The 64,315-nt window shown below is 28.5% G+C and overlaps 1 long non-coding RNA gene across 7 annotated transcripts; it reads right to left on the reverse strand.

Moving 5' to 3' along the window:
- Positions 1 to 20,571: 20,571 nt before the first annotated feature.
- Positions 20,572 to 51,420, reverse strand: LOC111312180 (uncharacterized). Of its 7 annotated transcripts, none has more exons than XR_016343486.1 (6): positions 51,241 to 51,420; positions 51,040 to 51,150; positions 49,420 to 49,508; positions 48,924 to 49,010; positions 27,016 to 27,063; positions 20,572 to 26,396 (listed from the first exon to the last, which is right to left on the reverse strand). It is a non-coding gene; the product is annotated as an uncharacterized LOC111312180 (long non-coding RNA). The 7 variants fall into 7 exon arrangements; XR_002692809.2 differs by having other exon boundaries at positions 27,006 to 27,063; XR_002692808.2 differs by lacking the exon at positions 20,572 to 26,396 and having other exon boundaries at positions 26,886 to 27,063; positions 51,241 to 51,418.
- Between the last annotated feature and the right edge of the window lie 12,895 nt (positions 51,421 to 64,315).

The raw sequence follows: 64,315 nt of genomic DNA on the forward strand, positions 1-64,315 counted from the left end.
AAGCCAAGTCTTTGCATTCAAGTTCAAAAATCTTCTACCCACTCTCTCTCTAACCTAAAAACTATTTCCCCTTTCTCTAAAAACCTACTAAAAAATTTAACCAAAATATGAAATTTTCACCAATTTCTAAAAATTTCATCGAAATCTTGTTGAAAACTTCAAACTCCTGCCGAAAACTTCATCGAAAAATTTATGTGTTGTTCCAAACTTCCAAAATTTTCTAGAAAAAAAATCTAGATTTTTCCTAGAGTCTCCAAAATCCCTTCAGAAACCTCTTAACACCCCCTAGAAGCCTAAATCAAACCTAGAACTCCAAATCAATCCTAAAATCCCACCAATCAAAATTCCAAAAACTTCCTTTTGCCTGGAATCTCAGAAACCTACTCCCAGGAATCTTCAGGCCTCATTTTCTCTAAAAATTCCCTTTATGTTCATTCTTAAAATTCTTGATTCAATTTATAAGCATTCTTAGGAAAGCCTTTAGGAAATGGACTGAATCAATCCAAGCTTGAATCCTAGAATTGAATTTTGTCAAAGCATGATTTAGGGATGGATTCTTGCTAACGTCCAAAACCAAAGGTTCTGTGATCTTGTCATTAGACCCTTTTTTAACCAAACACATCTTCTGATTGATTCGATTTCCATTCCCAAATTCATGCCATATTCGAAACCAGAAAGGAAAAAAGAAATAAATTAATCAAATAATAATAATATAATATAGTATAATAGAATAATAGAATAATGATAAATAAAATATAATAGTACTAATATCACAATATTAACAATATAGTATATAACATATTATCCTATATAATATGATATAATAATACCAATAGTAATAGTATAGTATTATACTACCATACTATCATATTGTATTACTATCATAATATATAAAATGGGAATTGATCTCGATTAGCCTTGGACACAATTAGGTGTCTACAGCCTGTAATGGGTGAGGATTTGAGTGCTTCATTAGTCTGTGATAGACAATAAAGTGAGAAACAATTTGGAAACCTTTAGATGCGTAAATCCCTAGCCTAGCATATAGTCTTTAGGGAGCCAACCTTAGGTAGAGCCATGCCATACCTCTTTGTAGAAACTATCCAAATTAGGACACGTAAGGAATACTAGAATACAATTTATATTTAGAGATAATAATGGTGTGAATAAAATTAAAAGCTGGACAAAATAGTAATTAAGGAAAAACATTTTTTCAAGAAATTTTCTTTTGACATGCAATTCAATTTGTTTGCTGTTTGTCCAAAATGTGCATCTTCAAGGAATTTTTTTTTAAAAAATTGTCATCCGACAAACAAAAAAAAAACAACAAAAAAGAAAAAAAATTCAAAGGAACAAAAAAACACAAAAAGGGTTTTTATTAAATTCTTTGTTTATTGGTCAAATAAAAAAATGAAAAAAATCTTTGAATTCCAATCATTCTATATGATTTTTTTAAAGAAAGTGTTTAAACCTTTCCTCTTTCTAAAAAAAAAAAAAATTGAGTTTGAATGTTGTTTCATCCTTTTGCATCTCATTTCATCCTTTTTCATATATTTTTTTATGTCTTTGATATAATAAGATAATACATGTTTTCCATCTTACGCACATCTTAATAGATAATAAATGCATTCCATCTCATGTACATCATAATGAGATAATACATGTATTACATCTCAAACAATGACAGTATAAGAACTTTGTCTCATGCATATCTCAATAGATAGTACATGCATTCTATCTTATGCATATTTTAATGGTAGTGTCAATTTCATTAGGTTTGCATAACACATGCATTGCATTTCATGTGAACATATCTCATGCATATAATATGTTAGTACATTTCACATGAGTATATTTCATCAGTCATAGGTATACATCTCATTACTCATGTAGTATCTCATTGTATTTCATGCAAACATTCATAAATGATATGATTCTAAACTTGCATTATATGCACAATGCATTTCATGCAAACACATCATGAAATAGGGCATTGCATTTCATGCATACACATTCACATGGTATGTATTGTACATGTAAACACCCCATTTTCTTCAAGAATTTTTTTGACATTAAAATGGGTTTGGGCCTTAGTTGTTAAAATTTAGGCCCAATAGGATAAAAGCCCAAGATTTTTTAATTTTGATTTTAATTTTAATTTAGATTTAGATTTTATTTAGTTTTAATTTTAATTTTGCTGACTATTTTGGTAAAAAAAATTCAAAATCAAGGTTTAAAAAAAAAAGGAAATAGAACGAAATGTGGGATTTTGTAAAAATCTTGGATTTGGTCTTGATTCAATTGAATGATGAGATTTAGAAATCTCCTAATTCAACTGAATAATGAGATTTAGAAATCTTTTGTACAAGGAAAATTTAGGCACCAATTCATGTTAAAAAGGGAAACTTAAAAAATCAAACAAACCAAATCTAAATGAAAATCCAATTGAATTGATATATTTTCCAAATTGAAAGGGATTCAATCCTTATAAGAAGATAAGCAATCAGCAAATCAAAAGGGAAAGGCAATGAGCAATCATACACAAAAAGCAATTAGCCATTGAAAGCAATTTGAGTGTTGAAATTCTCTTAGTTTTTAATTATGGGATATGGGAATTGAATTTTTGTTGTTTTGATTGGATCCTTGAAGTTTCTAGAATCTGTGGAGTTTAAGTATCTTGATTCTATTCGGTTCAATTTTTTTTGGGCTTTTGTTTTGATTTAGGATGGTTTCTATTATATTTTTTTTAAAATTTCTAGGAATGTTCTAGGCATTTAGTTTGGATTTCTAGGTTTTGATTCAAATTTTTGGGTTTTTTTGGGTTTTGGTTGAAATTTTCGGTGGAGTTTGAATTTTTTGATAGGTTTTACGGCAGTTGGAGGAATTAACGACAATCAAATTCTATGTTTCGGGTAATTTTGGGTTTTTCTTAAATTTTTTTATGGCCAGTTGAATTTCTTAATGACAAAATCTAGAATCATTCACTAGTATCTGAGATTTTTTGTCGATGTTTTATGGGTTTTCTAATGGGTTTTAGAAAGAAGCTAGAGGAAAATCTTGCTAGAGACAAAAAGTAAAAGGCCGGTCTAAAGACAAAAGTTGGGACTTGGTCTTTATATTAAGGCCAAAATGACATCATTTAAGGGAGCCTGACCCACACTAAAATCCAAATGGATCTGTGCATATATCTACTCCAAATCCAACCCAATCACAAGGTTTGTTTTTCTTTTTCTGGTTATTTTTGTTTCTAATTTTATTTTATTTTCCTATCTCTTATTTTTATTGCTTTTTTTCCTTTTTTATTATTTTAAATTGTTGATTAATTTAATGTGATGAGAAAAAGAAAGAAAAATAGTTTATTTTTGCATGACACTTTTATGAATTTAGTTTTTTTTTTTTTCTAAGAAAAAAGGTTTTCAAAATAGATTCATAAGTCGTACCAAATTATTGGAGGATTTTCATGAGTTTATAATTTTTTATGAATTCTATCAAACTATTAGAGAATTTCATAATAAAATTTTTTTTTATAAAATAAAAATTTTCAATCCTATCAAATTATTGGAAGATTTAAATCTTAAATTAAGTTTTACCAAACTATTCAAGGATTTAATAAATTTTTTTTGTGCAAAAAATAATAATATATTTTTCAATCCTACCAAACTATTGAAAGATTTAAATCTTGAATAAAATCTTACCAAATTATTCAAAGATTTTACTAATTATTTTTTAAATAAAATATATTAATGAATACGACAATAAAGCTTTTCAGAGTGAGACACTAATGTCAACGAATACTCCTGAAATAGGACAATTATCTTAAATTAGTACTAAACTATTGGAATAATTTTAAGATCAATTTTTAATAATTAAATTATTTGGTAAATTATAAAGATGTTTTAAGACTTAAATAACTTCAAATCAAACTGGTACCATAATTTGGGTAGACATTGTGAAGGTATTATAACCTTCCTCACGTGTAACTGTACTTTATGGCTTAAATCTAGTTTCATAGACTAGAATCTACCATTTAAAGATACCTAAATCAAGCTTAGGACTTCTCTTTAAAATGGGACAGATTCAGTTAGGTGACCATCACACTTAAATAAAAAAGATTGGTAATGACTCCCTCAAAATCTATGTCTAGCAATAGGTTCATGGATTTAAAGGTTAGCCAAAAGTTAGATTAGTAAATGATTTCTTGTTATCCAAGCCTAACTTAATAAATTTAAGAGTTTTTTTTTCTTGCATGTGTTTTATTTATTTATCTTTTTTGATCATATATGTTATTCACTTGCATTAGCATAACATGAGTTCTATAACTGAGTTTTGTCCTTTATAAAGGAGTAAAGTACATCACTTTCATGAGATTTTATGTTTCCACATGTGCTAGCGAAATACTCCCACTCAAATTAAATCTTTTATGTTTGTAGCCTATGATAGGTAAGGATTTGGGTGCTTTATTAGTCTATAATGAAAAATGATTTAAGGAATAATTTAGGAACCTTAAGCTGTCAAACCGTTGAACCTAGCATATAAATAAACTCTAAGGGTCTAAACATAAATCTAAACCTAAATTAGAGCCCTGCTATGTTAGAAAATCCTAAATAAAACACATAAAGGGATATTTATTTTGCTTATAAATTTATATATTGTTCATTGTATATATTATGTGCATACTAACCTTTTTTTTACTGTATGGGCATACATTTACATCATTAGATTTATCATAAGGAGTAATTATCACAAAACAATTTTAACAAGAAGAATCTTAGTTACATCTATGAAAAGCTTAGCAAAGTCCTCTACTAACTTGAAACAAAAGCCTGAAAAGTTAAAGCTTACAAATAAAAGGCTAAAAAAGGAAGGTCAAACACTTAAACAAGAAAGGATGAATAGAAGAGTCTGTTCACTGACCTTAACATAATACAATCATCCACCACTTAAGAGCTAGCCTAACTTTTGAAAGAAAATGGACAGTTGCAAGCAAAACTATAAAAAAATGAAAAGGCATTATTTGAGGCACAAAAGCACATTTAAAAGCTGAATGGGATTGTGGATAAAATTGGAGCACAAATAAGAGCTATGAATGAAGAATGTGAGCAAGTAAATAAGGCATATGTGAGAAAGTATGACTAGTTGGAGTACTTACTGGACCAAATCATTGTGGCTACTTACAAAGCTAAGGGCATGGCAGAAAAGGTTAAAGAATAGAAGACAAAGGTGCTAGCAGTGGGAGCACATGCCAGGAATTGCTTAAAGAAATGCAAAGCCAACATCGACAAATTAAGGATTTCTTTCCTTAATAAACTCTAAACTTTTCATGGATATAATATTGGATTTGTTTAGAATTCAATAAAGATTTTCTTTGTTAACAATTGTTATGTTGTAAATCCTTCTTATGCATTCATGCATTCATTCTCATACACAATGAATGGTTTTATAAACATCACTCTAAATAAGCACCCGAATTGTAGTAAATCAAGGTTTAAGGATAGCTTGTCCAACTCACCAATAGTATAATACTCGAGTTTGAATTAGACTAATGGAGTAAGAAAATGTAAGTCGCATTGAGAAATTAAAAAGGGCTTAAGAAGAAATAAAAAAAGAGTTGAGCAAAATCCTTGATGCATTGAGTAAGCTTAACAAAGTGACAGCTATAGAAGAAGATGCTAGTCTTACAAATCGTACATTACAGGATATATTGTTGACCTTTCGTATCCTTATGGCTATGGTTCATGTTAGGCCCATTCCACTCAAGGAATTCTTTCGCAACAATACATATTCCTGTAAGATATGCCTATCCTAAGATGCCTTTTGCATCAATTTAATGGCAATTTCAAAGTTTTTTTAATTTTGTCTTCTTCAAAAAGGTAACAAATTAGCCACAGTCCCAGTCCCAAAAGAGAAGCTAAAGCAGAAGGCAATTGAAAGTTAGAAGACTCGAAGTCTGACTAGAAAATAAACATATTAGAAGAGAGACTATGAACTATTAAAGGTATAGATCTTTATGGCTTCACTAATGCAGTTGGTCTCTATTTGGTCCCAAATGTTATAATTCTACCAAAATTCAAGATCCCTGAGTTTGGTAAATAAAATAATACAAAGTGTTCGATAACTTATATCACTATATACTATCAAAAAATGACAGCTTACACCAGCGATGAAAAGTTGTTAATGCATGTGTTCCAAGATAGTCTTATTGGCTCAATTGTGAGGTGGTACATCCAATTAAATAGAACCCATATTCTTCTTGGAAAAAGCTTGCTCAAGTGTTCATTATTCAGTACCTACATATCATAAACTTGGTTCTTGATCGCCTTTCTTTATAAAGTATGGAGCAGAATCCTTCAATGAATTTGCCCAATGGTAAAAGGATATGGCTGCTCAAGTTCAACCTCTTCTGATTGAGAATGAGACTACAATACTATTTGTTAGTACCCTAAAGTAGCTTATTGGGAGAAAATGATTGGGAATGCAACCAAAAACTTTGCTAATATAGTGATCTCATGGGAGATTATTAAGAATGCCATCAAAAGTGAAAAGCTTGAGAAAAGAGATACTAACAGTACCAAGAAAGGTGGAATGCCCAAAAAAAAAAGAAGTTATAACCTAAGCATGAGTTTTAAAAGGCAACAATTTAGAAGCTATGTTTCATATCCACAACTTATTCATCCTGTTTACTATACCACTGTCAGTAATATTACACAAGTCCCTTACTAACCTATTCCATAACTAGCTTACCCATCCGCTTACTAACCAGCCTTTCAAACACCTACATATAGACCTAATCCTGTTGTTACACTAGTTTCAAAGCCTAACAAAAAAGCAAATGGTTTAAGAAAATCTAGGAACAACTAAGAGAGAGCTCACATTGATCCTATACCCATAACATATACTAAGCTATTCCCATATTTGGTCAAGAAAAAGTTGGCATCTCCAGTTCATTTGAAACCCTTGAAGCATCCCCATCCCAAATTGTACAATATTAATGCCATGTGTAATTACCATAATGAAAATTTAGGTTACTCTATAGAAGCCTGCCTTACCTTTAAAGCACAAGGTGCAAAGTTTGATCCGAGAAAATCGATAACCTTCAATGAATCAAGGGAGCTGATGTTAATAAAGACCCTTTATCCGATCACCTATGGGTATAATTTTAGGAATGATATGAAAAGGCTAACTAGAACCACTAGTCATTTTATGATTTTTTTTAGAATAATGATCTCTTTTATATATTAGGATTTTATTTTATTTTTCATCATTTTAGTAAAAGTGGCATATATGATGCATTTTCAAGATATTTCATCTTTCATGTGAATCACCATTATATGTTTTTACCTTCACATATATTTTCCTATAGTCATTGTTAGGTTTCAAATAATGAATGTTCAAGCAATCATGACAACAATTCATGATTCAATTTTGAAAGCATCATTCATGTTGATATGATTGATAAGTTGAGATTGTTAATCTATTGAGATTGCTAAATAAAAGAAGACAAATCTGACAAATAATTTCACTCATTGAAAGATGAAATTGATGTAGTACGTGATCTTTGTTTTTGGTCAATAAATATTCTTCATGGAAAGAATTTATATTTGAAATGAGAAATGACCATCTTTCTCCTATCTTTCACACAATGAGTAAAATTATCTTTTGCTTACCTATTTGAGCCTATTGAAATTTTCTTTCAAGAAATCCTAACCAAAGATCACCCCTATATTGAGGGTCAAAGTCTGATAAGCATGTTCATAAAAAAGAAAGTGAAGATCCTTAATGATTTCAAAAGTAAAGCCTTCTTATACTCAAAACTTTTTTCAAAAATAATTAAAAGTGTAAAATGAAAAGAAAAAAAGAAAGAAAAAGAAAAAAAATTGATGAGGTAAAATGTCAAAGTACTCTACATGAAAAGAAATGATCATTGGTTTAATTACCCTTCAAATACGTTTTGGGCCTGTTTTATCTCTTTCTTTCATAACCTTTTACCTTAACCTACATCACATATCTTAAAAAGTTCATTTCATCAAATGTGAATGCTCAAATTGGAGAATCATGAATTGAACTAAGGCAAGTTTCTAATTTGATTATTTAAGATTTTGATCGAAATATCACTGATGGATCAAGCGAAAAGAAAAATGTGAAAAAAATATTAGAAAAAGATGTGCAAGCAAAAAAACAAAGTAAAAAAATAAAAAGACTTAAACTGAAAATTTGAAAAGGTGGTTTAAGTAAAAATAGAAACTTGGCAAAATAGCTTTATTTGGAAATCTAAGGGATATGGATAATGTTTGGTTCAAAGATTGAAATGTTAATGGAATATGTTTTTTAGAAAGAATTCTGAGTTAGAGTTCAAAATTGTTTGAACAATCATTTTTTTGGATGTTGATATCCCATTTACATAGTTACAATATTTTACTTTTTTCAATTTTGATTTGTTCTTCACCAGACTTCCTTTTAATAATGAATAACCATTTTTCTTATTCTTTACCAAGCGCATTCTCTGAATGAATTGAAGAAATGTATGATTGAATCATATTTGCCATGAACCAAAATGATGATAAATAAGTGAATGATACTGTCCGTAAAAGATTATTCCATTTCATTGAAAGAAATCTAAGACGACATGGGCACAAAAAAATGAAAAAAGCCTGAGAAAATTATTTGAAAGGGGCAAATGAGATGTCCAATGATGAATACAGTGATGGATTGATCAATATAACCTATGAGTTATGATCAAATGAGAAAAATAACATGGATTAATTGAAGAAATGTGTTCTAAGATTGTTATTGCTAAGAACGTAAGAAGGATTATATGAGATGGTAGTCTTGAGAACCTTATTACCATAATTAAAATTTCAGGGCATTGAGTTTGCATTATTGTTTGAACAAGTACATGTACATAATTTGTTGAATTTGAATCATTACATCATGGTTGGGATATGCATTTGCATCATGGTATGGCATCTACATTATTGCTTAGGACATGCATTTGCATCACCGTATGAAATTTGCATTATTATTTAGGACATGCATTTGCATCATTTAGTGAGAATCTGGATTGTTGCATTTACATCATTTAGAAGGCAATTGCATTATTATCATAACATTTATCGCATCCAAGATTTTGATTTTGGTGGGAGAAAATGTTTGACTTTCGAATCCTTAAATAAGGAAAATCTTTCGTGATGAAATTTTTTTTTAACGAGGAAAACATTCCAAACTTTTAAAGTTATATAGCCTTTGATTAAAAGAGTTTTTTTCAAAAATAACAATGATTTATAATACCTCAAAACATAATTACTAAAGTTTTTTGAATGAGAATCTTTAAAATTTTGATTTTCAACTATGAATCTTTAAAATTTTAGATGTGAAATAATCAAGTTTTTTTAAATGAGAACATTTGAAACTTTGGATGTGAAACACTAAGGTTTTCTAAATATGAATCTTTGAAGTTTTGGGTGTGAATCCCTAAGTTTTTTGAATGAAAATCTTTAATCTTTTGGGTGTGAATCTCTAAAATTTTTGAATTCATCCTTGAATTATGGATGTGAGCCTTGAAATCGTTGATGTGAATCCATGAATTTTTCAAATATGAAACTTTAAATTTCATATATGAATCACCAACAAAATTCTTTTGAATGCAAATCTTTGAATCTTATATGTGAATTTAGAAATTTTGGATGTAGATTCCTAAAAATTACAATTGTGAGTCTCTACAATGACGAAGTCGAAATTCTTACGAATCTTAAAGTCTAGCAAACCTAAAATTCTTGCGAATCTTTGAATTTTTACAAATTTAAAAGTCTTACGAATTTGAAACCCTAGCGAATTTGGCATTCTTGCAAATATAAAATTATTGCGAATATGAAATCTTTGCCAATCTTTGAATCTTTACGAATCTAAGAATCTTTTCGAATATGAAGTCTCTGTGAATCTTGGAACCTTCATGAATTTTGAAACTTTTGTGAATCTTGGAGTCTTTTACAAAACATGGAGTCTTTGTGAATCTTAGACTCTTTGCAAATCTGGGACCTATTGCAAATCTAAAACTTTTGCAAAACTTAAATCTTTTACAAAACTTGAAACCTTTACAAATTTTGAATCTTTGCAAAACTTGAATCATTTGGCAAATTTTTTAAATTTCTAAATCTCTGTAAATCTTGAGTATTTCCAGAATTTTTTGATCTTTTTACAAATTTTTGAATCTTTCACGAATCTTAGAGTATTGGAATCTTTCAATTTTTGTTATAGAACCTTATGAATCTTTGATGTTTTGTGAACCTTTGAATTTAATGACAAACCTTTCAATTTTCAAATTGTGAATCTTTGGATTTTAAGCTAAAAATTTTGAATTTTCAATGTTTTTGGACCCGAATAAAATGGATTTTTTTTTATCTTTATACAATTCCTATTTAACAAAAAATGCACACAAAGGGGCAATTATAGACACCTCATTTCATCCAAAAATGTTTTTGACACAAAAATGGACTTAGGCCTTAGTTGATGAAATTTAGGCATAATAGGATAAAAACCCAAGACTTTTAATTTTCAATTGTAATTTGATTTTGATTTTGATTTTGATTTTAATTTAGATTTAGATTTTATTTAGTTTTAATTTTAATTTTAATTTTAATTTTGTGGACTATTTTGGTAAAAAAATTCAAAGTCAAGGTAAAAAAAAGGAAATGGAACAAAATGTGGGATTTTGCAAAATTCTTGGATTCAGTCTTGATTCAATTGAATGATGAGATTTAGAAATCTTTTGTATAAGGAAAATTTGGGCACTAATTCAAGAAAAAAAGAGAAACTCAAAAAATTAAATCATACCATATCACAATGAAAATTTAGTTTAAAGGATTTATTTTCCAAATTGAAAAGGATTTAATCCCTATAAACAAATAAGCAATCGGCAAATCAAAGGGGAGAGGCAATTACAGAAAGCAATTAGCAAGTGAAAGCAATTTAAGCATTGAAAATCTCTGGGTTTTTAATTCTGGGATCTGGGAATTAAATTTTTGGTGTTTTGATTGGATCCTTGGAATTCCTAGAATCTGTGGAGTTTTAGTAACTTAATTCTGTTTGGTTCAAATTTTTTTTAGGCTTTTTTTCTGATATGGTATGGTTTTTGTAATTTTTTTTTGAATTTTTGGTAATTTTTTAGGTATTTAGTTTGAATTTCTGTGATTGGATTCAAATTTTTTAGTTTTTTTGGGTTTTGGTTGAATTTTCCTGTGTAGTTTGAATTTTTTGGCAAGTTTTACAACAGTCAAATGAATTAATGGCAATCGGATTCTGGGTTTCTGGACAATTATGGGTTTTCTTTGAATATTTTGGTAGCAGGTTGAATTTCCCAACACTGGAATCATCGGTATCTAGGATTTTGGGTTGGTGCTCTTGGGTTTTTTGATGAGTTTTAGAGTGAAGTCAAAAGAAAGTCCAGTTAGAGATAGAAAGCAAAAGGTTGATCCAAAGATAGAAGCTAGGACTTGGCCTTTATATTAGGGCCAAAATGACATCATTTAAGGATGCCTGACCCATGCTAAAACCCGAGTGGATCCGCGTGTATATCCGCTCCAAACCCAATTGCAAGGTTTTGTTTTTCTTTTTCTTTTCCTGGTTATTTTTGTTTCTAATTTTATTTTATTTTTCTGTTTCTTATTTTTATTACTTTTTTTTTCTTCTTTTTTTCTATTATTTATTATTTTAAATTGTTGATTGATTTAATGTGATGACAAAAAGAAAGAAAAAATAGTTTATTTTTGCATGATACTTTTATGAATTTAGTTTTTTTTTCTTTTTTTATAAAAACAAAGGTTTTTCAAGATAGATTCATAAATCTTACCAAATTATTGGGGGATTTTCATAGGTTTCGAATTTTTCATGAATTTTACCAAACAATTGAAGAATTTCATAATAGAATTTTTTTTTACAAGATAAAAATTTTCAATCCCGTTAAACTGTTGAGGATTTAAATCTTAAATTAAGTCTTACCAAACTATTAAAGGACTTAATGAATTTTTTTGTACAAAAATTAATAATACATTTTTCAATCCTACCAAACTATTAGATGATTTAAATCTTAAATAAAATTTTATCAAACTATTGAAAGATTTTAATGGTTGTTTCCTAAATAAAATTACTGAATTCGACGATGAGCCTCTTAAGAGTAGAACACTAATCTTAATGAATGCTCCTAAGATGAAAAAATTAGCTTAAATTATTACCAAACTATTAGAGTAATTTTCAGATAAATTTTTAATAATTAAATTATTTGATAAATTATAAAGATATTTTAAGGCTTAGATAACTTGAAATCAAATGTTTACCATCCTTTAGGTAAGCATTGTAAGTGTGTTATAACATTCCTCACGTGTAACCGTACTCACAGATCAAATTTTAGTTTTGTAGACTAGAATCTACCATTTAAAAATACCTAAATCAAGCTTAAGACTTCTCTTTAAAATAGAACAGATTCAATTAAGCAGCTAATCACACTTAAATAAAAAACATTTGTGCAAATTCTTTTAAATTTATGTCTAGTGATAGGTTCACGGATCTAAGTGTTATGATAGTACATATACTACATGTCATATAAATGTATCTCATCACTCATTTCATGTGCATATATTCAGAAATGGTATAATTACCATCACACTGCATTGTAGATGCACTTCATTTCATATAAATATGTCTTGTTATTTCAAGTATGTGGATAAATAATATGATACTCATCAAACTTGAATGGTATATACATTGCATTTTAGAAAGCATACATGGCCTTTGTTGCACACATATTCGCAAATTCATCATGGAAATATCATTTCATTCATTCATTTATTTAACTATTCTCTCATGATGTCCCATCATTTGATGAATTAAGATTGCTCCCCGTAGGTTAAAAAAAAGGTTTTGCAAGGGAAGATCATGATCATGAAAATTTGATAAAGCTTGATTCATCTTCTAATTTACTTTTTTTTTATTTGAGTTTGGCAAAAGCATTGAAAAGTTAAATATGAAAAAGGATTGAACACGTCCAAGTGAATAGGACCAAGATAAAAAAAAATAACATTGTGAAAATGAAAGGTGTAATTATCAATCACAGTTGATCTTTAGTCTTTCTAATGTTTTATATAATTTTGTGTTGAAAATTCTTGAGAGTGGATTGTTATTTCTTAAAAAAAAAAAGAATGGATTTTAATTTTTGGATGTTGTAAATGATAACTTATTGATTGGTTAGATTAGATTTGTAAATATTATACATATATATATATTTTTAACCTTTGTTTAAGAAAATGAAGAAAAAAATAAAATTGATGTGGAGTTGTTTAAAAATAACGTCTCTTATAAGCAGTTTTTAAGGTCATAAAGGAAAACTAAGATTAACAAAACGCAAAATTTTTTTTAAAAAAGGGCCTTGTCAGAAAACATGAGAAATATATATTTTTATAAAAAGTAATGAGAGTTTCAAAGGAATTGGCAGTTGCTATTAGAAATAAACTCATCAAATACCTCCATACCTTTCTTCGAACATTCTCATGTTCCAAATTACTCTAATAATTTTGCTCATTAGCCATCATCTTTAAGGGGCATGAACTTGAATTTGTGAACCTTGTCTTCGCTTGATCATATAGTAATATAAACGGGTGATAATTTTTTCCCAGGCAATGAACAATAAGATAGCAAAAAAAGAAAAGGAAAAAGAAAAAATTTGAGATTCCTACAAAATGAAGCAAAAAATACATTTTTTTTTAGAATTTAAATGTAGTAATTTGATGTGTTAAGGCTACATTGTACCTCAAAAAAATTCTCAAAAATCAAAGCTACCCAAACCCTTTTAAAATGACCATAAACATACTAGCCTCCAGTTCTTTACCCAAGAAATTGTCCTTGTTTAATATTTTGGGGCACATGGATAAAAAAAAAAGACATCATTGCCCTCAAGACAACTTGAATTATGGTCAACCCAACCTTTGTTATGGAATGACACAAACTCTTTGATACCTTGAATGAGTTCATTCTACATAACCTTTTTTCTCACATTAACCTACATCAAGAGTGATTTGTCAAAATAAGGTATTTTTCTAAAATAAGGGTAAAGGCATGCAAAAAAAAAAAAGAAAAAAAAAGCAAGAAGAAAAAAATGAAAAGAAAGAAAAAAATAAGAAAAAATTTTATTTGATTGCAACATTTTGCACTTAAACCATTTAAATGAGTTCAAAAATAGAAAGATTCCAATAAATTTATGAAGAAACCATGAGAAAAAAATCAAAAAGTTCAAAGAAAGTAATAATGACCAAGAAAATTCCAAACAAAAATAAAAGAGACCAAACAAAAAACTTTTCTTCAAACATTGTTTTTTTGAAAAAAAAAATCGCTCTTCAAAATTGAGCAATTTTGTTTGAGATGATAAATGATCATCTTTCATTATCCATTCACAAATATAAAAATTTATCCCTTATTACCTTTTTGAGTCTGATATGATTTCTTTCGTAATGAGCTTTGACTAAGGATCACCCTTTACAGTGAAAGTCCAAGAAAATAACCTTATATGCTAAAGGCAAATGTTTGATAAAGATTTTTAAAGTTTTGAATCCACTCGAAAAAAAAAAAAGTGGTAAAAAAAGGAAAAAAATAAGGAAAGGGAAAGAAAATGAAAAAAAAAAGAACAAAAAAAAAACAAACAGAGAAAAAATGAGAAAAACAAAAAATGAAAGAAAAACAAAAAAAAATGAAAAGAAAAAGAAATGAATGATTTAGTAGAAAGCATGGGAAAATGAAAGGATAAATGCCCTAAAATAAACTCTTCAACGAATAATCATTGGTTTAAATCACCCTTAAACATTTATTTTGGACCTATCTATCTCTTTCTTTGAGAACCCTAAACCTTAGCCTACGTTACATCTCAATAAAAGCCCATATTGGATCACGTACGGATACTTAAAATTGAAAAGTTTCTTTTTAAAGAAAGACCACAAAATTCAAGAACCTTGTTTGTCTTGCTTTATTACCTAATCACCCGTTTGGACTGTTATATCATTTTGGATAAATTTGAATTTTTCATTGCATGGTGCAATAATCAAAGAAGAAGAAAAAAAAAACGAAAAAAAATAGAATGAAGAAAAAAAAGAAAGAAAAAATATGGCTCTAGGGCAAAAACCCTACAAAAGGGCAAATCTAGAGTAAACTTTGAAAACCTGAAAGTCACTTCTAATACTAAGCGAGATAGATGCTAACCAAAGATAACCCAAACCCTTTGAAAGATCCAAAGATATCGAGTTCCTAAAAGTTTGAAAATCATAAAAAGAGATTAATTTTGAAAATTTCAGCTTTTTTTTTTATCCCTAAATGACCTTCCAAGATTTTGAGCCCATCTCAACTCACCTTAACATATATCAAAACTTATATTTGGATACTAAAAAAAGTGTCGAATATTTTTGGTTTTCTAAGGATTCATGCTTTATAAAAAAAAAAATTTATGCTTCATTTGTGAGCCTGCATCGAAAAACATACACTTTTTTTATCTTTTTCAAATGGTGAAGTCCGTTGAATAACCTAAAACCTTCACATATTAAACCATTCAATCCATTTGAAAAGAAAATTTTCACCTCTTTCATTTCTAATAATGGAGTTCCAATTTCTAAGAGACTCCTAGAGTCACATTTGTTTGGATATTCCATTAACTTTGGTTATGGAATTTAATTATGTGGGATAATTTTGTTAAACATTTCAAAAAATTTTGAATATTCAGTTATGCATTTTTGTAAAAAATAAAAAAATCTTGTTTGTTATAAAAGAAAATTATTAAATTGCAAATCTTTATACTAGTTCTAATTTAAGAAAGGAAACTATTTTTCAATAAAGAACTAATGTTGTTGAAAAGAAAAAAAAAAGAACAAAATAAAATCAAATATATTCTTTAGAAAAAATCTAGTGGTTTGTCTTTTTGATTTTGTAATTGAGTCCAAAACACATGTTGCATGTTGCATGTTGAAACTAAAAATAAAAAGAAAAATCATTATAAAATTGAAACAAAAATAAAAAAAGGTTGCTCGAAAAGCAAATAAGGTATCAATTGATAAAGAAACAAGAGGTAATAGGTAAAGAAACAGGAAAACGGTAAATGGAGATTATTTTAGGAAGAAATTGAAGAATTAATTAGATGGAAAATAAAAGACAAGCAGAATTGAGAAGTAATGTCCTTTTAATGTTTATATTCATGTTAGGGCACATACATTATAAAGTTCATGCATTTGCATGAGCATTTGTGAAATGAGGTTTTGTGGTTGCAAGGGATAATCGAAAAAAAAAAAAATTTTGAAATTAGGGCATCCATGTCATGTATGAATGTCAACATTTGCATTCATAAGAGGCATTTGCATTATAGAAAAGAAATTTGCTAGTAAAAAGGTTTTCATGCAACTTCTTAAGTACATTTATGTCATAATAAAAAAAATCAATATTTGCATCATCATAGAGTCATCTACATGAAAAAAAACATTGACATCTGCATCATGAAAAAATTACTTGCATTTGCGTCGAGCATTTGCATCACAAAAAAACTCTGTCAGTACATGAATTCTTGCATTCACATAAAGACATTTGCATTGCATCATTTGATTGAAAATAGATATTTGAGTCATGATTGCATTTGTCAAAAAAAAGAGAAAAAAGAAAAACGTTTTTGAGAAAAAAAATTTCAAAAAAAGGGGGAAGTTTGTAAAAACAAACCAAAGAGGATAAGAATATCCCAGTTCAAGAAACAAGAAAAGTAAATTCTACCAAGAAAAAGGATAGAGAGTTTATAAAAAAAAGAAAAAATAAAGAGAAAAAGGAAAAATAAAGAGAAAAAGGAAAAAATAAAGAAAAAAAGAGATAAAGTAGTATAGCATGAGAAAAAATAAAAAAAATAAGAAAGAAATAATAGTTTCATCTACAAAAGAGGTTACTAAAGAAATAAATGAAAAAATGAGATATGACAGCAAGTCAAGTTTTTTTTTTTAAAAGAGTGAATGTCAAGAAATTTTACAAAAAATAATATTTAAACCTAGTTTAGTAGGCACCTAAAAGAGATTAAGTCCAGTTTAGTAGGCACCTAGATTGAATTTAAGCCCAATTTAGCTAGCATAAATGAAATTTAGGCCCAGTTCAACTAACACCAAAATGAGATTTAAGTTTAGTTTAACTGGCACCCAGATTAAGCTAGTTTAGCTGGCACCCAAATTGAGATTTTAAACCTAACTTAGCTAGCACCCAGATTGAGGCTTTAAGCCCAAATTCATTAACACCCAAATTTTAAGCCTAGTTTAGCTGACACTTTAAGCGCAAATTAATTGACACTTTAAGCCCAGATTAGTTGGCACCGATAAGATTTAAATTGAAGTTAGTTGGGACTAGATTTTAAGCCCAATAAAATTGGCATCAATTCAGAAAATTGTTGTGATCAAGTTTACTTTAAATTACTCGATTGTGATATCTGAGTTTTTTTCGATGAAATATCCAAAAACATTTGCATATTTTTCTTAGTGATAATATCCGAGATCTTTTCAATGATGATATCTGAAGTCATCTACATTTACTCTGTGGTGATATTTGAGTATTCACATTCATGTCTAAATTGCATTTTCTTGATGGGAGTTTCATTAAACAATTCTCGATGGTGATATCCGAGCTTTTTCAAAATCACTCAATGATGATATCCAAGTATTCAAATATGAATTTTATTCAATTTTTTTATGGGAGCTTTTGTAGCATTCACTCAATGGTGATATTCTACTTCTCTTTTATGCTAATATCTGAGTATCCAAGTCTAAATTTGCATTCACTTGGTGGTTATATCTAAGTATTCATGTCTAAACTCACATTCACTCGATGGTGATATCCGAGCATCAATGTCTAAACTTGCATTCACTCGGTAGTGATATCTGAATTCTCTTCGATGATGATATATTAAATTTAAGAAATATTAATAACTGAATTTTTTTTTATAAGCAAAATTTTAAAAAATGATTTGTAAGTCCTCCAAGCATAATCCCACAGACCTTCGAGCAAAAACTTGAATATTTGTAAATCCTCCAAGTAAAATATTTTTAAAATTTAAAGTTGTGAAACTTCTATCTAGATGACCATTTATAAATGTCAAGATTTGTAAGAGCTCTAAGCATAGTCTTTAAGTCCTCCATGGATAGTCTTTAAGTCCTTCGGATAAAGTATATTTTAAATTTTAAAGTTATGGAATCTCTATCTAGATAAGCATTTGTAGATGTCGGATTTTTAAGACCTCTAAGCATAATCTCTAAATTCTCCAAACCGTGAATCCAAAGCCCTCTAAACTGTGAATTATTTACTTTATTGTGAATCTAAAATCCTTCAAACTGTGAATCATTTAATTTATTGTAAATCCAAAGTTTTTTTTAATTGTAAATCGTTTTCTTTAATATGAATTTAGAGTTTTCCAATCGTGAATCATTTTCTCTATTATGAATCTAGAGTCTCCGACTATGAATCATTTTTTTTGTTGTAAATTTAAAGTCCCTCAGTTTTGAATCTTTGATTCCATTATGAATTTTGTTTGAAAAAAAAAAAGAAACAAAAGAAAAAGGAGAAAAAAAAACCCCTTTTAAAGCTATCAAGCTTTTGTGCTGAAGCTTTCTAAATTAGATTTTAAATTTATTCTTTTAAAGTTATTGAGCTTTTACTCAAATGAGCTTTCAAATTTGTTTCAAAAGTTGTTGAGCCTTTACCTAAAGGAGTTTTTAAATTTATTTTCAAAAAAGTCAGTTAGCATTTGCTTAAAAAAATTTTTAAATTTATTTTCAAAAGTTATTGAGTCTTTATTTTAAATGAGCTTATAAGCTTATTTTTAAAAGTTGTGGAGCCTACGTTAAAAGGAGTTTTTTTAAAAAAAGAATTTCAAACAAAATCCAAAAAAAAATTGAAAAGAAAATTCCAAAAAAAATAAAAAATAAAGGAAATATAAAAAATGAAAAAAGTAAAAAAGTAAAAAAGCAAAAAAGCAAAAAAGCAAAAAAAAAAAAAAGAACAAAAAAAGAACAAAAAAAACACAAAAAAATGAAAAATCCTTGAGTTAACCCCAAACAAAATTATTGTATATGACTTTACCCTATTCGTGATTCTTAATAATATGCAAATAAGGGCAACTGTAAGCATCTAATTTTATCTGGATCGATTCAATTTTATTCATTTTTTGCGCTTAATTCAAATGATTTGATTTAAAGCTAATTTAAGCGTTATAATTGGAATAACTCATCTAGGGCATATCCCAAATTAATTGTTTTTTGATCACTTTGCATGAGGTAAAATCCAATTCCAATTCTACGCGAGTTAAAACTCAATTTAATTAGGGATAATTCAAATTTTAATTATTTGGGATTGAAGGCCTAATAGAAGTCTAGGTCAATTTTTTTAGGCCCAAAATAATTCAATATTAACCCAAATTTCCATTTTAGACCCAATTTAGTTTTTATTTCTTAGAATTAATCAAATGAATCAAAAAAAAAGAAAAACAAAAAACAACAGGAAAATTAAAATGGTTGACAGCCATTACAAGACCAGGGAGCAGCAATTCATAACATGCCAAATTTCTCAAAAGCTTCAACTTCATTACCCTACCATGCTGAAAAACTTTAGACTATTACAATAAATAGATCTAGCAATTTTAGACATGATACAATAATACGAGATGAAAATGATACAAAAAAACCATATATGTGCTTTAAAAAAACATGTTTCGTATTTATTCGTGTCGACACAAATTTCGACATAACACAATTCATGTCGTATATATGTAAAGTCGTCTAAACACGTGACACAACATGACACGAATAACATATTTAATTTAATCTTGTTATACAATACCTATTTAATACGTTTAACACATTTTTTATATTTATTTTAATTTAATACAAACATATAAAGATTATTTTAATTGTTAATCTTTTAATTATGATACTTAATTAGCTATTTAATATTATATAAAAATTGTTTTAAACATTTAATTATGATAATTATTTACTAATTATTATAAAATTATTTTTATATTAATAATATTAATATTAATATTAGTCCTATACATTCTTATTTTATTCTTTGATCTTTAATAGTTTATCATTTTAAATTTGATACTAAAAATTAATATAGTTATATAATTTAAATTTAAATTTATATATATAATACATATTAAATGAGTATTAAATTTTTTATTTTTCTAATATGTAAGTATTTTTTATATTATTAATATACCAAATTTATTAAGTTGTAAATGACAGATAATTTATAGCTATTTATTATTTTAGTTGTGTTCTTGTATATATTCGTATTACTCGTATATATTCGTGTAAATCTATGTTAGTTGTGTCTATTCGTGTATATCCGTATTATTCGTATTTATTCATATCGTATTTAAACGAATTAATTATTCACTTGTTAATCATGCCGTGTCACATGTAACACGTATATTAAACGTTTCGTATCGTATTTAAGATTTAAACACATTTTATAATTCGTGTCGTGTTTTAATAATTCGTGTCATTACATATGTCAAATACGACATGAAAACATGAATTACTAGGTTTAGTTATAAATTGCCAAATAAAGACCAAGAAAGAAGATATACAGATTGGGGGGGAGCAAAACTTCTTGAAAAAAATCTTCCAATTCCACCAACATCAACCTCATCCAGAACAATACCTAAAAAACTCCACAACCCTAACTCCCATTTGGCCAGAGCAAAAAATGCCATCAACAGCTTCCCTATAATCGACCTCCATTGGCAAGCAAAAGCCACGGTATCCCTTTCCGCAACGACCACCACCGAACCCTCTTAACCACTAGAAACAACAACAAAGCCAAGACCTACAGCATCACCACCACCAAACATAGCCCATCATCAAGACCATCCCTCCACCAAGCTACCACCACTTATAATCACTACCACCCACCATTTGACTACCATCAACTTCACCCACAAACCCCCCAGCTGAAACCTTTTTTGCTAACCAAAAAACATCTCCACAACAAAAACCACCCCTAGCCAAACCCAATAGCAACTAGCCCTATATCTATAACCATCATTGCCATTTTTCTAACACAAACTTATCCCTTTCAGTATCAACAAATCGCAAACCTTCCTCTACCAACACACACATTGCCACACCACCCATAAACCAAAATCATCCCCACTGCCATCACAACCAAAAACACAAAAAAAAATAAAAAATCATAATCCTTTCAGTGAGGAACCCAACCGTAGAAAAAAAACACAAAAAAGAGAGCAAGCCACAACGCCTTGAACCTAATCAAGCCAAAAACAAAAAAACAAATATCAAAACAGGGGAGAAGGGTGTTTCAACATCAGGGTCTTTTGTGGGATTTTTAAGGCTCGTCAAAAAAGAAAAGATAGGTCAAAGAAGAGGAGAAATAGAGCTCGTGGTCGATGACAATGGAAAAGCAGCAGCATAAAAGAGTGTTCACGATAGTTTATGACGATGCAACTTCTGAATGATTTGAACCAGTAAAAACAAGAAAGAGAAAGAGGAGAACATCATATTTCACTTTGGGACAGATCGGACAGCGAAAGTGGATGTTTTAAAGCTTTGAAACTAAAACTTTCAATGAAGATCTAGGATGTTTCGATGATATTTGGGCAAAACTGACGTTAAGACGTAGAAGAGGAGGCTGAGGAGAAGCTGAAATTTGGGAGCCAAAAGGTGCGGGCAGGCAGTAGCAACGACGGGGATTTTTTTGCCGAAATTTAAGGTGTAAGGGGAAGAAGTTCTAGGTTCTTTAGAATGGATAAGTTTTTTTTGCAAACGAAAAAGTTGAAATGAAATACAAAAAAAAAAAGGTTGGTTTTGTAAGTTTAAAAAAAAAAATCTAACCCAACCGATCTGATTCAACCCAACTTGCCCAGCTTGAACTGACCTACCGCATCATGGATCCTTAGCCTATAGTCCTAGATAAATCCACGTTGTAGGGGCTTATTCTTGTGTAGTACATTTTGGCTAATGAACTTGGGTTTTAACATCAAGATTTGGAAGTGAATTTGGGCTTTGAATTGATTTAGACTTTTGAAGCTTACCCCTTGTGGATTTGAGGCTACAAATTAGGTATATTTCCTTTCTCTTTTTTTATTCTATTTATTTTTAATGTTTATTTAATTTTAAGCACTTTTGAAAATAAACTTGTTTATAGGTGATTGAAATTGTTTACTAAAATATATAAATTTATAAAATAAAAAAATGAATTGAAATAATTTCATAATTTCAAAATAATCTTTAAAATAGAATTTTCAAAATACAAGATAATATATTTCAAAAAATGTGATAAATTGGGAAACCCTACCTAGATGTTGGAAGGAATCCAAAGTGGGCTTTTAAAAATTTAATTCTTTTTTATTTTTTATTTTGGAAAGGAAATGAAGGAAAATAGTATAAGATTAAATATGCATAAGATGGATTAAATTGGTTGTTTTAATTTTAGTTTACATTTGCACCATTTATTTGCTTCATGTTGCAATAATATAAAACTATTAAGGTAAAAGGGGAATTATGAAAATCGAATTTGTTTCGAAAATCTACCTAAATGTTCAAAATGATTGAGGAAGTTCAAGTTATCATTAATTTCCATTTTCCTCTTAGAAAAAATTTTTGAAATCTTAAAACCCTAAACCCTAAAACAAGACCTAAATCCTAAAAACCCACCATAACCCTAAAGTTTACCTAAACCTTAAATCTGACTCACAACCTTAAATGATCACCCAAAAATCATTCAAACCTTAAAAAACATTGACCTAAGCCCACACCTAAAGCCATACTAAAGTTCAAAAGATTCGTATGAAAATCTCATATGAAATAATATATTCTTGAATGTCGCCTAAAGAATGAGGTATTTAAGAATTTTTATTTCATTAAGTTTTCTGCACGATTCCTTAACCCAAAATAATAATGATATTAAATAAAAAAATAAAAAAATGGTATCTTAAATATAAATAATCGCACCTAAATTCTGCCTAGAGATTGAAAAGTTTGAGTGGTCTCATTATATTTAATAACTCGATTTCAAAATTGCATATCATCATTATGCATAGCATTCATTAGCATATATGCATCTATTTATTATTATTTGCACTCATTCTACATGTTTATGCCTTTTAATTATTATTTGCTCACTAATTATAGCATTATTCATTTTTTTCACATAAAAATATTTTTTTAATGTGTTATTTAAAATGTGAAATTTTAAAATAGAACAAAAATAATATTTCAAGGAAGATAATTTTTGGTACTCTACTTAGATCTTGAAGAGTCACCAACAATTATCATATACAAAAATGTTTTTTTTTCATTTTTAAAGAATGTTGTGATAAATTTTAAGTAAAAAAATTTATTTTTAAATTTTACCTAGATGTTAGAGAATTTTAAAATAATTTTTTAACCTAAAGATTGTTGCAATATTCCTAAATAAGGTTCAATAAAATTGAGTTTCTTGTTAAAAAGTGAAAGGAATTACTATTAAATTTTAAACTAAAATTATTTTTATCCAAAACTAAAGATAACGCATGATTAATTGATATCGTTTTTGAATGGGTGCTATAGGAGTGTTAATCCTTCTTCATACATAACCGAACTCTCCAACCTAACTTTATTTTCAAAGACCAAAATATCCTTTTGATAAACCTTAAATTCTTTTTTTTTATTTTATTAAAAATATGAACTTTTTAGGTGGTCAATTACACCTAACAAAAAAAATAGTGACAACTCCTTATTTTTCTTTATTTTTCTAAAATTTTTTGTCTAACGATCTCCAAAACCATTATAATAATATTAGTATTACAGTTATCTAGTGGTACCATGGTTTATACAAATCAAAGTGGTTGTATCCAAGTCAAAGTTTGATCTAGCCTTCCACTTTTTGTCTAACAACAATGAAGCTTTAAAAAAGATGTTCATGCCGAGCTCGACCTGAAGGATAAAAATCTAAAATCAAAGGTGATTGGAGGTTGGTCAGAATCAAAGGTCAAAATTATTTTTGGCATTTGCATTTTGATGTATAAGTTAGTGTTCGAAAGAAAAAGAAAGAAGATAAATCTAGAAAGAGTGAAGAGAATAAATTGCCCACACCTAAAATGAAAGAGGGTATTTATAACTAATGAAGATGGTGACTGAATCTTGGTGATCCAAGCTTTAGAGTTGGGTTTAATGCTAATGAAGCCAATCTGATATGGCATGACAGGTTGACTTTCAATGAGAGAATAACAAAGTATTATAATCATTTAGTATCAAGTGAGTTACTATACTAGTTGGGCTGACGTGAAAGATTTAAATTCAAACCAAACCAAACCCTCTTCATCCCTAAATCCTTTTAAAAAAATGTAAAAGTTTAATTTTATGCTTTGGGTTCCCTAAAGACCAAAAAAGAAAAAGAAAAAGCTAGGTAATGGTTCCAATGGATCATCAGAACATTATCTAAAAAGTTGCATTTAGTCTTAATAATCTTAATGAAGATAATACAAGTCCATCACAATCAATTGTCCATGTGGCTAAAAAAATTTCAACAATCACAATTTGCAATACTTTTCCAACTAATTAATTAACATTGGGATTAACAAATAATACTACTACAGCTTCACTACTTAATTAATTGAAAATCTTAACAAATACTACTATTGCTTCACTACTTAATTTATGATTGTCGAAATTCACCTTATTTTTTTAATAACTATAATTTTCTAAAAGTTTTTTCCATATGAAGACAGAGGAACAAGTTAAAAATATAAGTGTAAATGAATCGAATATGAACGAATAAATATGTATGTGGTTTATTAGTTTATTTTTTAAATTATTTTAAATTGGTTTATATTTGATAAGAAAATTATTCATTAAGTTCAAGTTCGATTCGTTTAAATGGCAGGATATTTATATTAAATTTATGCTCAACTCGTTTAAATTAAATAAACTCATTTGTAAACAAATATGTTCACGAACTTATATAAATGAACATATTTACAAACAATAGACAAATATAACCAAACAAATTTAAACAAACAAACTTACAATTATAAAATTAAAAATAAAACAAATAATAAAACAAATATAAACAAACCCTAAATGAACATAAACAATAAAATAGATTGAAAGACTAAAAGTGTTAGAAAATAATGTAAAAGATAAAAGTGTAATTTTATTATTGTTATTGAAAAATAAACGAATCTTAGATGAATATAAATGAACTCTAAATAAATAAATTTTAAATGAATTTATTCACGAATGTAAACGAACCAAATATAACTCTATTCGTGTTCAGTACACTTAATAAACAAATGTAAAAATATTATTTAAAATCGTTTATTTAACTTATTAAACAAATAAAAATAAAAAATATTCACGAACAATTCATCTAAAATTTTGTTCATTTATACTCATAATTAAAAATAACATAAAAAATTAAAAATACTTTTTTTTAAAAATAAGTACATATTAGATAGGTTTCTAGATTGAATTGCACTCCATTGGACTTTTAAAAGCTTATCCAAAGTTTAGCTTATCCATTTAAATTAGCTTAATTTATTCATAAAAAAATTAGTTTAATTTAAATTTATTAATTAATGTTAAAAATCATTTTATATTATTTTTTAATTATATTTAAAGTCAAATTTAAATAAAAATAAATATTTTATAATAAAATACTTTTATAAGTTAAGTTGATATGAAAACTCTTATCCAAAGTGTAGCCTAAGTTAAGTCAGGCCAGCAAAATTAATTTAATTATTTATAATGTAAGTTATAATATTTAAAGTACTTTTTATAAATTGTTTTATGTTTACAAAATTAATTGAAATTATAATATAAAAATTATTATCAAATAAAAAAAAAAAAGGTTATTCCAAAAAATTTCGCATCATATTTTTTTATATTAATCATAAACATATTAGGAGCTACGTGATAACATGTGTCGCCAGTTAAAATTTAACACAAAATAATTATTCGAATTGACACTATAAAAATTTAAATAACAACAAATTACTTTTGAAAATTTAAAAACTAAAACTATGTGCGCTTTAAAATTTAGGAATCACGAATCTAGTTTACTTTTTTTATTTTAATAAACATTTCACAATTAAAAGTAATATTAAAAAAAATCGATTTGGGCCTTTCGAGGCGCTACAGATGCCCGCCCGTTTTTTCGCCAACATGTAAAAGCCCTCGCGGGCTTTTCTCAAATCCCAACATAATTTAAACCGCACGGCCAATTCGCCAACTCCAGACGATATTATTTTAATATAAATAAAATTAATTTAGTATTATTAAATTATAAAAATTGACATCATCTAATCACCAAAACCTCAGAACCTCAGACAAACACCTTCTCCTGCGTGACAGCTAGTGAAAGCACAGAAAGATGACAAATCACCGGTCAGCTCCCAAAAATATTAGAGATGTTACGATAAGAGAGAATATAGCATCCTCCCTCTTACTTTTAAATTTTTATATTATATTCATTTTTATATTTATGTTTAATAAATGTTTTAATTTTTTTTTATTTTCACATATATTTAATGAATATTCGAAATTTCTATAACATATCTTTTAAAATAATAAGAATAAAATCTCATTTTTTAGTTTTTTAATTTTTATTTTATATATTTAAGTAATTTTTTATAAATATATATTAATATATATTTCAATAAAAATATATTAATTTTTATTAATCTAAAATAATAATTTATATTATTTAATAAAAAATATATTTGTTAAGTTTATGTAAAAATATATAAGTAAAATACAGACACAAGACAATGTTATATTATTCATTTTTATTTTTATATTTAATAAAAATTTAAAATTATATATATTTTTATACTTATAATATAATATTTATACTCATTTTTATTCAGATAAAAAATCAAATCTTTCATTAAATATGCTTAAAATTGACATAAAAAAACAATAACCCACACTGTGACACGTGTCTTCACATGAACTACCAACCTTGTCATACCTTGCGTTCCTCTGGTCACAAACGAGTGAGCGTTCCCAGCTTTGCATGCTTTTTTATATTTATTTTTGTATATATTGTATAATTATATTTAAATAAGATGAAAAAAAAAACAAAAAGTCAGAAATTTAAAAGTAAATGTTACAATTTAAAGTTGTCAATGCAGTTCAAAAAGTTTCATATAGAATAGGAGAATAAGTAAATACAAAAGTTTCCTCGAGTAAACAAAAGCATCGAGCATAGCAATATTTACTTTAATAGATGTTAAATAAATTAAATTTTTCATAAAAAATTAAAAAAGTAATTATAAGTATTTGGAAAGTATTGTAAATAGTTGAGATAATTGTTAATTACCAATTGCCACTGTAGGCATTGACTTGAAATTATTTTATAGATGGACTCAAATCTTAAAATTGTATACCTAATTACAAAGTATTTTGTTAAAGCTATCAAATATTACCAAGTTTTAGTCTTTGTTATTTTTTTTTTTAGCAAAAAGAGAGTGAACTGTATACAATATCTTTATCCAATATATTCTGGCTACTAACATATGATTTATCCAAAAAAAAAAAAAAATATTAAGCTCCAAACTCAATTATGTAATCATGAATTATCTCAAAATGAGCTTAAGTCAATATATATATATATAGCAACCTAGTATAGTTACAATACAGTTGGATTTTACATAATAACAAATGAGTGTATGAAATATTTTCTTGTCAGCAAGAGGAATCAGTTATCTAATTTCAAAGGCTAATAATTAGTTTAACTTCAAAACTAAAAAAAAATCATTTTTCAAGATTATAATAGGTATGCAGAAACTTACAACCAATGACCATTAAAAAATTAATTCACTAAATTGATTGCTATACATTACTATGAGATGATGATGACCCTTTTAAGTCTCTAATACTAATAATTGAAGTCAAGAATTCCTTTGTAAGCCATGAATAATGCCATTAGCCCATAACCAAACGATCAATCAAATGATATGTACAGCACATGGTAACATTTTAATTGAAAGATAATTAATTTCTTATTTGACTAAGGAGTAACTAAGAAAATAAATGAGTCATAAACAATAAAACCTGCCAATACTCCAATTAAAGTCCTTTCCTTCCAAAATTTAAATCAAAACACAATAAAATAGCTACTGGAATTTTCATAAGGTAATATGTCCCAAGATTCTCATAAGCTCTAATATGCTGCCATTTAGTTCTTTAAGCAACACCTAATTAACACAATACGTATGATTCATATGGCTTATTTCAGCCTAAAAGCTAGATAAGCCAAATTGATCTAACTTATAATGCCCGTAATTTTTGTTAAAGTAAGAAACTGACCAAAAAGTACTACTTGTAAGTTGTCCATTAATGCGGAAGATATTTCATTTCTCTTTTCAAACCTTTATACATAGATCCTTTTCGCACCTCCTTGTAAATGGTATCAGAGCTCTAAGTTTGTAAAAAAGTTTGTACTATTTTAGCTTATAGATCTATCTTGTAATCTTATTTTTATAACCAAAGTATTTATATCTACTCTTGTTTTTTGTTGTTATTTCATGTTTTAAAAGCTTATATCGTGAATCTATGATTATTTGCTGGTAATTGTTGAGCTTTGTATGTCTTGTTGTTGACTGACCTTTGGTAACCCATATAGAATCACACCGATTTTAAGCACAAAAAACATGGAATCAACTTCAAAAAATGATTATATTTGTAAAGATCAAGTTTATAATCATAGTTTGCATATAGATCCTGAGTTTGAATATAATAATATGTCTATTAATAGAACTATAAATGGTTTAATTGATCTTTCTTCTTCTTTTTTCACTAAGTTGTTTGTAAAAATGGATAATATAGAAGAAAAAATAGATTTACTTACAGAAAAAATAGACTAAAGACATATTCCCCCCGATACATTCATAGACTTTGGACCTTTTTATTATGGTAATATTATGATGGCTGATGACAATCTTTCATCTTTCTCAGCAAAGACGAAACAAGAAAAACTTGATTTTGACTCTTATAAATATTTAATTGAAAACTTTAAGTATAAAATGAAAAAACTTGAAGATTCGAAACAATGGGTCGATTATCTTCAAGTTATTGAAACCCTTTATGAAAAACATAAAGGACTTTTTCAAAAATATAATTATCATTACATGTTTAACTATGACACAATCAGTGTTAATAGTGAATAAGCAGATAATGATATGGTAGAAGATAATTTTGAAATTTTTGCTACTAATTCAGTAGTAAAACATGAACCAGTTTCATCAAATGAAACCACATCAGATGATTTTTCAAGTTTTGAAGATCAACCAGATCCAGAACCTCAAAACCCTATTTTTCAACCAGATGATAGAGGAAAAATAAAGGCATCAGAAATATGTAACCCAGATATGGATAGTTTTCTTCATTTTCCTAACTATTTACATTCTCATGAAGAATTAGCTCAGCATAAACCTCTACATAAACCTCACCTAAAAAAGGATGAGATAAAACAAACTTTAGAATTTGGCTAAACCAGTCAAATTAAACTAGAAGTCCCTATAATCTATTCGTTAAACAAACGAACGGTTGCACAAGGTGATACATATTTAGATCTAACCGGTGTTCCTATCAAAGACTATGGAAAAACCATAGAAGATTAGACACAATCTATGTCCATTGTTGTCACATGCTACAAAGATCAGTGGAACAAAAAAAGATTTCTTAATTATTTTTGTGGCACATGACAAGGTGATGTCCTTCAATTTCTCAAAAAATGAGAAAAAACCATTCTGAGAAAAACTCAGAAAGCTTACTTCTTGCAACAGGTAATATACCTCAATTATTAAAAGATCTAACTCAAATTTTAAAAAATGAGTTTTATGGAAGTACAGAATCACTAGATTCAAATCAAGAAGCTCAATTTTTCCTTTCAAAATTAAAACTATGTGATATTAGAAATCTTTATGATTTTTGTAAAAGATATATTTCTGAATATCAAAAATTAGATGAAGAACATTCAAAATTTTGGTTACAATAATTTTTCTTAAAACTTCTTGCACCATGGGATGAGCTTTGATCTCAAAATTATAATACTTATTTAGAAATCAAAATTAAATCTGCTAATGCTGCAAATCCCAGTATAGAACTATACGATACTCTTGGTTGTAGAATACACTACATGCATAGTCAAATTACAGAGCATTGTCTCAAGCAAAAAGTTATCAAATAGGTAAAATCTAAACTTAGGTACAAACAATGTACTAAGATTTAAGAAAATTATTTAGAATTTGGTTGTAACAAACAACCTATTCAAAGAAAACGTTTTAAACAACAACGTAAATTTTTTTGGAAAAAATGAAAGCTCGAAAAAATTAGTAAAAATACCAAGCCTAAAAAAGGTAAATTTGTTGTTAAAAGAAAGAAAATATCTTTTAAAAAAACTTGTAAATGTTTTATTTGTCATCAAGAAGGTCATTATGCTGATAGCTACCATAACAAAGGGAAAAGTGCTAGAAAAATGATTAGAAACCTTGAAGAATGTTATCTTCAAATTTCTTTTACAGATGAATTATCAGATGATGAAATATATTATTAAGTTTTTTCTGAAACTAATTATAGCTCCTCTAATGATGAATCTAAAAATATTTTTATGTTAAATACAAAGTCTAACCAAGATAATGTTTCAGTTACTTCTTTTACAGGTACAACAACCACAGTCAAAGAAGTTATGATTAAACTAAAAAATGTGATGTGAAAAACTCATCATATTTCTGATGAAAAACTCAAAGAATTACAACTCATCCAACCAGATGAGATTTATAAAACAAGTTGGTTTAAAAAATTCCAACCCTGGCATAAACTCCATATAGAAAAACTATCTGGTGATACTGTTGCTAACGATTCTAAATAAGGATAAGTCGAAATACCTCTTTTTACAAAACAGAAAATAAACCATTTCCTGAAAAAATATCCTAAATTTAAATATATACATATTGGTATGATTTTAATAACCATTAAACTGCTATTTTTGTCTTGCAAAGATATTCTTATTATAGCTGTCTTAATGGATAATCATTTTAAAAATCTTGTTAATGTTATAATTAGAGGAATCCAATCCAATCCAATTTAGCTGCTGGTGTTGTCTTATTTAAAGTTAAACCAAACTATTTTATTTTTATTTTTGATGAAAATATTGAAAAATGTTTGTCTTCATGTCAAAATAACAAATTCTGATATTGAAGAAAAATCACATGACCTTTCAATCAACTGGTCTGCAATTTATGAGTTTACAAATACTACAAATACTTTTATCAAACCGATAGATTCAAATATTATAGAACTTTTCGAACCAAATAGTTTTGATTATGAAATCAAACCAAAATTGGTTAAACTCGAAGACTTATCTGTCCCAAAATGATGGTATCTCAAAGATATTTCAGATAATACCTCTAAAAAACAGAAAGTACCTAGTTTAAATTTTTTCTCATCAGTAAAAAATTTTTATTTTAAAAATCCAAATGCTCCAACCAATTTTAATCCAAATCTAGTTTTACCCCAACAAATATTTTTGAACATAAAAAAGATAATGATATTGAGAGTATAACTAGCAATCAATCTTTTTATACTCCTCACTGAAGTTTTTTTTTAGGATTTATAGTGTAAACAATGTAGAAAATCTTCAAAGAGCAAACAATATAAGCCATACAGGTAATAATCAAATTCTTATTTTTACAGATGATAATCCATCCTAGCAAAATACAAGTGATAATCAATCCTATTATTATTCTGTTAATTCTATTTTAAACTCACATACTTCTTCCTCTAGAACACATAGACAATAAGAAATTAAAATTTTACATTTTATAAATAATTTTAGATTATCTGCACTTGACATAATTTTATTCTCTAAGAAATATAGATATTACACATTTGTGAAAGGTGACTTTCGATTTTAGGACTATAAACCGTATAGTCTACATATATTGCTTGACATTAGAGCAACAATATCAAGCTGTCGTAACAATGCTTTACCCATAAACAAATGGCAACCAATGAAGCATCCTATCATCATAGTAGGTATTGATGGTAAGGAAACTATTGTTGGTTATAAAGCAAAAAATATTCTTATTTATCTCAATAATGTTAGATTCATAATACCAAAAATATTATGTTTTCCTAACATGCATGGAAATATACTATTAGGAAATAATTTTTTATATACTTATGTTCCATTTTCTATTTCTAATACTCATGTCACTCTTACAATTGATAAAACATCAGTTAAAATTCCTTTATTATAAGAGCATAAGCATATTTATGATAAAAACTTTCAACCAAAAAGATTAACAAATGCTATAAATACAATCAATGAAAAACATTGACTTTATAAGATTTTGCAGGAAAACTTCAGTGAATAACCATTGAAGTTATGGCAAAGAAGTCCACGATATTGTTAACTCACTTTTCACAATCCAAAAGAAATAATAAGAGTAAACCCATGATCTATACCAAGCAGGATATAAATGAATTCGAGATCCAAATCTCAAAATTATTAGACAAAGGTCAGATAGAACCAACTACCAATCCACATTCAAGCCCAGCATTAATGGTAAGAAACCATTCAGAGATAAAACGAGGTAAACCCCACAAGATTATCAATTATAAGAGATTAAATCAAAATGTTGTCTTTGATGGCTATTTTATTCCTCGTCAAGATGTCTTGATAAATTTAGCAAAAAATGCTAAATATTTTTCTAAATTTGACTATAAATCTGGTTTTTGGCAACTCATGCTTAAACCCGAATCTAAACTTTTAACTGCTTTTAGTGCACCAATAGGCCATTACTAATGGACTGTTATGCCTTTTGGTCTATGCAATGCACCACACATTTTTCAATGTTGGATGGACACTATTTTCAACAAACATAAACAATTTTGTTATGTATATATTGATGATATCCTTAATTTCTCCTCTACATTAGATGAGCATAGGAAACACCTGAATATTATCGCTTAAGAATTTATTTTACATGGTATTATTTTAATTCTCAAAAAGGTTGAACTTCAAAAAACAAAAATTAAATTTATTGGTCTCAATCTAACTGCTAATGGATTAACATTATAGGATCATATCATCTCAAAGATCAAAGAGTTTCCAGAAGAACTGGATAATATTAAACAACTGCAATAATTTCTAGGTATATTAAATTATGGCAGATAATTTTTCAAAAATCTTTCTAAAAAAGAAAAGTCTTGTTTTGCGTAAATTACGCAAAGATAATGATTTTGTCTGGACAACAACAGACTCTGATATTATTAAACAAATCAAATCAGAGCTAACATATATTCTTAAAGTTTATCTACCTAAATAGGAAGATTTAATGATATTAGAAACATATGCCAGTGAAGAACATTGGGGATATGCCCTTAAAGCAAAAAATCTTCATCAAAAGGATGAATTGATATGTGGATAGAATTTTGATAAATTTAAATGAAACAAAATAAATTACATTATTTATGAAAAAGAATTGCTAGCTATAAAAAATGGTGTACAGCGATTTCACATCTATTTAGCCCCTGAGATATTTGTTATTAGAACAAATAACTAAACAGTACGAGACTTCCTCAAAAATAGAAAACTCTCTGAAAATCTCAGGCGAATTAGGTGGTATAATTTTTTTTGTCAATATAATTTTCAGGTAGAATTTATCAATGGAGACAAAAACCTCATTGCAGATTATCTAAGCATACCATATGGATCGAGGAAAACAACCTATCCATAACCCAAAAGAATGGAGAACCATAAAAAAGAAAATAGGTAAAAAATCTTCTTCTTATACTTTTTCTTCTCCCAGATCTTTTGTTTTTCTTCCAAATCCTAACCTAGAATTTGGTTTTTAAAATGATCCTAACCAAGGATTATTTTTTTATCAACCACAAAACTTTAGACTACTATTTATGTCATTTCCTTTGAGGATTCAACCAGAATTCTCTTAGTTTGCTCAAGATCTAAATGAATGCACTCCTATGAGTTATTCTCAAATAGTTTTTTCAGCAGAACAACTGCTAGAGAAAACAAAACTCTCTAATCTAGAGATTAAAAATTTTTATAACCGTAGACTTGAACCACGAGTCTATAATTTACTAAACAATGTTTAGAAATCCCATATATCAGAAAACAAATCTAGCTTTAGAAAAAGGATGACCAAATTAACTGAATTTTGAGTAAAACAGGCTGATGAAATTTACAAGTTAAAAAAAATAGCTTTTCAAAGCCTTTTTTCCATTAATCTGCTAAAATAGCAAGATATTGATTTCTTTGCTTTGAAAAAAAATTAGTACAGTGTTCAAGAAATAAACAATTTCTTTAATTTATATGAATATTTTAAAAATTATAATTCTCCTCAGCTAAACAAGCTTAAGAAAATTCTTTTGTTTGAAAAAATTACAGTCTTCCTAACCAATGAACTGTTTCAACAAATAAATCTTTCAATAACTTAGACAACAGAAAAACTATTGATTGAAAATTTTTTGAACATTATTATTCTTTATATGTTCATATTACTACCACTAGGGATCATATTCCAAAAATTAAATTTCGTTTAAATCATGAACCTTTTGATGTAATCAACATCGACCTTGGAATAGTTGGTCAAATCCTTGTGCAAAACTTATCTTTTGATTTGATTAAAGATTTCTTAACTTTTATAAAACAGCATTTTCATAAAGCTGTAAACAATAGCCATTATTTCTTTTATATACATTTCACCATTACCAGTCTTCTTGGTTTTTACTAACGAGAAAGATTTTTTCAACCCTATCAATTTTGAAAAATGAAAAAAGTCCTTTCTGGCCATATGTTAAACTCAACAATAGAAACCTTAGAGATTCCTGAAACACTAAACAAGATTGTTTCGAAATATTCAAACCCAGCACAATATCAATTACAAACTGAAATCGAGATGATGAAAAAAGCCTCATATCTCCTTCGACTGGCCACCAGAGATAGTTTCCCAAAAGCTATCATACAAATTGATGGATGAAGGATTTTTGCAATAATTTATTATGCTACCTTTCAAGCACCCTTCCAAACTCAACCAAAAGTAATCCAACTTTTAGGAAAACTTTCTAACATGAAAGACATTGAACATCCTACAAAGATGCTATACTAGTATCAAGAATGATGGAAAATGTGAAATCAATCCAGATCCGTTTCTCCACGCTCTCACCAAACTCTAAATGAAGAAGGTGTAGAACTCCAAAATCTGGATTATGCAATGAAAGGATAAACTACTCTATAGATATTCCAACCAAGAATAAGTCAAAACTAAGTTGATCTAAATTGTCCACATAAAAAGACAAAGATGTTCGGAGCCAAAGACCAGCAGTACTATAGCAATTATTGTTCCTGACAAAAAATCTTGTAGCAGTCACTATAGTAGACAGAAGACAGAGACCTGTCATCAAAATTACTATAACAAGTCACTGTAGCGATATTGTAGATAACATTTTACTATATACTGTAGCAAAAATTGTACATAGTTACTGTTCATGTTTTTGTTTATTTAAGCCTACATTTTAATTAGCTTGAGAAGGCCTTTCAGTCATTCTTATTTACTATTTCTTTCTCTCAATCTTCTTTTACCTACTTTCTTCCACTTAATGTAAAATAACCTAAATTAGATATTTCGTTTCTTTTTTTAAATATATAGAAACTTTTTGTACCGCCTTCAAAATGGTATCAGAACAAGTAGTAAATAGGAATTAAAATACCTTGTAAATCTAAAGTTTTTGCTTTATAACCAACAATAGTTTCGTTACCATCGATACCTACTACGATGATAGGATTTTTCATTGGTTGCCATTTGTTTATGGGTAAAGCATTGTTACGATAGCTTGAGATTGTTGCTCCAATGTCAAGCAATATATGTAGACTATACGGTTTATAGTCCTGAAATCGAAAGTCACCTTTCACAAAAGTGTAATATCTATCTTTGTTAGAGAATAAAATTGTGTTAGGTGTAGATAATCTAAAATTATTTATAAAATGTAACATTTTTATTTCTTCTTGTCTAGGTGTTATAGAGGAAAAAGTACGTAAGTTTAAAACAGAGTTATCAGAATGATAATAGGATTGATTATCATCTGTATTTTGCTGGGATGGATTATCACCTACAAAAATAAGAATTTGATTATTACCTATATGGCTTATACTATTTGCTCTTTGAAAATTTTTTGCACTATTTGCACTCTGAAATTCTGAAAAAAAACTTCTGTGAGGAGTATAAAAAGATTGATTGCTAGTTATACTCTCAATATCATCATCTTTTTGGTATTCAAAAATATTTGTTAGAGGTAAAACCAAATTTGGATTTTTAAAATAAAGATATTTTCCTTATGAGAAAAATTTTAAATTGGGTACTTTCTGTTTTTCAGAGGTATTATCTGAAATATCTTCGAGACACCAACCTTTTAGGACAGATAAGTCTTCGAGTTTAATCGATTTTGGTTTGATTTCAGAATCAAAACTATTTGGTTCAAAAAGTTCTATAATATTTGAATCTATCCGTTTGGTAGAAGTATTTGTACTATTTGTAAACTCATAAATTGCAGGCCAATTGATTGAAAGGTCATATGATTTTTCTTCAATATCAAAATATGTTATTTTGACATAAAGACAAACATTTTTCAATATTTTCATCAAAAATAGAAATAAAATAGTTTGGTTTAACTTTAAATAAGACAACACCAGCAGCTAAATTGGATTGGATTCCTCCAATTATAGCATTAACAGGATTTTTAAAACGATTATCCATTAAGACAGCTATAATAAGAATATCTTTGTAAGATAAAAATAGCGATTTAATGGTTATTAAAATCATACCAATATATATATATATATATATTTAACTTTAGCATTTTTTTAGAAAATGATTTTTTTTTGTTTTATAAAAAGAGGTATTTTGACTGATCCTTGTTTAGAATTATTAGCAACAGTATCACCAGATAATTTTTCTATATGGCATTTATACCAATATTGAAAATTTTTAAACCAACTTGTTTTATAAAACTCATCTGGTTGGATGAGTTGTAATTCTTTGAGTTTTTCATTAGAAATATGAAGAGTTTTTCGCATCATATTTTTTAGTTTAACCATACCTTCTTCGACTGTGGTTGTTATACTTATAGAAGAAGTAACTGAAACATTATATTGCTTAAACTTTGTATTTAACATAAAAATATATTCAGATTCATCATCAGAGGAGCTATAATCAGTTTCAAAAAAAACTTCATAATATATTTCATCATTTGATAATTCCTCTGCAAAAAAAAATTGAAGATAACATTCTCCAAATTGATATGTGGATATAATTCCTTTAAAGCAAAAAATCTTCATCAACAGGATGAATTGATATGTGGATATAATTCTGGTAAATTTAAACCAAATGAAATAAATTACATTATTTATGAAAAAAAATTGCTAGCTATAAAAAATGGTGTACAACTATTTCACATCTATTTAGCCCCTGAGATCTTTGTTATCAGAACAAATAACCAAACAGTACGAGACTTCTTCAAAAATAAAAAGCTTTCTGAAAATCCCAAGCGAATTAGATGGTATAATTTTTTTTGTCAATATAATTTTTAGGTAAAATTCATCAACGGAGACAAAAACCTCCTTGCAGATTATCTAAGCATACCACATGGATCGAGGAAAACAACATATCCATGACCCAGGAGAATGGAGAACAATAAAAAAGAAAACAGGTAAAAAATCTTCTTCTTCTACTTTTGCTTCTCCCAGATCTCCTATTTTTCTTCCAAATCCTAACCCAGGATTTGGTTTTTACAATGATCCTAACCAAGGATTATTTTTCTATCAACCTCAAAACTTTAGACCACCATTTATGTCATCTCCTTTGAGAATTCAACCAGAATTCTCTCAGTTTGCTCAAGATCCAAATGAATAGACTCTTATGAGTTATTTTCAAATAGTTTCTTTAACAGAACAACTGCTAGGAAAAACAAAACTCTCTAATCTAGAGATTAAAGATTTTTATAACCTTGAACTTGAACCCCGAGTTTATAATTTACTAAACAATGTTTGGAAATCCCATTTATCATAAAACAACTTTAGCTTTGGAAAAGGGTCATAAATAATGTAATTTATTTCGTTTGGTTTAAATTTACCAGAATTATATCCACATATCAATTCATCCTTTTGATGAAGATTTTTTTCTTTAAAAGCACATCCCTAATGTTCTTCACTGGCATCTGTTTCTAATATTAGTAGATCTCCCTGTTTAGGTAGATAAACTTTAAGAATATAAGTTAGCTCTGATTTGATTTGTTTAATAATATCAGAGTCTGTTGTTGTCCAAACAAAATCATTATCTTTGCGTAATTTACTCAAAACAAGACTTTCTTTTTAAGAAAGATTTTTGAAAAATTTTCTGTTATAATTTAATATACCTAGAAATTGTTACAGTTGTTTAATATTCTCTAATTTTTCTGGAAACTTTTTTATCATTAAGATGATATGATCTTGCAATGTTAATCCATTAGCAGATGATTGAGACCAAGCTTTCCAAAGTCTTCTTTCCATTAATCTACTAAAATAGCAAGATATTGATTTCTTTAGTTTGAAAGAAAATCAGTAAGCGTTCAAGAAATAAACAATTTCTTGGATTTATGTGAATATTTTAAAAATTATAATTCTCCTCAGCTAAACAACCTTTAAGAGAATTCTTTTGTTTGTAAAAGCTGCATTATTCCTAACCAAGGATCTGTTTCAACAAATAAATCTTTCAATAACTCAGACAACAAAAAAACTGTTGATCGAAAAATTTTCAGAACATTATTATTCTTTATATGTTCATATTACTACCACTAGAGATCTTATTCCAAAAATTAAATTTTGTTTAAATCATGAACCTTTTGATGTAGTCAGCATCGACCTTGAAATAATTGGTCAAATTCTTGTACAAAACTTATCCTTTGATTTGATTAAAGATTTTTCAGCCTGTATAAAACACTATTTTCATAAAACTGTAAACAACAACCATTATTTCTTTTATATACATTTCACCATTACCAGTTTTCTTTGTTGTTACTAGCAAGAAAGATTTTTTCAACCCTATCAAATTTAGGAAATGAAAAAAGTCATTTCTAGCCCTATATTAAACCGAATAACACAAGCCTTAGAGATTCTTGAAACACTAAACAAGATTGTTTCAAAATATTCAAACCCAGCACACTATCAATTCCAAATAGGAATCGAGATGATGGAAAAAGCCTCATATCTCCTTTAGCTGGCCAATAGAGATAGTTTCCCAAAAACTATCAAACAAACTAATGGACGAAGGATTTTTGCAATAATTTATTATGCTACCTTTCAAGCACCCTTCCAAACTCAACCAGAGGCAATCCAACTTTTAGAAAAACTTTCTAAAATAAAAGACATTGATCATCCTACAGAGATACTATACCAGTATTAAGAAAAATAAAAAATATAAAATCAATCCAAATCTACTTCTTCACACTCTCACCAAACGCGGGATGAAGAAGGTGTAGAACTCTAAAATTTGGATAATGCAATGGAAGGATAAACTACTTTGTAGATATTTCAACCAAGAATAAGTCAAAACTAAGCTGATCTAAACTACCAACACAAAAAGATAAAGATATTCAGAGTCAAAGATCAACTGTATTGTAGCAGTTATTGTTCTCGATAAAAAATCCTGTAGTAGTCACTATAGCAGACAGAAGACAGAGATCTGCCATCGAAATTACTGTAGCAAGTCACTATAACAGTATTATAGATAAAAAATTTTACTATACACTATAACGAAAACTATACATAGTTACTGTTCATGTTTTTATTTATTTAAGCCAACATTGTAATTAGCTCGATGAGGCCTTTCAATCATTCTCATTTACTCTTTCTTTCTCTCTATCCTCTCTCTCTCTCTCTTATCTCCATCTTCTCTTACCTACTTTCTTTCACTTAATGTAAAATAACCTAAATTTTATTGCACACTATAACGAAAATTGTACATAGTTACTGTTCATGTTTTTGTTTAAACCTGTCTTGTAATTAGCTTGAGGAGGCCTTTCAGTCATTCCCATTTACTCTTTCTTTCTCTTCATCCGCTCTCTCTCATCTCCATCTTCTCTTACCTATTTTCCTCCACTTAATGTAAAATAACCTAAATTAGATATTTCATTTCTCTTTTTAAACCTTTATACATCAATCTTTTCCACCCCCTTGTAAATGGTATCAATACTCTAGGTTTGTAAAAAGGTTTGTACTATTTCAGCTAATAGATATATCTTGTAATCTTATTTTTATAAACAAAGTCTTTATATTTACTCTTTTTTTATTGTTATTTCATGTTTTAAAGCTCATCTCATGAATATGTGATTATTTGCTAATCAATGTTAGGCTTTGTATGCCTTGTTGTTGACTGACCTTTGGTAACCCAGACACATTCACACCGATTTTAAGCACAAAAAATATGGAATCAACTTCAAAAAATAATTGTATTTGTAAACATTAATTTATTCTCTCATCCTCTTTCTCTCATCTCCATCTTATCTTACCTATTTTCCTCCACTTAATGTAAAATAATCTAAATTAGATATTTCATTTCTCTTTTTAAACCTTTATACATATATCCTTTTCGCACCCCTTTGTAAATGGTATCAGGCTCTAAGTTTGTAAAAAAATTTGTACTATTTCAGCTTATAGATATATCTTGTAATCTTATTTTTATAAATAAAGTCTTTATATAAACTATTGTTTTTTATTGTTATTTTATGTTTTAAAGCTCATATCGTGAATCTGTGATTATTTACTGGTAATTATTAGGCTTTATATGCCTTGTTGATTGGACTTTGGTAACCCATACAGATTCACATCGGTTTTAAACACCAAAAACATGAAATCAACTTCAAAAAATAATTGTATTTGTAAAAATCAAGTTTATAATCATAGTTTGTATATAGATCTTAAGTTTGAATATAATAATATGTCCATTAGTAGAGTTGTAAATGATTTAATTGATTTTTTTTCTTTTTTTTTTCATTAAGTTATTTGTAAAAATGGATAATATAGAAGAAAATATAGATTTACTTGCAGAAAAGATGGACCAAAGATATGTTCCCCCAGATATATCTACAGACTTTGAACCTCTTTATTATGGTAATATTATGATGGCTGATGACAACCCATCATCTTCCTTAGCAAAGGCGAAACAAGAAAATTTTGATTTTGACTCTTATAAATATTTAATTGAAAACTTTAAGTATAAAACGAAAAAAACTGAAGATTCGAAACAACGAGTCAATTATCTTCAAGCTATTGAAACCCTTTATGAAGAATGTAAAGGACTTTTTCAAAAATATAATTATCATTACATGCTTAACTATGACATAATTAGTGTTAGTAATGAAAAAACAGATAATGATATGGTAGAAGATAATTTTGAAATTCTTGTTAATAATCTAGAAATAAAGAATAAGCCAATTTCATCAGATGAAACCACATCAGATGATTCTTCTAGCTCTAAAGATCAACCAGATCCAGATTCCTCAACCAGAAGATAGAGGAAAAAAAAAGGCATAAAAAATATCTAACCCAAATATGGATGATTTTCTTCATTTTTCTGACTATTTACATTCTCCTGAAGAATTAGCTCAACATAAACCTCACCTAAAACAGAATGAGATAAAACAAACTTTAAAATCTGGCTAAACCAGTCAAATTAAACCAGAAGTCCCTATAATCAATTCGTTAAATAAATTAACAATTGCACAATGTGATACATATTTAGATCTAACCCGTGTTCTTATCAAAGATTATGAAAAAATCATAGAAGATTGAGCACAATCAATGTCTATTGTTGTCACAGGCTACAAAGATTAGTAGAATAAAAAAAGATTTCTTAATTACTTTTGTAACACATGGTAAGGTGATGTCCTTCAATTTCTCAAAAAATGAAAAAAAATCACTATGAAAAGTACTCAGAAAAACTCACTTCTTGCAGCAGATAATATACCTCAATTATTAAAAAATCTAACTCAAATTTTGAAAAATAAGTTTTGTGAAAGTACAAAATCACTGGATCCTAATCAAGAAGCTAAATTTTTCCTTTCAAAATTAAAACTATGCGATATTAGAAATCTTGATGATTTCTGTAAAAGATATATTTCTAAATATAAAAAATTAGATGAAGAACATTCAAAATTTTGGTTACAATAATTTTTCTTAAAACTTCCCTCATCATGGGATGAGCTTTGTTTTCAAAATTATAATACTTATTTAGAAATCAAAATTAAATCTACTAATGCTGCAAATCCCAACATAAAACTATATGATACTCTTGACTGTAGAATACACTACGTGCAGAGTTAGATTATAGAGCATTGTCTCAAGTAAAAAGCTATCAAATAGGTAAAATATAAACTTAGTTACAAATAGTGTACTAAGATTTTAAAAAATGATTTAGAATTTGGTTATAACAAATAACCTATTCGAAGAAAACGTTTTAAACAACAACTCAAATATTTTTGAAAAAAATGAAAGCCCGAAAAAACTAATAAAAATACTAGGCCTAAAAAAGGTAAATTTGTTGTTAAAAGAAACAAAAAAATCTTCTAAAAAAACTTGTAAATATTTTATTTGTGATCAAGAAGGTCACTATGTTGATAACTACCCTAACAAAGAAAAAAGTGCTAGAAAAATGATTAAAAAACTTGAAGAATGTTATCTTTAAATTTTTTTTACAGATAATTATCAGATGATGAAATATATTATGAAGTTTTTTCTAAAACTAATTATAGCTCCTCGGATGATGAATATGAATATATTTTTACGTTAAATACAGAGTCTAACCAAGATAATATTTCAGTTACTTCTTTTACAAGTACAACAACCACAGTCGAAGAAGGTATGGTTAAACTCAAAAATATGATGCAAAAAACTCATCATATTTCTGATGAAAAACTCAAAGAATTACAACTCATCCAACCAAATAAGCTTATAAAACAAGTTGGTTTAAAAAATTTCAACCCTGGTATAAACGTCATATAGAAAAACTATCTGATGATACTGTTGCTAATGATTCTAAACAAGGATTAGTTGAAATACCTCTTTTTACAAAATAGAAACTAAACCATTTTCTGAAAAAATATGCTAAAGTTAAATATATACATATTGGTATGATTTTAATAACCATTAAACCACTATTTTTGTCTTGCAAAGATATTCCTATTATAGTTGTCTTAATAGATAATCGTTTTAAAAATCTTGTTAATACTATAATTGGAGAAATCCAATCCAATTTAGCTACTGATGTTGTCTTATTTAAAGTTAAATCAAACTATTTTATTTTTATTTTTAATGAAAATATTACAAAATGTTTATGTCTTCATGCCAAAATAACAAATTCTGATATTGAAGAAAAATCGCATGACCTTTCAATCAACTAGTATGCAATTTATGAGTTTACAAATACTACAAATATTTCTATCAAACTGATAGATTTAAATATTATAGAACTTTTTGAACCAAATAGTTTTGATTCTGAAATCAAACCAAAATTAATCAAACTCGAAGACTTATCTATCCCAAAAAGATGGTGTCTAAAAGATATTTCAGATAAACCTCTGAAAAAAAAAGTACCGAGTTTAGAATTTTTCTCATAAAAAAATCTTTATTTTAAAAATTCAAATGTTCCAACCAGTTTTAATCCAAATATGATTTTACCCCCAACAAATATTTTTGAATATAAAAAAAATGATGATGTTGAGAGTATAACTAGCAATCAATCGTTTTATACTCCTCACAGAAGTTTTTTTTTTTCAGGATTTCATAGTCCAAACAGTGCAGCAAATCTTCAAAGAGCAAACAATATAAGCCATACAGGTAATAATCAAATTCTTATTTTTGCAAGTGATAATCCATCCCAACAAAATACAAGTAATAATCAATCCTATTATCATTCTGTTAATTATGTTTTAAACTCACATATTTCTTCCTCTATAACACCTAGATAAGAAGAAATAAAAATGTTATATTTTATAAATAATTTTAGATTATCTGCACCTGACACAATTTTATTCTCTAACCAAGATAGATATTACACTTTTGTGAAAGGTGCCTTTTGATTTCAAGACTATAAACCGTATAGTCTACATATATTGCTTGACACGGGAGCAACAATCTTAAGTTGTCGTAACAATGCTTTACCCATAAACAAATGGCAACCAATGAAGCATTCTATCATCATAGTAGGTATCGATGATAAGGGAACTATTGTTGGTTATAAACTAAAAAATATTCCTATTTATCTCAATAATGTTAGATTCATAATACCAAAAATATTATGTTTTCCTAACATGCATGGAGATATACTATTAGAAAATAATTTTTTACGTACTTATGTTCCATTTTCTATTTCTAATTCTCATGTCACTCTTACAATTGATAAAACATCAGTTGAAATTCCTTTATTACAATAGTATAAGCATATTTGTGATAAAAACTTTCAACCAGAAAGATTAACAAATGCTATAAATACAATCAATGAAAAACATTGGCTTTATAATATTTTACAGAACAATTTCAGTGAACAACCATTGAAGCTATGGCAAAGAAGTCCACAATATTGTGAACTCACTCTTCACAATCCAAAAGAAATAATAAGAGTAAAGCCCATGATCTATACCAAGCAAGATATAGATGAATTCGAGATCCAAATCTCATAATTATTAGACAAAGGTCTGATAAAATCAACTACTAATCCACATTCAAGCCCAGCATTCATGGTAAAAAATCATTCAGAGATAAAATGAGGTAAACCCAACATGGTTATCAATTATAAGTGATTAAATCAAAATCTTGTCTTTGATGGCTATTTTATTCCTTGTAAAGATGTCTTGACAAATTTAGCAAAAAATACTAAATATTTTTTTAAATTTGACTGTAAATCTTATTTTTGGCAAATAATGCTTAAACCTAAATCTAAACCTTTAACTATTTTTAGTCCACCAACAGGCCATTACCAATGCACTATTATGCCTTTTGGTCTATGCAATGCATCATAAAATTTTCAGCAATGGATGGACACTATTTTCAGTAAACATAAATAATTTTATTGTGTATATATTGATGACATCCTTATTTTCCTCTACATTAGATAAGCACAGGAAACACTTGAATATTATTACTCAAGAATTTATTTTACATGGCTAAAACAAGATATTGATTTCTTTATTTTGGAAGAAAATAAATACAGTGTTCAAAAAATAAACAATTTCTTAGATTTATGTGAATATTTTAAAAATTATAATTCTCCTCAGCTAAACAAGTTTAAGAGAATTCTTTTGTTTGAAAAGCTACAGTCTTCCTAACCAAGGAACTGTTTCAACAAATAAATCTTTCAATAACTCAGACAACAAAAAAACTGTTGATCAAAAAATTATTTGAACATTATTATTCTTTATATGTTCATATTGCTACCATTATGGATCATATTCCAAAAATTAAATTTTGTTTAAATCATGAACCTTTTGATGTAATCAACATCGACCCTGGAATAGTTGGTCAAATCTTTATACAAAACTTATCATTTGATTTGATTAAAGATTTTTTAACCTTTATAAAACATCATTTTCATAAAGTTTGTAAACAACAGCCATTATTTATTTTATATATATTTCTCCATTACCAGTCTTCTTGGTTGTTACCAGCGAGAAAGATTTTTTCAACCCTATCAAATTTGAAAAATGAAAAAAGTCCTTTCTGGCCCTATGTTAAACCCAACAACAGAAGCCTTAGAGATTCCTGAAACACTAAACAAGATTGTTTCAAAATATTCAAAACTAGCACAATATTTTTAGAAAAAATAAAAGCCTGAAAAAACTAATAAAAATACCAAGCCTAAAAAAGGTAAATTTATTATTAAAAGAAAGAAACAAATTTCTAAAAAAACTTGTAGCTGTTTTATTTGTGATCAAGAAGGTCACTATGCTAATAGCTACCCTAACAAAGGGAAAAGTGCTAAAAAAATTATTAAAAAACTTGAAGAATGTTATCTTCAAATTTTTTTTACAAATGAATTATCAGATGATGAAATATATTATGGAGTTTTTTTTTTTAAACTGATTATAGCTCCTCTGATGATGAATCTGAATATATTTCTATGTTAAATACAGAGTCTAACCAAGATAATGTTTCAGTTACTTCTTTTACAGGTACAACAACCACAGTTAAAGAAGGTATGGTTAAACTAAAAAGTGTGATGCGAAAAACTCATCATATTTCTGATGAAAAACTCAAAGAATTACAACTCATCCAACCAGATGAGATATATAAAACAAGTTGGTTTAAAATGTTTTCTTTGAATAGGTTGTTTATTATAACCAAATTCTAAATCATTTTCTAAAATCTTAGTATACTGTTTGTAACTAAGTTTACATTTTACCTGTTTGACAACTTTTTGCATGAGACAATGCTTTGTAATCTGACTTTGCACGTAGCGTATTCTATAGCCAAGAGTATCGTATAGTTCTATGCTAGGATTTGCAGCATTAACAAATGTAATTTTGATTTCTAAATAAGTATTATAATTTTGAGAACAAAGCTCATCCCATGGTGAGGGAAGTTTTAAGAAAATTTGTTGTAACCAAAATTTTAAATGTTCTTCATCCAATTTTTTATATTTAAAAATATATCTTTTACAAAAATTATCAAGATTTCTAATATTGCATAGTTTTAATTTTAAAAGGAAAAATTGAGCTTCTTGATTGGGATCCAGTAATTTTGTACTTTCACAAAACTTATTTTTCAAAATTTGAGTTAAATCTTTTCATAATTGAGGTATATTACCTGTTGCAAGAAGTGAGCTTTTTTTAGTATTTCCTATAGTGGTTTTTTTTTCATTTTTTGAAAAATTGAAAGACATCACCTTACCATGTGCCACAAAAGTAATTAAGAAATCTTTCTTTGTTCTACTGATCTTTGTAGTTTGTGACAACAATAGACATAAATTATGCCTAATCTTTTATTATTTTTTCATAGTTTTTGATAGGAACATGGGTTAGATTTAAATATGTACCACCTTGTCCAACCGTTTGTTTGTTTAACGAATCGATTATAGGGACTACTGATTTAATCTGACTGATTTGACCAGATTTTGAAGCTTGTTTTATCTCATCTTTTTTTAGGTGAGATTTATGTTGAGCTAATTCTTCAAGAGAATGTAAATAGTTAGGAAAACGAAGAAAATCATCCATATTTGGATTAAATATTTCTGATGCGTTTCTTTTTCCTATATTCTCTAGTTGAAGAATAGGCTTTTGAAGTGCTGGATCTGATTGATCTTCAAAACTAGATGAATTATCCGATGTGATTTCATCTGATGAAATTGACTCATTCTTTACTATTAGATTAGTAGCAAGAATTTCAAAATTATCTTCTACCATATCATTATTTGCTTCTTTACTACTAACACTGGTTGTGTCATAATTAAGCATGTAATGATACTTATATTTTTGAAAAAATCTTTTATATTCCTCATAAAGGGTTTCAATAGCTTAAAGATAATCGACCCGTTATTTCGAATCTTCAATTTTTTTCATTTTATACTTAAAGTTTTCAATTAAATATTTATAAGAGTTAAAATCAAGTTTTTCTTGTTTCATCTTTGCTGAGAAAGATGAAAGGTTGTCATTAGCCATCATAATATTATCATAATAAAGAGGTCCAAAGTCTGTAGATGTATTTGAGGGAACATGTCTTTGATCTATCTTTTCTGCAAGTAGATCTATTTTTTCTTTTATATTATCCATTTTTACAAACAACTTAGTGAAAAAAGATGAAAAAAGATCAATTAACTCATTTACAGCTCTACTAATAGATATATTATTAGATTCAAACTTAAGATCTATATGCAAACTATGATTATAAACTTTATCTTTACAAATACAATTATTTTTTAAAGTTGATTTCATATTTTTTGTGCTTAAAACTGGTGTGATTTTGTATGGGTTACCAAAGGCCAGTTAACAACAAGGCATACAAAGCCTAACAATTACCAGCAAATAATCACAGATTCACGATATGAGCTTTAAAACATGAAATAACAACACAAAACAAGAGTAGATAAAAGATTTTGTTTATAAAAATAAGATTACAAGATAGATCTATAAGCTGAAATAGTACAAATCTTTTTACAAACCTAGAGTTTTGATACCATTTACAAGAGGGTGCAGAAAGGATCTATGTATAAAGGTTTAAAAAGAGACACGAAATATCTAATTTAGGTTATTTTATATTAAGTGGAGAAAAGTAGGTAAGAGAATATGGAGATGAGAGAGAGACGATGGAGAGAAAGAATGAGTAAATGGGAATGACTGAAATCATATGTATAACATAATTGACAACTTGCTTTTTCATTACTAAGTAAGTATATAAAAATGTGGTGGCAAAAAAAGAGAGCAATTACCACAATGATTGGCTTTGTAACTACAACTACAATTGCAACAATATAGATAGTTGAGCTATATGTGGATTTTGAGCTCCTAATTCATTTATAACCCACGTGTTGCATTAGCAGAGGCATGTCTTCAATTATACTCATAAAAAAATAGTGCATTTTAAAGAAAAAAAATTTTTATTGCTAATACGTATACAGAATTTTATAGAAGGAAAAGTTATGCAATCAATTAAACCTTGTAGCAACACCACTAATCCTATATGGTATGAAGAAATTTAATGAAGTAATTGTAAGTAAGGCTTCTCATTGTAAAATTCAAGAGACATAATTAGTGGCATTCTTTTTGAAAAACTTGAAAAAAAACTGAATCGAAATTCAAAGTTTAAAACACAAAATTATTGGTTTAAAAGCTTACCATACAGACAAAATTGATGTCTCAAGCATTCCATTTGGTAAAAGTCCTCACAGCAGTATAAGCAGCTCGAATGACCACCATTCAAGGCTATAATTAACAAATTGAAAGAGAATATTATTGAAAAAACAAAAAATTCTAAACCAAAGAAAGATGAAATTAAAGCAAGCAAAAAATACCTCTAAAAAAAATCAATTTTAGAACCTAAATTAAAAATGTACAAAAACCAAAGCTAGAATATTTACTTTAAATCTTTGTATAAATTGGAAATAATGAAGTTGAGTCATGCTCTAAAGGTTGTGAACCAAGAATTCAATCATTACACTTGGCAAAAGTTCTTAAAAAACATACATCCAACATCACATTAGGCAAAACACAAATGCAGAATTAGAACAAACTTGACATACAAAAGCTTTATGAAGGTGGAAATTAAGAATAATAATAAAACCCAAAAAGGAGCAAAGTTTGTGGATGGAGAGAGAAGAAATAGAAGACAAACCTGTAATACAATTAAATCTAAAAAAAAATCAAATTGTACAATCAAATTGAATGGGATATACTGATGATTGAGTAAATTTAAACAAACACCTGCACCAATAGAAAAAGAAAAATTAAAATGACATTAAAAAAATGATCAAGTTTTATTAAGAAGAAAAAATAAAATGAAACAATTTTTAAAATAAGACATAGGAATAGATTTGATAAATTTTCAATCTTTATATCCGAAGTCATTATAACTAGAAACAGCCATGACTTGATCAGATCTAACCAATTTTTCCATAAAAACTTTTAAAATATTTCAAAATTAAAAAAAAAAATAATAATAATTTCAAATCACATATGTTCAAAACATTACTCCATCATAACAGCTTTATTACTCCTAAACGAAAACTAAACCCATTCTTTCTTTTTTTACATCATAAACTACCCGAATAATTGAGTAAAGATCCAAAATTTAGACTTGAGTTTTTGAATTCCACTCAAGTTTACTCAATTTCAACTAATGGTTTTTTTCTTTTTCACTTAGAAAAAAAAAGCATTAAATTGCAGTAATTGGAACTAAAATTCACGCTAGAAAACAACTCATTACAAAATATAATTCAAATATATAGGAGAATGTGATTGGAAAGACATTACAAAGACCGAGAAATACTTTCAAATTCAAAAGATGAAATTCAGGAATGGCTTGAGTTACACATTGCATATTTCCTCCAAAGGAAATTCAAATCCCCATTGCATATTTTCAAATTCAAAAGATGAATTACACAAGATGAAATCGAAATATATTTAAAAATGATTCAAATTCAAAAGATGCCTGAATTGCATATTTTCTATCACGTCGAATTCCAATTCTTGATTCCTTGAAAATTAGATTCTCCAATCCCCATTGCCTACAAATCATATGAATGAATAACATGGAAACTTTTTATAATTTTTACAACTTTGAACAGGTTGCAATTGAACCAAATGTGCAAATGGGTTTCATTTCTTTTCACATTAACCAAATGAAAAAATTATTATTAATTATTATTATATAACAACAAAATGAAAAAAAAAATATCATTTATGGATCACAGTACCTAAAGCGAACATAATAAGTAAAAGCAAAAAAAAAAAAAAAAAGACATTAAAAGCAAAAACGAATCAAAAAAAGAAAAGAAAAAACTGAAATGTAGACAACGAAAAGTTTCTTATGAGTTTTAGCTTCAAGAATTGCTTCGGGAATTGAGCCTTTGTATGTAAGAGATGACAGAGATTAAAATTTTTCCATCTGTTCTACACAATTAAATTTCAAAACTTCATATTCATATTTAAATATATTTCAATTTCATCTTTCTCATGCTTCCCTTTTTCTTTTGTTTTCTCACTTGGACTGTCTCAAATTTTCAATTATACAAATTTATAAGAACATTTGTAAGAAAATATCACTCCAAAAATAAATTGAACTATTTATAATTTTAAAAACCCTAAAAAATAAACATCCTATTGCCAAAAAACCTAAATTAATATAAAAATATTGGGAGAAACCAAAAAATAAAATATTTAAAGCTCAATGATTTTCGATCGAATCAAAGCCAAAGATTAATCAAAATCAAAAGAAAAAAAAAAGGCATGATACCTTGGGAAAAAGAAATGGTATTTTTTCGAAGAAATCTGAAGAAAGAGAAAGATAGAGAGAGATATCCACAGTCGTTGAGTGCACATTAAAACTTCTCCGATAACCTGCTTCCTTTGTTTCAGGGCAAGAGAAAGAGAGATATATTAAGCAAAGGAAAGCAAAGAAATAGAGACTGTAAAGATTGGGAGAGGGATTGAGTACCGGTAGAGGCCTTTCGGGTTTGGGATCTTCAGAAAAGGAGAAAACATCGTAAGAAATCAAAGCCATAAAATTAGAGATCGAGTAGCCTCAGGATCCTTCATAATCCTTTTTACATATGGTGGTTTATTTCCTTCACCGACGAAATTTTGAGACTGTTATCCCTTCCTAACTTAGATGGGACCCACTCTCCCACTTGTGTGTGCTTTTTATAGACGTGTAATAGTTTAGTTACATTTTTTTAACTATGATTAGTGCCAAAGCCCAAAGCTGTTAAATCAAAGGTTTAAGTCTGTAGAATAATAATCAATGTTTTAACTTAGTACCACGATTAATAAGGTGTTAAATCAAATTCAATCAATTTTACTTTATATGATATCAGCCACGTGGAAAACAAAATACATATAACGTGGGACAGCTTTGTCCTTTTCTCCAAAGTGGCATTCTTGAAGCGTGACGTGGAAATTTCTTTCGGCTAAAAGTAACTTTTTAGGACCTAATTTTTATACAAAATCTAATTTTAATACCACATTTTTTATTTGTACTAATTAAATATTTTAATATTCTTCCAATTTAGGATTTTATATTTTATTTTAATATTTTTAGAAGTTATATTTTGTTGGACAAATAAGTTTTTGTTTGATAACAAAGTCTCGTTATTTTGGATTTTTTTTTTTTATAATTTTTCTTTCTCCAACCAACTTTTAGATAGCTTTGATGCAAAAGTTATACTAGTGATATAAAATTTGAGGGTTATAATTCCAATTAAACTATGGCACTCATTATAAAAGTTTGCATCAAAAGTGTATATGAATTTAGTTGAGTCGAATTCAATTGATATGATATTAATATTTAATATATTTGTTCATGTTTGGTTTTATCGTAACGATTTTGGAGCCGTTCGACGAATTTGAAAACGAAAATAAAACAATGAAAAATAGAATCGCCATCAATCTTTTTTTATTAGATGTGATTGGTTACCTATTAAAATATATCATTTTAATGAAATTTCAAAATTAATTAAAATTTATTAAAAAGATAATTTTAAGATTTGCGTAATAGTTTGGGTTTGAGAGTCGGTTACGCGTGAGAAAGGATTAGCACCCCCACAGCGCTCATTTAAAACGGTACAAATTAACTACGTGTTATCCTTTAATTTTAATAAAAAAATAGTCTCATTTTCGGTATTTGAAAAAAATAACTTTATTCATTTTTTTATTTATTAGAAATTATTTTTTTATTTAATATTTATTGTTCAAATTTATTCGAGAAAAATAAATTTTAGCCTTTTTTATTGAAATAATTCTTAAAATATTTCAGTACGTTAGTAACATTAAAAGAACTCTTTCTCACCTAAAAAATTTTTTAGGCATCGCTTCTTGGAATACCTTAGAATTTCATCTTCGGAAACTCAAATTTATTTTTTTACAAAAAAAAAAAAACTATGCCATTTATGTAATGCAAATGATAATATGTTAATGCACATATTTTACTTTTTATTTAGAAATTTCATTAATTTTTATCAATCTTTTCATTTAAAATATGGAAGAAAAGAAGAATTTTTATTATATTTAAGATTTTCTATAAATATTCCAATACACTGATAATATTTAAAGAAAATCTTTTCACCTAAGGATTTTTTAAAGCATCTCTACTCGAAATACTTTTAGAATCCTATCATTGGATAAAATTTCTTTTTTCTTTATTTTTTATTAATTTGGTATTATTATTAAGTTTATTTTTTATTTTTAAAGTTTATTTTAAAAATTAACAAAATTATAAAAAAATTTAACCACATATTTTATCATTTAATCTAACAAATATAAATATTTTAATATGCATAAATATTAATAAAATAATATATATATAAAATAAAAAAATTCAAAAAAAATTTTTTTTTACCTGAACCGGTGCTTCGGTCTGGCGTCAGCGGTGCGAGGCAATCCAGTTTGATCTAAGATGGATCGGTCAGAGGCTAAAAGAGAAACAGGTCGTTGGATCAGGTGCGCAGACCTCGAGTTTGGTCACAAGTTGAGGCGCAGATCTTCAGGGTTCAAAACGACGTTGTTTTGGTCTTTATTGAAATGACGTTGTTTTGGTTTTCACCGTTTATATAAAAGGTTCAAATTTTTTTCAGTCATTCTCTTTTCCTCCCAAAAAAAATCCTCTTTTTTTTTCTTCAGCCAAACGCAAATGGTCGGCCAGTCGCCGTCACTGCCACCGTTGTCGTCGTTGAAAAATTTCAAAAAAACACCCACAAACTTCTCTCGATCCTCTAAACACAAATCCGACCTTCTTTTCACCAAAAAGAATCCTCAATTCCCTAGATCTACTCTTGAAGTTTCAGTGAAATCATGTTTTTTGGGTATTCTGACTTTTTTATTTTTTTTGAAACTGACTTTGTTTTTTTTTTCTTTGTGCAAGGGCTCTCGGCGCTGGGTTCCTCCCTGCGGGAAGGACTGAGCTTTTTTTTTTTTTTGCATCTTTTTTGTAGAATGTATTTTTTTCACAGGGTTCTCTTCTTCATTCCTTTTCTTTGGGTTCGATTAGAAGCTCTATTTATAGAGCTCCGATCGTGCGTGACACAAGGCTCGGCATGGGGTGCAAACACGAGTCTCATGCCTTTTTTATTATTTTTGTCTGATCTAATAGTGATAAGGCTAGGAGCCAACGGGATGGGTGATCAGAGTATGGGTGGTAGGGTAAGGTATGGTGGGTAGGGCATGGTGGCAGTGGTGCCGAGGAAAGCACCACTACCATCTCTCATTTTTTTTGTTTTATTTTTTTATATATTTTTTGTATTTTTGTTTAATTTTTATTATTGTATTTAATAATATTATTATTATTTTATTTATTATTTTTTTTGTGACCGGATAAATTTGATGTCCACAATTATCGCTCTTTGCACAGTGCTGATAATCAGTAATATGGCAAGGAAAAAGACAACAATTTTGTCCAAAATCCAAATGGATTTTTCTCATTTTTTTTTCTTTTTTTTTTGAACATAGACTACTCAAAAAGTTTTTCTCGTCAAATCGAAAATGCTCCTCTCACTTGAGGCTCGACAACTTTTAAAAATTTAAAATCTAAAAAAGACTCCTCTCAGCAAAGGCTCAACAACTTTAAAAATTTCATCTTGAAAAGGGCTTCTTTTGGTAGAGGTTCAATAACTTTAAAAATCTCAACTTAAAAAAGGTTCCTCTCAGCAGAGTCTCAACAACTTTAAAATTTAAAATTTGAAATAGGCTCCTCTCAGCAGACTCAACAACTTTAAAATTTCATCTCGAAAAAAGCTCCTCTCAATAGAGGCTCAACAACTTAAAAATTCTCTTGAAAAAGCTCCTCTCAACAAAGGCTCAATAACTTTAAAAAATTCATCTTCGAAAAGCTACAAATTGAGTTCTCATCTTTGAACGAGTAAATTTCTTTCTTTTGAAATCTTTTGTTTAATTAGGAAATGGAAAGTCTCTGTCCTTATTATTCATGGATACATGTACTAAGTGCTCTAAATGTAATGCAGATAATGCAATCAAAATTATTCATTGTGGTAAAAGGTTTTTGAAATCTCTCACTTTTTACTTCTTTTATCAGAATTCTTAATAATTACCATATGATCAATCTGTTCTTAACATCTGACCATTAAATTCTTCCCTACCAATACTTTTCTTCAAAAGTCTACAACATCAATGTCTTGTCATGCTTTTCTCTTTCTTTTTCATTTGCCTTTGTCAACTTTTAAAAAGTAATGCTAAGATCTTTCATGCTTATTTTTCTTTTCATTATTTTAAGTCCAAGACCAATAAAATGCAATCACACATTTCTTCTATTCGTATAACAAACAAAAAAATGAGAATAAAGGAATGGATAGGTGTTATTTCCAAAGGAAAGATAACATATTTTATTAGACTGGTAACAAGTGCATGACAAAGTATTTGAGTTGAAACAAAGGTGCCCAAATAATGATCATAAGATAAGCATGAACAAAATATTCCCAGATTCTTTTTCTAAAACTAAATTAGATAACTTCCTTGATCCTTCAGAGTTCATCAAACTACACTTGCCCATATATTATGGAATGATGCTTTTTCTTCGCATCCAAGCCGTTTTTTCAGGTTTTCAACTTAGATGAGTTATTATTTTTCATTTTTTACTTTTTTCATATTTTTCTCTTTTTTCTTTCAAGCAAAATATTTTTTCACAACATCTGATTTATCGAAGTAAGTAAATCACTTCCGTCCATCTTTGTCAAAATCAATGTCCCAATAGAAAAGACCTTTTTCATCACATACGGGCCTTCTCAATTTGGTGTCTATTTTTTTTTATTATCATGTTGATTTGAAAGGATTTTTTTCATCACTAAATCTTCTTCCCTAAAGCAACAGGGATGGATTTTCTTATCATATGCGCTCATTATCCTCTTTTGATATAATTGACCATGACAAAGTGCTGTAAGTCTTTTCTCTTCAATGAGGTTCAATTGCTCGTAACGATTTCGAACCTATTCTATTTTTTCTAATTCTACCTCTATCAGGACTCTCAGCGAGAGAATTTCCACTTTGACCATTTGGCAATCAATAGTATCCAAGCCTCATAATTTGTTTAGCCATCATATGACCATTTGTATATGCCCTACAAACTTCATCATGCACTTCTTTAATAATCCTCTTCATTTCAGCTGCATTCAAACACTTTAAGAGTACTTGATCTCGATCCCTTTTATAGAGGACATCTCTATTAAGAAAAAAACTCATAGCCAACCTTTTAATAGTTTCTTATCTTTTTCTGTTATATGTTCTGGGTATTGCTAGCTTTTAATGTATTGCATGATGTCATGATACTATGGCTTCCCATCAACTTCTTTTTCAACACCTAAACAATGTGCTGGTTCATCTTTCACATCCAACTTGATGGGTTGGATTTTGATATTTACATCTATTTTAATCATTGCAGCTAGAGTAGCTAATACATCAACAATTTAGTTTTTCTCTCCAGGTAAATGCTCAAATTGAACTTCTTCGAATTGTTTGACTAATTGAAAGATGTACTTACGATACCGTATCAATTTGGAATCTCTAGTTTTTTATTCTCCTTGCAACTGATAGATGACTAGAGAAGAATCTTCAAACACATCTAATACTTTAATTTTTTTTTTCAATTGCTGCTTGCAGACCCATAACACAAGCTTCATACTAAGTCACATTATTTGTGTAATTAAAATTTAACCTGGCTGTAATGGGATAATAGTACCCATCAAGAGATATTAAAGTTGCCCAAATACCATGACCCAAAGCATTAGCAACTCCATCAAAATACATCCTTCAAGACTCTTCAACAGGTTTATTTTTTTCAATGGCCATCGCATCTTCATCAGAGAACTCCAAGTTCATTGGTTCATAATTTTTGACAGCACAATCAGCAAGAAACTCGACTACGACACTTTTTTTTATAGTTTTTTGAGTCATATAAATGATATCATATTCTAAAAGCATAATTTGCCACCATGCTATTCTTCCTATCAATGAGGACTTTTCGAAGATATACTTAATAGGATCCAATTTTACTATGAGTTAAGTAGTGTGATAAAGCATGTATTATCGAAGCCTTCGAGTTATCCAAGCTAATACATAACATATCTTTTCTAATGGTGAATACTTGGACTCATAATCAGTGAATTGTTTGCTTAAGTAGTATATTACTTATTCTTTCCTATCAGTTTCATCTCTTTGCCCTAACACACATCCAATGGAATTTTCATGTACCGTTAAGTATAAGATTAAAGGCTTTTCTGGAACAGGTGGTACCAATATGGGCAGATTTGATAAGTAGTCTTTGATTTTGTTAAAAGCTTCTTGGCATTCATCATTCCATTCCTCTGGATCATGTTTTCTAAGAAGCTTGAAAATAAGATCGCACTTGTAGGTGAGTTGAAAGATGAAACGAGCAATATAGTTTGGTCTCCCTAGAAAACTTTGCACTTCTTTTGGGGTACGAGGAAAAATAAGTTATGGATGACTTGTACCTTATCCGAATCCACTTCGATTTCTCTTTCACTGACCACAAAGCCTAATAGTTTTTTTGATTTGGCACCAAATGTACATTTAGCAAGATTCAACTTTAGCTAAAATCTTTTCAACCTGTCAAATAGCTTTTTGAGATTAACTACATGATCTTCTATTTCATGAGATTTCGTAATCATATCATCCACATATACCTCTATTTCTTTATGCATCATGTCATGAAAGAGAGTTACCATTGCTCTTCGATAAGTGGTACCAGCATTTTTTAACCCAAAAGGCATGACTTTGTAACAGAATGTTTCTCACATAATCACAAATATAGTTTTTTCCATATCATCTCGAGCCATCTTAATTTGATTATAGCCTGAAAAGCCATCCATAAAGGAAAATGTGGAATGCCTAGCAGTATTATCCACTAGAGTATCAATGTGAGGTAAAAAAAAGTTCCCTTGGGACTCGTCCTATTTAAGTCTGGATAATTGACACACATTCTCACTTTTTCATTCTTCTTAAAAACTGACACTATGTTGGTTACCCATTCAGGATATTTTTCCACCTTCAAAAATTCAGCATAAATTGCTTCTTCACTTTCTCTTTAATTTTTAGTAGCATCTTTGGTTTCATGCGCCTTAGCTTTTGCTGCATCAACTTACATCTTAGTTTTAAAGGCAACTTGTGCTCTACAATATCAATGCTAAGTCCTAACATATCTTGGTAAGTTCACACGAACACATCTACGTATTCTCGAACAGCTCTTCTAGCTTTTGTCTTTCACTTGGTAAAAGAGATATATCAATTTTAACATCTTTTCTGTTTTCACCATCTTCCAAATTCACTAATTCAATAATTTTTTGGTAGGGTTCAATTGACTTATCTTCATGTTTTATTAACTTTAACAAATTAAGAGGCAGTGTATAGTTATATGAATCTTCTTCATTATCAAGTTCATCAACATGAATTAAGTTTTTAAAATTAAATTCGAGATTATTGCCATGATTATCTTCGTGTTCATTGTTTGAGACCCTACAAAGGGTAAGATGAAGAGAATATTGGCACACAAAAATAAAATGGCAAGAAAATTATAGAAAGAGAAGAATGAAAAGTAAAATGAAGATGAAAACAATAAAAAAAATGTGGATGCATCTTCTAAGTCTTTTATTAAAATGACAAATATAAACACACCATAAAAGATCTCCTAATACTCATAGAAAGCAGTTAGGGATTTAAAGTTTCACAGTACATTACTTTTCTAAAGTTTTAAAGACAACAAACAGTTCTATAACTTTCTAATTATTCAACTCAAAATCTGAAAGACAAGGGTACACAAACAGCTCTTCACTTTGACTATTCTTTTCTCTATCATCCACTATTTGAATGGTCAGCTCTAAAAATTCTTTCACAAATCTTGCACTTAGGGCTTACAGTAAATCTGGATAAATATATCCTCCCGAGTGAAAAGAATCATAGAAGTATGGAATGACCATAAGCCCTGACTCTGGCTCATATCCCCTAAGATTAGCTATCTTCTTATCTCTTTTCTCATTTACCATTCTTATTTTGTCCCCTCTTTTTAGCTTATATCCCAAGCCAAATCTATCTCTCTTTTCATATATGATCGATGGCTTCGTGATTTCTTACAGGTTCTTTCCAAGTCTGGCTTCAGGTCACTATCTCATCTTGGTAAGCTGTTTGACTACCATTTTAGTTATCGTAGACAAGTGTGACGAATACAATTTAGATCCTTCAGTTATATATGTTGCATTGACAATCTCGAAAGATCTATAAAAGTATTCCAAAGCTTAATCTGCTGATTCCAATAAGAAGTATTTATCGATTGAGTTACTAATAAATCTTCTTCTATTGTCATACATGTTAGCTATTTTTTAACAATGAATTTGACTTTTTGATGTAATGAGGATGGAACAACACCTATCATATGGATCTACGACCTACTCAATAAATAACTGTATGAAAGAGAGATGTCCATAACTTAAAATTTCATGTTGAAAGTGCATAGGCCAATTTGTAATGACATTTCTATGTCCTCCAACACCTCTTTTCGGGTTCCATCAAAGGCTCTCACTATCATATGACTAGGTTTCATATAAGATCCATCAACAAAAAGTTTTGTCAGAGTAGTCACAGCCATAATATTGATAGATGAGCTATTATCAATCAAAATCTTAGCCATTATATGACATTTACATTTCACAGTAATGTGAAGAGCCTTGGTACTTCTTCAACCTTCAAGAAGAATCTTTTCATCACTAAAAGAGATATAATTTGAAATGTCAGATTGCTAACAAGCTATTCCACATATTCAACATAAGCATTGTGAGATACATATGCTTGATTTAGCACTTTTAGCAAAGCATTATGGTGCGACTCTGAACTGAGCAATAATGACAATAGCGAAATTCTAGCTGACATCTTGTTAAGCTGTTCTATCACGCTATACTCATTATGTTTTATTAACTTTAAAAATTTATATGCTTCATTCTCAGAGACTGACTTCTGACATTCTTTTTTTGGGGCTACATCAAGACCACTCTAACTTTTCTTTTCTTTTCTAGCTTTTTCTAGAGCCTCTGGGGTATAACACCTCCCACTTCGAGTCATGCCTCCTGCACTTGTTATGTTCGTAGTATCTGGGTTGACTATAACATCACAATCATACTTTCATGGTATTGCTTTATTATTATGATATGAAAAAGAGCTAGGAACTTTAATTATCACTATTAGTCGAGAGATGGGTTTTTCTGGCCTTGGTGTTGACTTTTTATCATAATAAATTGTTATTGGTCTATGCATAAATTTATTCTTTGAATCAATGGTAGACACTTCAACTTTCATCAACTCTTCTTTTTCTTCATAAAACTCTATCCGACCTATATCCATCAACTTTTGCACTTTTTGACAAAATTGGTGATAATTCTCGATAGAATGCCCCAAAGCACCTTTATGAAAGTCACATCTTTCAATTGACTTAATTGTTTCAGAGTGATTTTGAAGCTTTACTAATTTTAACATGTCAGCTTTGACCAAGGCTTCAAATACTTTAGCCATCGAAGTTTTAACTTCTTCTACCCCTTTCTTAACATAGCTTACTTACCCATCAATCAAATCATTTATTGATGGTTTAGTATGATTCGATAGAGGGTTTTCATTAACATTTAGAGTTTTTCGTTGGCTGGTATCAAAGTGTAACACCTCTTCATTGATTAACCCCTGCACTTTACATTTTAAAATAGTACAGTTCTCAGTAGAATGACCTGGATTCCTATAATGATAATCACAATATGCATTGGGATCATACTATTTAAAAAATTAAGATTTCAAAGGCTCAACAATAATAGGGGCTAATAAATGTTTCTCAACAAGTTGAGGGTATAAATCTATGTATGTTATGGGTATGGGATCAAACATGGTTTTTTCTTGGGTAGTTCTCAAGGCTCTCAAAATATTATTAGGATTAGGTCTCCATTCTGGTCTGATAGGTGCAGCAGGACGATTGTAAGTGGGTGTCTGAAAGAATGACTAAAAATAGAGTGGATAAGCTGGTTGTGGTAATGGCTTATATGACTGGTATGGATAAGGAGTGGATGTAATATTATTTATGGAAGGGTAATGGGTTTGGTAGACTGGTGTAGGATAAGATGTGAAACCTTTGAATTGTTACCCCACATAGTTCACTACTTGAGCTTTATTTTCTTTCTTTTTAAGAGCTTCACCTTTTTTTTTACCCTACTTGTCTCTTTTACATCGAGCTTACCATTTTTTATGGCATTTTCAATGATTTCGCCTGATATCACCATATCTGTAAAGTTTTTGGTTGCATTGCCTATCAATCTCTTATAGTATGGTGCTTTTAGGATGTTCACAAATAAAATAATTAATTCTTTCTCAGTAAGGAAAGGTTGAACTGGTGTAGTCATATCTCTCCATCTTTGTGTATATTCTTTGAAGCTTTCAGTTATTTTTTTTCTATACCTTGCAAAGATAGACGATCTTGAGCTAAATCTCTGACATACTAATATTGTGTAAGAAATGCTCTTGTGAGCTCTTACCAGGACTGAATACGAGTTTTATCTAGTTAAACATACCATTTAGCTACAGATCTCATAAGGTTATCTTAAAATACATGCAAGAATAACTTCTCATCACGAGCATATACTACCATTTTACGATAATACATGGTGATATGAGTCATTAGACATTCGTGTCATCATATTTTTTATATTTAGAGACTTAAATTTTGGTGAAATGACCACATCTGGGACTAAACAAAGGTTAGCTGCATTTGTGGGGCCATAAAATTCATTCCCTCTATGGCCCTAAGCCTTTCTTCCAATTACTTCATCTTCTTCTAAGCACTGGTATCTTTCATTTTCTCAAGTGTCTTTATTCTTAACTTTTTTTTCCTTGGGATCATCTAAATCAGGAACTAAAATCGACTCAGGTGATTTTTCCATCATGACAGGATTAACAAAAATTATCTTGGAGTAGGTGTAGATGTCATTCCTGGATAAAGATTGAGATATCCACCAAAAGTAGAAATTGGTACTCTAGTTCCTTGAAAAGGTTGAATCAATCATGGCTCAAACCCTAGTGGGTAAATAGGATCTACCATATTTGATAATTGCTCTTAAAAGCTAGGATTTTCTTTCACTGCTTTTTCCTTGTCAAGTTTCCTAAGCATATCTATTATTGTACTAAGATCCCCTCTTAATTCTTTTTAAACTTTTTCTATTCTCTCAAATCGACTGGCCTATTCTTGCTCCATGATTCTTGTCTGAGTCTTGGTATTGTATGAATGACAAGTTGGTTGGGTTAAAATTTTTAATGGATGAGCTATTATTGAACCTTTATTACCATAAAGTTTTTTTTTATTTTGAAAAAAAAAAAGAAAAAAATTAGAATGCTTTGTGTTGAAAATTTTATTTTTTACTTATTTTATGAAAATTATGTACATGATGCATGAATGCAAGTAAGAGATATTTGCTCTTGGACGAATTTCAACATTGGAAATTTTTATTGATTCCATATAACTTTTATTACATGGGATTTACTATCCTAGAATTATATCTATAGAAGCATTTGACTTGTTCATAATAGTCCTTCACCTTATTTAAAAGGTTCACTAGACGCTATCCATATTCTCCTATGAGATTGACTTTTCTTCTTAATGCTTCTATATTTTTAACCATCTCCTATGCTTTCTTCACTACCTTGCATACTTGATTAGTAAGGTACTCTATATATTGTTACCTTCCTAAGCTTTCAGCTTTTCACCTCATATGAGCATCCCTTTCTGAATCGTATGTGAAGATTTAAACCTTTTCTCTTTTATGCCACTCATATATTATTGTCGAAATATAGTTTTTGTGGTCTTTCAATGGCGTGTCTAACCCTTGGATCATTTGGTGAAGTGATTCTTTTTCATTCAGTATTTCAAAGTGTTTTTTTCTTACTTTTACGAACATGACTTTCAACCTTTTTTTTTTTTTTTTAGAATTTCACCAATCTTGTTGAGGTTGTAGAGTATAACCCCTTCTAATTCTGACATTCTTAAGAAATTTTGGTGGTTTCCTCTTGCTTTTCTTGAGCTTTGCCCTTCCATTGGTTCATTTCCTATCAGCGCTCAACCATTTCACGTTATCGACTAAGGTAAGACTTGGTGACTTTTTCAGTTTTGAATTGAACTCGTAACCTCATATTTTCTTGGTGTAGATCTTTCAAATCACTATTGGCCACATCCCGTTCTTTTATGACTTTTTTCTAATATACTCCATTGTATCTCTATTTCATATTTCAATTGTCTTACTTTCTGGCAAAGTCTCAAATTTTCTCTTCTTATTTCTTCTTTTTTAGCTTTCAATTCTTTCTTGACAAGCTCTACTTCTGATAATTGTATCTCTTTCGAAAGATTAACCAATTGATATGAGCTGTCATCAGGAGGGAGTATTACGTCTCTAAGCCACTTTACTTTCCAAATTTGATAATCAGAGGTGACTTTGTCAATAAGAGACCCTAACCTCATTCTTTATGTTCTTTTTCATGCTTGGATCAACTGTTTTGAGGTTTTTGATGGATTTGGTTACCCATAAATGAATTCTACTTGCACCAGACCATGAGTGATAAGAGCAAACTGCTTTGCACCAAATTACCTAAGCACCATTAATGGAGCATAACTTGCAATGCCCCATAGCCCTAATAACAGTATCTATGGCTCGTTTCTTTCATAATACAATAAGGGTACCCGAGGTATCCAAGGTGCCATCCATTTAATTTCATCCCTGGTAAGTCTTTGTAAGAAAAGGCCCACTCTTCTTTAGTCTTCAATGTTGGCCATTGACTTTTGTAAAACTCTTCAATTTGTGCTTTATTTTATAGATATGGTTTCAAGAAAATACTATTCTCGTACTTGAAATGACTTTTAATCCATACATATAATAGCGATGCACATCCTATAAACCGTCTTTTTTTATTTCATTGACAGAAATTCAATGACCTGATGGTTTTAACTAGGACTGCTGGAGCGAGATTAATTACTTGGATTTCAATTTGCTCGAAAAAGTCTACCACAGTTATCATGCCATACAATGCTAAAGCAAACACAGCCATACCTTAATCATCATTTAAATGCTCCTAAATGAAGTTTCAGAGAAAGTTCAAATGAATGCTGAGATGTTCACCTTTAGACTTCGTAAAGGAATAAATGGTTTTCACTTTAACCCCCATAAGCTTGGCCAATTTTTTACGATAACTTGATTTTGGCTTTCGGGTGAATACTTTATCTGGACACTGTAGTTCTATCCCAAACAAAATCGAATACTCCTTGATGTTGGTACTAAATTCTCTTGATTAAAAGTAACGCATCTATAGGATGGATATCAAAATTGTATAGCTGTTCTAATCAACTTTTCATCAATCACTACCGAAATGAGGGATGCTATCTGTCCTTACTTCTTGCAAAAGCTTTCTTTTTTTTTCATTTAACTGACCCTAGATGGTAGCTTAGTCTTTTAAATAATTTTGTGTAAGATCTAAATGCACTTTTT

Source organism: Durio zibethinus, chromosome 1 (genome assembly GCF_047325235.1).
Source record: "Durio zibethinus cultivar Kanyao isolate XHJ-2024 chromosome 1, ASM4732523v1, whole genome shotgun sequence".
NCBI lineage: Eukaryota > Viridiplantae > Streptophyta > Magnoliopsida > Malvales > Malvaceae > Durio > Durio zibethinus.